Here is a 69212-nt window from a genome sequence, read left to right as displayed (position 1 = left end):
AAGGAGGATTAAATATCATCTCCTACAAAATAGCTAAGTCAAAAGATGAAGCAAATAACCACACGAATTAATGGTGGATCTTCTCCAATGCACGAAGAACGTAAGTGTGGTGAAAAGCTTCAGGAAGGCTATTGAACAAGTCCAAATGTTCGACTTTACTAAGGATGAATTCAGCGGCGTCGATTTGTTGCCCAAGAGTAATGCCTTGAATATTACCTAGCATGCCAAACACTTTCTTTCTTGCCTTGCTAGCATCGAACTCAAACCCAATCCTACCAGCCAACTTATCAAGCCTAGCGTTGGTTTCATCCTGTCCTTTAGCAAGCAATTCAAGCAAAGCATCAGCCCTATTACCTGTTTTCTTTGGACATTTTTTTCCAGTGTCACTGTTTGTCTGTGCGGGAAGCTGAGTTCCGGTGTCACTGTCTCCCGTACTCTGATCTGGTATTTCTCCTGAGCCCATGGTGTTAACTGGCATTCCTTGTGAGTTCGTGGTGTTATCCGTATTAGTTCCAGAATGGCCATCAGCACTAGCTTCAAACTCAGCCTCCTGACTCCCATTACCCACGTTGAGATGTGAGCGCACGCCATGGTAAAGCTCCTGCAAATCCCGACCAGAAGATCCCGTTGCACGATCCTTACCAAAAATCTCTTTCCATTCATCAAACAGAGGCCACGACTTGAAACGCATGTAGCGTGCATTGTTATCTATCTACAACACCATTAAACACCCATCACAAATCAAACACAGTCGCTCTTACAAAAAACAGGTGTAAACATAAGTAAAAGTCAATAATAGTAAGAAGCACACCCTAACAATTTGCTCCCATTGGTCGTTATCACAATCAATCTTGTGATCGCCCTTGTAATTGAAGCCAACGCCGCTTCGATTGAGCATGTTAACCAGAGAGAAGTAGTTTTTTTTTCATTGCTGGAGCTTGGAGCTGATATGGGGGGTTGCCTTAATGTCGATGTTCGGGCATTCACGCTTGATGATTTCCTCAATCCGAGCTAGATACCCACCACGAAAGTCGTTATCTGATTTCCACTTGTTTACAATAAGGTCTTTTAGTGCTAACATCAAGGCCTCTTCCTCACGAGTAGACCAGCTGCGTCGAGTCCGATCTGTCTTCGGCCTGCGACCAGCTCTTTCTCCAATTTGGGAATCTATTCCGACAAAAGCATATGAATGTGGGTTGGGTATTCTATAGCTAACAACACAAGATTTGGTAAGTCAAAATAACTCACCTTCAACCATTTGAGACGTGTTCCAATTGCCAAATTCTCCCATAGTGAGCAAATCTGCTAGTTAATAAGAAAAGACACATTCTTAGAACAAAAAATCATTGGTTCTTGATGGGTATCCTCATTAAAACTCATTTTTATCATGATTTCAAGCAAGATATTGTTAATAACTTGGGATAAAATCAAACTTTGAGGGAATTTCATTGAAGCATACCTGAGTCTTCGAGCTGCTGCTGCTGGAAGGAAGAAATGAGGAGGAAATTATATATTCTAGGGTTAGAGTGGTATGTTGGAGAAAAGTGGTAAAGATGGAGGGCAATAATGTCTGCACAAGGGAGTAAGTGGTAACATGAAATGAGATACAAAACCCCACTTTTACTCCCTGCTTTTAGGCAAGAGCACAACACCCACATTCGTGCTCTTCCGCAAGGACGAGCACAAGAGCCCCACCATTCCATTATTCAATTTAAATAAAAAAATTTCCACAAAATTAAAATTCATTAAAAATAATTGATATAATATTACAAATTACAAAAAAATTAAAAATTACATAATTAAAATCCTAGAAATTAAAAATTACATAATTAAAGTCTTAAAAATTAAAAATTACATAATTTAAATCCTAAAAATTAAAAATAACATAATTAAATTCATAAAATTTTAAAAATCCACTACTCGTGGTCGAATTTCGCTCAAATGGATGATGAATGTGTGTATTTATATATGATTTTGGGATTAATTTTTTTAAAAAAATTTCAAATTTTTTTTAAAAAAATGGTAATAAAATCTGTATATTTTTGGGAATCCGAAAATATATTTTTAAAAATTTTTGGTATTATTTTCGATTTTTTTAAAAAAAAGAAAAGAAAATGCCAACGGCCAATAGAAACGTGTCACGTCGCCCTGCTCGCTGGCACGGACGTGCTCTTAGCTAAGAGCACGTCCGTGCCAGAGGTAAGAGCGCAGCGGCGGACAAGCGTGTCCTTGCCAGCGGCACGCACGGACGGACAGACAGAGCCTGCTCTCCGATGTGGATGCTCTAAGTAGACATACCTTGTTGCAACTTAAAACAAATTGATAATAAGTAGACTCATAATACTTAGACAGATATATAAGCTAAGAGCACGTCCGTGCCAGCGGCAAGAGCGCAACGGCGGACAAGCGTGTCCTTGCCAGCGGCACGGACGGACGGACAGAGCCTACTCTCCGATGTGGATGGTCTAAGTAGACATACCTTGTTGCAACTTAAAACAAATTGATAATAAGTAGACTCATAATACTTAAACAGTTATATAAGCTAAGAACATGTTCGTGCCAGCGGCAACAACGCAGAGGCGGACAAGCGTGTCCTTGCCAGCGGCACGGACGGACAGACAGAGCCTGCTCTCCGATGTGGATGCTCTGAGCATCTGCAACGGTGGACGGACGGTGTCCGTCCGTCCGTGCCGCTGGCAAGGACGAGCTCCATCGCCGCTGCTCGATGCATCGAGCACGTCTGTGCCAGCGAGCAGCTGGCGTGGCGGCAAGCGATTGGGCAACGTCATAGCCGTTGCCTTTGAATTATTATTATTTTTTAATTAAAAATCAGTTTTTAATTTAAAACACCGATTAAAAATAAAAAATTCCACTTCCCAAAAAAATATATCCGTTTTTTACCGTTTTTCATCATTTTTTAATTTTTATTTTTTCCCCCAAAAATACACATTTTCATCTATAAATACCCCACTTTCACACCCAAAATTCACCCACACTACACAATTCTCATCTACACTCTCTAATTTCCATTCTCATTCTCATCTTCATTCTCCCATATCCATTCACAATCTTTCTTCCACTCCTACAACACAACAATGTCCGGCCAAGGCGATGACCCCCCGCCCACCCACGGTTGGAACCCTGAATGGTTCGGTTCACAACCGTTTCCTAGTCCGAAAAGGGAATATTCGGCCCCTCCTCAAACCCAAAGTTCGGGCGTTCCGGGTGGCTACCGGCCATACCCAATCGACGACCAAGGTGCCCCCGAAGGGCGATACGGGTGGACACCGGAGCCTAGGCCGACCGCCCCCTCCCAAACTCAAACTCCGACTCCTCCTACTCGCGGTGTCCGCACACCGTACACTCCGGCGGAGATGGATAAATTGTTCACGGCGTACTTGGAAATCTCCGAAGATCCGGTGGTTGGCACGAACCAATCCGGTGATCACTTTTGGTTGCACATCGCTCACCGGTACAATGAAAATTGGCCGCCGGGAACAATCAAGCGCAACGAGAGTATGGTGTGCAACGCCATCTACCGAGCAAACAATGAAATTGGCAAGTTCAATGGTTATTTCCTCCAGGAAGAGCGGAATGTGGGGAGTGGCCGGAGCGAGGTCGGAATCATCACTGCCGCGTTGAGCACCTACCAATCCATGAACTACAAGTCGTTCAAGTACCTCAACGTTCGGCAGGAGACGCGGACGCACCCGAAGTATATGGGAGGCGTAACATCCTTCTCTAACGGCTCCTCCAAATGGTCAAGGTCGGTATCCCTATCCGACGCCGGCTTCGAAGAAGTGGCTAGCCAACTCGCCGGAGCTAACTTGGGTAGCCCCGACGCCGGCTCGAGCGGTTCCCAACGCCGACGGCAAGGAAGGAAGAAGGCGACGGCCAACCACCGTCGAGCCGCGGCTGCAACCGCCGATGCTCCAGTTCCTGCTCCCGTTCCCGTTCCATATGCGCCACCTCCACCCCCCACCAACTCGTTGTGGCAGCTTTTGGCCCAACTCAATATGGCCGATAGGTCCACTATGACCCCCTCGCAACTTCGATCGCACGAGGCCATGATATTGGGCCTCCAAAGACAATTGAGAGTAGTGCCGCCGGATGAGTAGTCGTCAACGGGGGTATTTTTAGCTTTTAATTATGTAATTTTTAATTTTTAGGAGTTTAATTATGTAATTTTTTATTTTAGGTATTTTTAGTATTTTAATTATGTATTTTTTAATTTTTAGGATTTTAATTATGTCTTTTTTATTTTATTTATAATTTGTAATATTTATTGTGGTTTTTTAATGAATTTTAATTTTATGGAAATGTTTTTGTTTAATTGAATTGTGCCCGTCCTTGCGGAAGAGCACAACTATGGGTGTTGTGCTCTTGCCAGAGAGCAGGCAGAAAAAGTGGGGTCGGGCCCATAATCGTGCTCGCTGGCGAGAGTACGGTTGTGGGTGCTCTAACATACCTTGTTGCAACTTAAAACAAATTGATAATAAGTAGACTCATAATACTTATACAGTTATATAAATGGTTTTATTTATCTTTTTATATTTTTTATGAATCTCTTTTTACATAAATGTCATATTTGTTTATGTTCATTTGTCAGTATCCTCCTTAACGTGAATTTTGCAGGGATTGAGGTTTTTTTAATCAATTTTGACCAATTCTATACTAAAGTGACCATAATTTGAAGTTTTTTTCATGCTTTGATATACATATATTGTTGTGTCAAATAGAATTTCAGTCCATCAGTTCTCCATAGAACTATATCAAATTTAAACCTATATATACTACTATTAGATTTATCACTTTTCTGTTTCAATTCAAATATATTGATGGATCGGTTAAATTTCAATTCATGAGTCGACGACCCACTATGATACCATGATAGAAATTCACATGGTTCTACCTTATAATCAATTAATAATAAGTGGAGTAGAATATAAAATTTATATATTCTTTTTTCACTATACAATATTTCCCCTTATGTGTTCCCTTTTTACTTGCCATTTGATTTTGCAAAATACTCTATATATTTTGAAATAAATAACCTAATTTATTTGGGCGTATGAATTAAGTAAGTTAAAATTTATATGTAAAGTATTGATATGAATCATATGATCCATTATAATTAATAAATCTTTTGTTTGCAAAAATTCCATTTTTTTAGAATGTACCCACTTATAATTAGACAGACTAGGAATGAGGTGAGGAAGCATAGAAATGGACAGTTCAGAGAAATTATAGAGCCGTGCAAGTATTAAAATTTTATTTCTATCAGTATATTCGATTAATTAATCTATATTGCAAGTGTAATCGATAGATAGATAAATATGAAAATTTTGTAATTGGAATCTATATAGTCTATAATACATCATCACCAATGTTATCACGAATTGTCTGTTGTCATATAACTAGATACTGTACAGCCTTATCCATAACTTTATTCTATTTGGCTCATTGGTAAATTGGTAATTCCGTGTTGGGAAGATTGATGTGGCGCGGTTAAAATACACAAAAATCCAAACAAATCTATGATTGATTTTTTTTACCAGTCATAGCTTCCGGTTTCCTCAAAGCAGTAAGCTGCCAACTCATCCGTTACAATCCACGTATAAATTCGATTAACGCTTACACCGCAAACCGCCAAAACCACCACCATTCACCAATCATCTACCGGATTTTCTCCGCTTCAAGCCGCCGTCGCTACCACTACCGGTAATAGCTCATCTATCTCAGTGTTTTTGCGAGAATTTGGATCACAGTGTTGATCTTATGGTGATTTGCGATTTAATTGATATGAATCGCTTTGGTTGTGCGTAATTAGCGCGCATAAATATTACTTCTGCGGACTCTCATCGAACTGCATTTTATAAACACTATTTATTTCCTGATTTGGACTTTTATGAATTTCAGCGTTGACGAGTCAGTTTAGTGTTATAATGGAAGCTTCCGTGTGTACCGTCAACACAAAATCGTGCTTCAGCCTCCACAGCCGCGGGATTTTGACGAGATCGACGATTGGAGTAGGATGCAGTCTTCGCGCGACGAAGAGGAACGACGCTTTGAGGCTTAGCTGCGGTGGTTCGACTTCAATGGGGAGAACGGGAGGTAGTATTCAGAGTTTGTTCGGTTCATCCGCCAAGGCTAGATTAGTCAGAGCTCAAGCTTCTGGTTCGTAATTTTTGGTTGATTTCATGTTTTTTAACACTTGCAAGGAGTAGAAATGTTGCTATTGTGTGAGATGCAGTTGGGGAATCTAACATTGTTGTAGATGCCTTAAACTAGGGAATGGAAATATGGATCAGTGATGCTACTTTGTTGGTTTATTAGTGTTTTCTTACAATAACAATCATGCAGAAGGAGATATTGAGAATGACGCCCCTGTGAAAATCCCGGTGAAATCGTCTGGTACTGTGTTGCCATATGTTGGTGTTGCTTGTCTTGGAGCATTTCTATTTGGATATCATCTAGGGTATGTTCTTTTCTTAGCTGATTTTTTGCAACACTTCCTTGCTTGAGCGAGATACAATTTTGTATAGCTTTGGAGTTAGATTTTCGGAAGCTTATTTGTTTTGATCTATTGTAACACTTATTCTTCAGAGTGGTAAATGGAGCTCTCGAGTACCTTGCTAAGGATCTCGGAATTGCAGAGAATACGGTGCTGCAAGGCAAGCTGTTGTTGAACTCCTCTTTTACTTATGAGGTCCATTTTGTAATTGATTAATAAAGGGTTAGAAAGATGATCAGAAGAAGGATAAAGATGCAATCTAGGATTTAGCACACCTAATTTCTGTAAGGGTTGTTCTCTTTGGTTGTATATCTTTAATAGGGAAAAAGGAGGGAAATGAAAATCCTCACCCCTTAATTTCATCCTTTCTTTTCCCTCCTTCACCCATTCTTATTCCTTTTCACTCCAATAATCCAATGAGGGATAATGTTAAAATGAATTATTGGTGTGATAATATTATCCCTCATTGAAGTGAAATGGAGGAACTAGAATGGGTGGAAATTTTCTTTTCGTTATTTTCCCATGAAAAATTTACAACCCAAGAGAATGCACCCTAAATGTTAAGGGATAGGAACTGAGAGAATATATCTAATTGATCAGAAGTGAGTGATCTCTAGAGTTTTGATTTATCTTCAGCTTAATAAATGTAGAAAGGATGTGTGTGCTTAATCCTGTAGCTCCAATCTGTAACCTTCTGTTACTGGCATCTGAATTACCTTACATTGTCGATTCCTTCTGCTTGAAAGGTCATTTCAACTGTGCTGGAAATATCTTCGCTGTGGCTGTCTAACCTATCATCCTTTTATGCATCCTACAGATTAGACCAGTAGATTGATACTCCATATCTTTAACAAGATTATACTGATAACAACAGCCTGACCAGCAGGGGTTGGTTCGCTGTTGATACAGTATATGTTGTTTTTTGCTCAGGATATGGTTGATTACCAAATACCCACTCACTCTCAGTATACAGTTGTAATTCTTGTTTGGAGAGCTACTTTGGTGGGCATGGATTTTATGTTATTATATGAATCAACCATTGTGCCTTTTGTTTCTTTGTAGGCTGGATTGTTAGCACACTTCTTGCTGGTGCCACAGTTGGTTCGTTTACTGGAGGTTCATTGGCAGATAAGTTTGGGCGAACAAAGACTTTTATTTTGGATGCAGTTCCACTTGCTGTAGGAGCATTTCTTTGGTAAATACTTTTAAATGGAGGATACAATTTCTTCGATAATATCTTTAAGTGGGGGGGTTGGAAAACAATGCCTAAAATTTCTTCTCATTGCAGTGCCACTGCCCAGAATATAGAGACAATGATAATAGGTCGGTTACTTGCTGGCATTGGGATTGGTGTTTCTTCTGCAATTGTGCCACTTTACATCTCTGAGGTACCAATTTCTCTTAATTCGCATGTCAATGTTTTATATTAGTAGATTTTACTACATCCCTAACCCTCTTTCTCTTGTCAGATCTCACCAACTGAAATCCGAGGTACACTCGGATCTGTCAACCAGCTATTTATATGTATTGGAATTCTTGCAGCATTGGTAGCTGGTCTACCGTTGGCCGGGAATCCTCTGTGGTAAATAATTATCCTTCCCGAATTCATTCTTAACAGGAAATAGGAGTTCATGCTTGACTGGAATAATTTGCGTAAATAGATAATTTGACTAAGGTTGTCTTCCAATTCCAAGATATAGCCAATATTTTTTCGCTTGTACAAATGGAGTCAAAAGTAGTGTGCAATTTGCCATTTGAATTCATTACCCTTCTTTTTTTAAGTTATTTTATCGTCAGTTTAAAAAAATCAAAGATGATAACAGTGAACACCTCTTGTCATTTTGAGTATCACCACAGCATCATGAGCTTATGGTCATTTATTTATTGTTCTCTTTATTTATCTGAAGCAACATGGTGTCTCTCATATTGCCAGATATGCATGATGGGCTTCTAGAATGAAAGAGCATTAATTCCCGAAACTTTTCGTAGTATGCGGATGGATTTAGTCTATGAACCTGGATAACATCAATCTAGCCTAATTTTCTATAGTGTCTCTTTACTCTTATCTGGTATAAGCTTCTTTACTTTGACAGAGGCAATTAGAATTCTCTAGCTGTCTTGACTTTATCTAAAGAATGGGGTAGGATCCTATGTTTGTTTTCAGTACCATCTTGTTGTATTTGAATTCATATAGGATCCTATGCTTGTTTTCAGTACCCTCATGTGTATTTCAATTCATAGACACCCTGAGAATATATCTGGACATAAGCCCAACTGAAATAATTTCTGAAGCATATGACCAATTTACTGGTCTAGAATTTGATGATTTCAAAGGAATTTTACCAGTCATAATTTTCTTCATTTATGAATCTTATATTGTTATTCATAGGTGTAATATGATTTTTAATCTTTCATAATATCTAGGTTTATTCACATGAAGAAGATTATCCTCATACATTTTGACTGATTGTCTTATCTCTCTCTACCCTTGTATTAGGTGGAGGTCAATGTTTGGTGTTGCACTTATTCCATCTGTTTTACTCGCACTTGGAATGGCATTTTCTCCTGAAAGTCCACGTTGGCTTTATCAGGTTTCATTGTGAACTTGATTGCAACCTCCTTGCTTCTGTGGCTGCCTATTTGTTGTGATAGTTTGTCGATAGTGCTAAACAATCCCGTTTTGTGTTTGCAGCAAGGAAGAATTTCTGATGCCGAAGTATCTATTAGAAGGCTATATGGGAAAGAAAGAGTTTCTGAGGTTATGAGGGATTTGGCTGCAGCAGGACAGGGTTCCACAGAACCAGAAGCAGGCTGGTTTGATCTTTTCAGCAGCCGTTACTGGAAAAGTACATCTTTCCATTATTGAACTGTTCATTTTGACCTCATTTAAATTTATCAAATATGGATCTGATTCATCAATACTGTTTTTGGATATTGGTGTTCTCTTTTTTTGTTGTCCCAATCACTGATTGCATTCTGAATTATAGAAACTTAAATAATGATCTCTTGGGTCTGCTGAAAACTAATACTCGTCACATGTTTCCATGTAGTTGTTAGTGTAGGTGCGGCTCTCTTCTTGTTCCAGCAGCTTGCTGGGATAAATGCTGTTGTTTATTACTCAACTTCAGTATTTCGCAGTGCTGGAATAACATCTGATGTTGCTGCCAGTGCTCTGGTTGGAGCTGCAAATGTATTTGGTTAGTCTTTTCATTAAAATCTGTAAAACGTTGGGTTGTTTAGGGCCGCAAGTGTTTTTCCTTATTGGGTAAATCTTCTTCTAGGCACAACTGTTGCATCCTCATTGATGGACAAGCAAGGACGCAAGAGCCTTCTTCTTACAAGCTTTGCTGGAATGGTATGTTTTAGTTTGTAGGATTCTGAATAATGAGCCTTTTCTGAGTATTCTTGAAGAATTATGACATAAGTTCTTTGGAACCACCCTGGGCCAATGGGTTGGGGGGGGGGGAGGGGGGATTAGGTACAACTTGCTTTGCTATTTGGCATGAGTTCTTGCTTTTCCAAAATGGTTGACTCAAGTTGCTGCTAGAAGAGTCAATTGAACTTTTCTTGTAACAACTTATGGTAACTGGTTGAATGGAACTAGAATGAAGCAAAGTAAGTGGCCAGCTATGCGGCACCGATACGGATACGCGTATCAGTATCCGAAGGATACGGATACGCGGATACGGCTCTTTCCCAAACAACCCGATACGCGGATACGTTTTAACTATTTTTTTAATAAATAATAATAGTGCAAAATAAATTACAAAATAGATATTCTAATTCAACATAGAGACATTAAAGGTCTATTACACTCAAAATAACATGATAGAACTAGCAGCAGTAGCACTCAGATTTGGAGATGCCATACTGCTGAAATTATAATTGAATTGAATTGGGGGAGCAAAAAACTGAATTATAACATAGAAAAGCGATGGCAAAAATAGATACATAAAACTGAATTATAACATACCGAATCTATGGAGGCGGGGAGTTTTTGACCTAGCTGCGGCTTTCTCAATTGTGTGGAATCTTATATTGTATAGAGCATCATTATTTATAGAGCTAGATTTGTTCATCCAGCTGCAATGGGCTACATCACAAATGGGCTTTTTGGTCCAGCCCGTTAATTCTATCGGGCCGGCTCCTTTAGATGGGCTTTAAACTGGGCCGTATCCACCGAGATACGTATCGAATCTGAGGTTTCCCGGCCCAATACGGCCCATCCCGCGGATACGCCCAGGATACGTATCCGTCGCGTATCCGTCGCGTATCGGTATCGGATACGTATCCGATACGCGATACGGCAACAAAGTGAAGTATCCGTGTTATATAGGTGGCCAGTGTTACTGCTAGTGCTAGGTCATTGTATTGCTGTGGGCCAACTCCGATTGAGACCAAGGTGTTGCCTTCCTGTAGTCCTTACTCCTTACTTGATCTAGTTATTTCATGATGCTTGTGCTCTTTGATCTGTCCGCTAATGACAACAAAAACTTGGAGCAATCTGAAAAATCTGTTGCTTTGTACCATATGGAAGTTATAGCTGGAAGTTGTATATTTTGTAGGTTTCTTGTTCGATTCTGCCTCAACTTGAAACGTGAACATCCGAAACTCTATGCTGCATTAACTTGAATTGTTTATTGAACTTTGGTTGTGCAAGTATTTTTTTTAATACGTGGTCTCCACTTTCTTGCTTTAGTTATTTCCCTTGTTTTGAATGATTATTTTTATTAATTTTCTGTGAAAGGCTGCTTCGATGTTGTTGCTTTCTTTGAGTTTTACTTGGAAGGCCCTGGCACCATATTCAGGAACACTTGCTGTTCTTGGGACAGTTCTGTAAGTGATGTTTTCTGGCAGGTCATGTTTATTGTATTTGTTGTAGTGATAATGCTGTCTTGTAATCAACACGTCTCTTTTTTGTCAAACAGCTACGTATTATCTTTCTCTCTCGGTGCTGGTCCTGTGCCTGCTCTCCTACTTCCGGAGATCTTTTCATCTCGAATCAGAGCAAAAGCAGTGGCATTATCTCTGGGCATGCATTGGGTACGAAATTATTTAAGGAAATGTTTTTTTTTTGTTCTTTTATTTTTCATATGCTTCATTTTCATATTGGAGCAGCCTCTGCCACCAATAAGTATTAATGAAAATTTTGGTTTAAAGAATAGGAGTGCCACGGTATTATAAGTAGAGTTTCATTGAGTTTTGTGGGTGAGCATTTTGACTTGCTCTGGTGCACCTGTACTCTATTTGGATGTCTTATCTACTATTTAGGTTTACGAACTAGCACTTTGTTGAGATTAGTCAAAAGATCCATCAAAAAATTTGAAAATGAGAGAAAAAGGCAATTAAATGACCCAACATTTTTTATTGATTAAGTTGTTTATTGGATGATCTAAACAATAGATGCCTTGAAATTTGCTTCTGCCGTTCTACATTGCATATACTACTAACAAGATGGGACCTAAGATAAGAATCATAATCCTGACAATGGTCAGTTTAGGACAAAACATACAAGAACTTTAGAGAAAAAAAGTAATGGATATGCTGAACAAAGAAAACATGAATTTGCTAGGTTTGGATGAAATGTTTAATTAGATGATTCCGAGCTTAGCTAATTGGGACTAGGTGTATACGTGCCTCAATGTCTTCATGGAGACCGAGCCACGTTAAGCACCTCATTATGTAGCCATTACCCATACAAAATAACAAGGCCAACTTAAATAAGTTGTATCATATGACACATGTTAAAAACAGTGACTATTCTGTAATGGCACAAAATCAGAGTTTTGAATAGTCTGTTACTTGGGGTTTATCTCTTACTACATGTTAGGTAACCATATTTCCGACATTTACAGATATCGAATTTTGTGATTGGGCTCTACTTCTTGAGTGTTGTAACTAAGTTTGGAATCAGCACGGTGTACCTGGGATTCGCTTCTGTGTGTCTCCTTGCAGTTATGTACATATCTGGCAATGTCGTGGAGACAAAGGGGCGCTCCTTGGAGGAAATTGAACGCGCTTTAAGCCCCGCCGTTTGACACATTTTTCCTAGTATGTATGTGTGTGAACTTTTTTTATTGTAGTAACTTAAGTTGTTTTTATGCCAACTCCAGCTAGGACTATAGAGGAGTTTGACGTACATGGCATGGACAGAGTTGTTCACTTACATTTTGAATAATATAAGCTCCCTTTGGTAACATGGAATTGGAATTGGAATTGGAATTGGAATTGGAATTGGAATTGGAATTGGAATAGGAATTGGAATAGGAATAGGAATAATATAAGCTCCATTTGGTAACATGGAAATTGGAATCGGATTTATATTTAAATAATTGATAGTAGTATGAAATTGAATTAAAATGAATTGTGCACACACTATATACATACACTACACACACAATGCACTATGTATACATACAACACAACACTATATACATACTACCCGTGCAGGTATTCGATACTCGTTACCTGTAAAAGTCGGGATGCAAGTCAGGAGCAGGTATCATATTTAAGAATTTTCCTGAGTATCAGGTACACAGTGTACCCGAATACCTATACAAAATTGCCTTAATTAAGTAATTAATTCACTTTCCACATACTTAACAAAAACTTGCCTTCATTTGTTACTTTCCCAGATATTAAGGAACTTAACAGTGATCAATGATTAGGACTTAGGATTATACGATTTCTATAAAATAAGCTCTGTATATTCTTTTTGTAAAACTTGGTCTCCATTTATTAGCATAATGATATCTACATTTTAGAAAAAAAAAATTTATCCAAATATGAGTACTTTCATACAGTACACACACAAATACGGTAAGATTATGGTGAATCCAAATCTTGTATAGGCCAAATGTGATTTATCATATCAGAAAATGGATACACGAACATGGCATCACATGAGTAAAATTGTTCGATTGACAATTGTAAGCATCCAAAATGTGGACCATTAAAATGCTGACAATGCCAAAAGGTATGCATCTCACCAAACATATGCGATTCACTTTGTAAAGCTTGATCTCCCTTTACCATTAGTTGGAGACTGGCTAGCTGTTGATAAAACACCACAAACACGAAAGAAGTAAATCACATAATCGTCTTTGGAGCTGAGGAAGATAACCTTGTACAATCGACACAATCTCTGCTGCATCCCCCTCTCCTTAAAACTCCACCAGATACCGGACGTAAAAGATTGATTCACATAAAAATTTGTGGTAGCAATTTCACATGTTGGACTTCCTCTCCCACCTCTCTTTCGTGTCAAGCCTACACATTTTGTAAAAAAAGAGCATTCAGATCTAAGTGAATAATCTCAGAGGTCAATACAGTTATCATCACCTGATACAGGTTTCTTTCATTTCCTAATTCAAAGGTTAATACACTAGTATCATCAACTGATGCAGGTATCTTTCATTTCCTAATTCAACCACTATCTTCCCCGATTGTTAAATGAGCATGATAATAGACAAGTAAATGTGAATGGGAGTCTGAGAATACCCCCAAAACAACTTCTGGCGGGTTTTCACAGCTGTGTCTCTTGCTACATTGTCTACTTCAGACGATACATTCACCAGTCTGTTGTTTTCTGGTTTCAAATCAGCAGTGCCATTCATAGTAGGTGTACTTGTTTCTTGATCGGAGCTTTCCTGAATTTCAACCGGCTTCTTGTGGGTTTTCCCTTTCCCATTAGCTCCTGCATATCACCAACAATCAGAAACCGATCAATGAAACGTCGAAGAAGCACAGAACATTATGCACCTTTGTCTTGCTTGTGTATTTTAGATTTGGCTTTGATTTGTAAACGCCTCCTGCGCAATTCCTAACAATCACAACAAGAAAAAAGAACCTGAAATCATTGCTTACCTTACAGAGTAACCATATATGATTATGAATTAAAAACAATAGTACAAAAAAAGGAGAGAAAAAAAAGTGTAAATCATTAACTCAATTAATTTTCAACACAGTTTCATCTCATGTTCATAAGGGGTAAGCAATTTAACCAGGATTTCATTGCTATCTCATGTAAATGAAAATCAAGACATTGGTTACTCTACTCCCAACTGCATCTTTTCCATTGATAGAATTTAGATAATTGTAAATGCCCAACTCATAAAAAAGAAATAAATATGAATGTTTCTACTTAATCATGAGGATGGAGTCTCACAGGATCAATACACAAGGAAAGACAACAATAAGGAGATTGATGGTCAAAACCTATTGTTTTGTAGGGTTTGCAGTTTAATACAAATTGAAGAGAGGGATTGAAAGAGTTGATGGGGAACCTGAAATTTGGAGAGCTGCGCTTCAGTAATTCCAGATTTGGGCTTGAAATTGGGGCGTAAACACGCCGCTGAGGCTATAGCTGCTTCTCTCCTTTCGTCTGCTTCTTCTCGGCTCTCCCTTTCCATTTCGCTTACTGCAATTTTCGAAAATAGTATAGAGGAAGAAGAATGATTGTTTAAAAATTACTCCCTGTCCCACGACAATTGTAACTCTTTCCCATTTTGATATTTCTAATAATAATTGTCTCACTTTATTTTTATCATAAATAATAAATTTGGTCTCACATTTTACTAATTCACTTCACCCATATTTTATTATAAAATCAATATAAAAAATAAGTCACACGTTCTACTAACTTTTTCAACCAATTTTTCTTTACATTTCTTAAAACTTGTGCTAACACCAAGAGTGACAATTATCATAGGACGGAGGGAGTAGATAAGTTGTTTAATCTTATGTGAATAAATAATTAGGAGTACTACGAGTTAATTTTTGATATATTATATAAGAGCATCAGCAATGGCGCCCGTTCCGGCGGACGTTCGACCGGCGTGCTGGACGTCTGCCATTGTGCAAGGTCGCGACGGATACGGACGTCCGCTGTGGACACCGGAGTTCCGCGGCGTTCCGCAGACGTCCGTAGCGTCGTCCGTGCGGACGTCGCTATGGACGTTTGCGGAACGCCGCGGGTTGCGGAGACACGACGACAGACGCCCGCGCGGACGTCCGGATTTTTTAATTTTTTTTGTTTAAAAGTCTATAAATACGGCTCGTTGAACTTCATTTCATTCGCACCACTTGTTTTAACAAGTTTCTCTCTCTCTAAAAGAGTGAACTGCACAAAAAGGCCCTAACTTTTTGCCTTGTAACAACAGAGATCCCTAACATTTAAAAATCCCATCACAGGTATCTAACATAATATATAATCACAAACCGTGTTTTTTCGGACCATAACACCCTCAGGGCTTGAAAGGGCAAAGTCGCCCTTTTGTATGGCCGCCACTGCATCACCTGCTGCATGTACTGTTGACGAGACGGCGAAAGCAATTGATGTGACAGAAACATCATATCTTTTGTCCTCTATTATCTTCCCACTGTAGACGCCGCTTCAGACGACCTGCATTGAAATTTCAAAAATTTTGTGAATTACAAAACACATAGCCGGTTGTTTCTCTTTCCTATTTCCCTCTCATCCACTTTCACTTCATCATTTTCGTCTGGCATAACCTATCTCACCACATTTTCATACTATGCAATAAGCATCTGCAACTATATTCTCTACTTGTACACAATGCTTTGTCATATATACTTACTATACTATTAATTGTTGCAGCCTAATGTTTCGGATCCGGGACCAAGCACTCGGACCAGGACTCAGCCTCAGAGATGTGGCCGTCGCGGTGATCAAGATTGACGGGCTTTACTTACTCTAAAAACTTTGTGTTTGTTTGGGATGGGTGAACAATATTTTGTAGCCGTGTTGATATGATGTGTATGTTAACGACGAGTTGTTATATTTTGGTGGCAGTGATGATATGATATGTATGTTATGTATGTTACAGACTAGTTTGTAACAAATTACTCTAGTATTTTGGTGGAAATGATATCATGACATATTTTGGTGGCATTTGATAGAGTACTTCGTCGGTTTGTATTTATTTGTGTACATGGTTTGTGATTTCAGTCATAGTTGAGTAACTACATTCGTGATTTCAGGCATAGATGAAAACAAAACGTAATCAATCAACATCAGACATTTGATAGAGTACTTCCTCGGTTTGTATTCATTTGTGTACATAGTTTGTGATTTCAGTCATAGTTGCGTAACCTCATTCATGATTTCAGGCATAGATGAAAACAAAGCGTAATCAATCAACATCAGAAGATAACGACATAGCTTTGTTATAACAGTAGAAAAATTACAATGCATAAGAACAAGATTGTGATTTTTAACTGTCGGAAAGTTGTTGCCGTTTTACCAATTGTTAGCGCCAATGCGTCACACTCTTCAGTTTTCATGCCCAGTTGTAACTTCAATGCTTCAAACTCCACAGTTTTCATGCGCCATTTCTCTTGCAGAACACCTTCAAGTAGCGATTTGGCTCGAAGTTCATATTCAAATTGGTCTCGCTCAAGTTTCACTCTCTGAAAGTAACTGTCTTGGCTTGGGGATAGACTCGCATCAAACCATCGAAAAAACTTGCAATAATCTTCCTGCATAATACTTTCGCATTAATCTTTCTGCCAACAAAATTAATGGAAAAACGAACAAAATACATAATTTTAACCTTCCATATTGGGCAACGATAGTAACGTCTACCCGGGTTAGCAGCCGTCCTAGATGTCACAAGCTCAGCCTCAAGATCGTGATTACAATTCACAATTTCCGGACGAGGCCAATTCCAATTGAAGTTTGAACCGAAAGATTGAGAAGAAGAAGAAGAAGAAGAAGACATTGCAACACGACCTGAATTCAATTCGACAGTACAAAATTCAAATCAGCAATGCAATTTCGCCGAAACATAGCACATAGCACATAGCACAAAAACTAAAATCATAATTCCAGATGCCCAACTGTAAACTTCAACCAAGAATTGCAATATTTTCCAAATGCCCCGACTGTAACCCTACAACCATAAAATTCGACCAACAATTGCAAAATAGTTTTTCAGATGCCCGACAGTAACCCTACAACAAAAAAATTCAACCAACAATTGCAAAATAAAGTTCTTTATGAAATTGCCTAAACCCTTGTGGATACCCTAAATTTAGCGAAATCCAGATAAAATCCCCTAAATTCTTGATGCCGAACAAATGAAATCCCCTAAATTCCAGATGCTGAACAAAATAAAATCGCCTATTATGTTTAGAGAGGGAAATATGAAAGCCGACGAAGAAGAAAGATGAAAGAAACAAAGTGTCTATTCTGTTTGGAGACGAATGAAATCATTTAGAGAGGGAGGAAAAGATGAAAGAAAATAGGAGAATGGAAAAATAGTGTCTATTCTGTTTGACAAGACAGCTCTTACACATGCAGACTATATGCAGCATAGGGTGCAGGTTTAGTAGGTAAATAGTCTAAACTGCCATTCAGCCCATTTGGGCATTTTCGTCCGGAAAATGGCAAAAAACACAAGGTTTGTGATCATATGTTTTGTTAGATACATGTGATGAGATTTTTAAATGTTAGGGATCTCTGCTGTTACGCGGCGAAAAGTTACAGCCCTTTTGTGCAGCTCAATCTTTTTAAAAATATTTCAAAATACTAACAAATATGTCTATTTTTTGAAAATTGATCGTAGAAAAATTTAGAAAATAAATTATGGGCTACGTATACATCATTATTGGGCCTGAAATTATCGAAAGAGAAAAGAGATTGCTCTAGTAAAAAGAAAAAGCCCTAGTAAATTCGCCGGGCTTCCTTCTCTGAACAAATTGCTGTTCAGCACCGCCTCATTCACGCCTTAATCTCTAACGCCGGTCTTCTCCGATTGTGAGTTATTAATATGGCTAGTCACAATTTTTGTTTTGAAGTTATGAGGTGTTCATATGGCTATTCGCAATTTTTGAACGCACACTGTTGCAATTTCGTTAGTAATTCTATGAAATGTTATAGATCTAGTTGCATTTGCTAGTAGCGATTTCTGAAGAATCTGAACACACTGCTTCGTTTGTGCTTAATACCTTTTGATATGGCGACAATTTGATGAACATTTGTGCATTCATCTTTGGAATAGGTCTAATTGTATTCGCCGATTAAGCGAAAAGGAGGTTTGTTCTTGGATTGAAAGATGCTGAGCTCTACTGTTGTCAAGAAATTGAAGCCTTTGACCTCATCCTTGGATTATTCTATAAGCTACCAGCTCCTTCAGAGATGCTCTGTCAGTGGCACTGCGAAGGGGAAGGGTAAGATCAAGACCGGGCAGCCGTTGAAGCGATCGAAGGTCACTACGAAAAAGGGGTCACCACCCGATCCAACTAAGAAAGAAGGGCCGAGGAAGAAGAGCAATTTTGATGAAATGGTTGAGCAATGTTTGACTACCACCGCACCACTGAGGTTCTTGAAGCCCAAAGAGAAGGAGAGGGAAGCCGAGCGAGAGATGATGGGGCTCATAAGTAAGGCGAACGAGCAGGCGAAAGAGAAGCTAAAGAAACAAACGGATGAATTTGATTCACCTTGGATCATAGGAACTTCGGGTTTGGATTATATTAGTTTAGGGTTAGTTGATGCTGATAAGATCCCAAAGTACGATCTGAGTGTTGAGGACGGACGAAGGCTTGCAAAGGAGTATAGTAGGACCATGATGAGGCAGCATAGAGCAAGGCGGGCGGCAGAGACACTGCTGTTGCAGTGTAAGAAAGAAGCAATTGAGGCATTGCCTGAGCATCTGAGAGCAGCTGCTTTAGTCCCGGATTTGACTCCTTTTCCAGCAAATAGATTTATGGCAACACTGACCCCACCAATTGAAGGCTATAGTGAGAAGATCAACGAGGCAGCACGGAAGAGTGTTGAAGGGAAGAAGCGTAGATGATAAGAGGTTAGAATCCTATTTCATGATTCTTTCATATTCTAATGCTTATTATGTTTGAAGCATCAGGAATAATTTTGGAGCATATGGTTAATCCACCACATCTCTTACAACATTTATCATGTTTTTGGGTGTTCCCTCATAGGAAGTGTTTATCTTGGGTGATAGCTTACAAGGATAACAATAACATAGGCTAATCCACCACATTGTCTAATGGACTGAATAATTTTGAGCTTGCATAATCGTCCAATTCTTCATATTCTCAATTATGTATGGTCCATCTATTCTATCACCCATAGTAAACTCCCTCTTAAGTAATAATTGTAATCCCATTAAGAGTTTGTATAGATATAAATTTTGACTTTCAATTGCTAAAAAACATTTAGAATAACTTAATACCTGCTGCTAGTAAGTCCTATTCGTTCTTTTTGGGGTCAAATTTTAGTTAATCAAGCAATCATTATATGTATCTAACTGCATTACTGATAATTACATTATAGTCTGCTGAACAATTTCTATTGTCACCAGGTGAAGCTTCAATGCCAGTTTGCAGCTTCAGTTGTGGTGGTCTTGGGCTTATGACGACTAAATTATTGCAGCATATGTAGGTTTGGTTAGTTAAGTCACATTTTGGTTGAGTATAGTTGTTGCTTGCTGCGAATAAGAATCTAGCAGTAGTCATGTCAGCAATCTTCAATGGCTCTTTTGACTAGTATTTCAAATCATTGTGGATCCTTTATTTCATTCTTGGATCTTGGTTTGCTTGCATGGGAATTCTTGGTTGTTTTGTTGTAGGTAGAGGATGAGTAATCGTACAAATGAAGGAATGGGAAGAAAACACCTCCTTTTGCTTTCATAGTTGTCAAATTATTAAGTAATATGCTGCTCCAATCTACCTTGGCCTCCCATCAGTTTAGTTACGTTGGCCTATGATCTAATTTAATCAAGTTTCAGTATGTGGTTATATTCATTGTTATATAAATAGAGAAGCAATGTCCATTTCCTGAGAACTTGGTCTTAATTATGTAGAGACTAAAAGCAAATGATTTTCTGGTAAATTTCTTCTGTATGACCAACACCTTTGAGACCTATTGCTGCAGCAATGGAATACAGTTCCGAAATTAGACGCCTTTGTCATCTTTAGGGTTCGAGAAGTGAACTGACCAACTGCTGTGCCTGGGTCGAGTGCCCCGTGGTATGAGTCTTTGACTCTCCTGCCATCACTAGAATATACCCTTCATTTCATCCCAACACAACCACAATTGTTCTTCAACGTGATAATTGAGGGTGAAGGATCCAAACGGGCAATGCCTCGAGCTCCTCGACTCGCCACTCAAAATCCATCTCGAGGTACATCCATGATATTCTAAGATTACCAGTTGCAATATTCATCAATAAGTGATTCAAATGTCAACGCCCAACTCCGATCTCCTCGAAGCTTGATGAATTATTAACGTATTCTCACTTACATAATTATTTTAATTACGGTTATGTAATTTTTTTTATTTAAATTATACTACTATATTTTTAAAAATTTGGTGAATTTTTATTTTAATATTTTTTTCAACTTCTTTAATGAATAATCATTAGGTGTAATTAATTATTATACAAATTATAATAATAAAACGGTAACAAAATGAACAATATAATATGAATGTCATTGTTATTGCAAATGAAGTGATGAGTTAGTCATTGAGGCACGGATGTTTAAAATTCGTCTAAATAGTAGTACGCCCATTGTCTAAATGGGAATATGATCTTATATTCTATTCATTGCATCCCACTTGATATGTCCACATTCTTGATTGGCACAAAATTTTAGAAAGAATTTTGGAAAGAGTTATTAGGTGGAGTAAGTACAGAGAAAAATATAATTGAATAGTATAATGGGAAGAAATGTGAGAGGGGTTTATTTTCAAATATAGAGTGACAAATTAAAAAGAAAAGGTGAACATCTTGAGTGAGACTAGACGTCACCACGGTTCGGGAACCGGCGGTTCACGGTTCGGAACCGCCGGTTCCGGTTCGAAAAAAAATGGAACAGGAACCGAACCGGCCAAGGATCGGCGGTTCCGGTTCCGGTTCCGGAACCGTGAACCGCCGGTTCACGTGAACCGCGGAACCGCCTAGGTTTGCCCGGTTCCGGGCCGGTTCATCCGGTTCGGCGGTTTTTTTTTTTTTTTTTTTTTTGCATTTTAAATTTGTAATTCAAGTAAAATATGTAGATATATTTGCATAAATAAAATTAGAATAAAGCGATGTTCAAATGCAATTTTATTGATACAAATTACAACTTTAAAATTACAAATTACAACTTTAAAATTACAAATTATAACTTAAAATTTACAAATTACAACTTTAAAATTACAAATTACAACTTTAAAATTGCAAACTACAAACAACTTTAAAATTACAAATTACAACTTAAAATTTACAAATTACAACAATTACAAATCGAAAAATTTAAATACAAGTTACAACAATTACAAATCGAAAAATTTAAATACAAGTTACAACAATTACAAGTTACAACAATTACAAATTTACAACTTACAAGTGTTGACAAAAAAGACTTAGAAGATCATTAAAAGATATTCCTCATTTGATAAGTATGTTATTGGTGAAAAAGTGGGTATCTTTGGGGCAGATGGTACTGGAACACAAATTTATATATGGAATCTGGATGAATGAGGATCAGACTATAGTTTAAAATGGGAAGCTGGGTTCACTGGCGGGAGTTCGTTTCATCGTCGGACTCAGATGAATATACCACCCTGATGGCCTGATGAAACGAACTCCCGCCAGTGAACCCAGCTTCCCATTTTAAACTATAATCTGATCCTCATTCATCCAGATTCCATATATAAATTTGTGTTCCAGTACCATCTGCCCCAAAGATACCCACTTTTTTCACCAATAAGATACTTATCAAATGGAGAATAGAGAAATTGAGATTGAGAGAGAAATTCTTATTAACACAGTTACACAAGAATGGGGTGAGTAGAAATGAAGAGGATTGGGGGGTATTTATAGGGGAAAATTGTGATTTAAAAAAAAATTTGAAAAACACGGCGGAAACCGCCGGAACCGCCGGTTTTCGGCGGAAACCGTCGGTTTAGGCGTCCCTTTGAATTTTCAAAATTTGGAAAAAATGGCGAGAACCGCCGGTTTGCCGCCGGAACCGCCAGTTTTCGGCGGAACCAACGGTTTTGCCGGTGGAAACCGGCGGTTTCCGCCCATGGTTTCGGTCAAATCCGGCGGCCGCGGTTTCTGAAAAGGCTAGGACTAGGCCTGAAATTGTGCCGGGAACCGCCGAACCGGCGGTTCGGAACCGGCGGTTCCGAACTGGCGGTTACGGTTACCGAAAAATTGGAACCGGAACCGGCCCGGCCGAACCGGCGGTTCCGGTGCCGGTTCGAACCGCAGCCGACGGTTCCGGTTCCGGTTCGGAACCGCCGGTGACGGTTCCGGGCCGGTTCGTCCGGTTCGGTTCGGATTGGGGACCTCTAAGTGAGACTAAGGTAGTACTTCTTTATTTCATTTACATTTAATTTAAAACTAATATAGGAGTAGTATTATACTACAAGTGAGACTTAATATTCCACTATTTTTTTTCACTCATTTTTTTTAATATTTCTTAAAATTTTATGACTAAAGGAAATGAGATAATGGCATGTACTCCCTCCGTGCGAATAGGAGTTACATTTTTTCATTTTAGTCTGTCCACAAATAGGAGTCCCGGTTCACTTTTACCATAAATGGTAATAGGATCCCACATTACACTAACTTATTTCACTCATATTTCATTTAAACCTAATATATACAAATATGACTAATATTCCACTAACTTTTTTTTTTCACCAAATTTTCTTAATATTTCTTAAAATTTGTGTCGCCAAGGAATGAGATTCCTAATGGCGATCGAAGGGAGTATAAGAAATATCGGTAAGTGGAGTAAATAGTAATGGCTGTCGGAGGGAGTGTAAGAGCATCCACAATGGCGGCGAGCGGACCGGCTAGCCGATTCCCGGCACTGGCCGGTCCGCTCGCCGAACCATTGCAGCCGGCGAGCGGCAAATCGGCGAGAAAAACGGCAAGAGCACGCCGATTTTCGAGCGCTGGCTGATCGGCTGGCCGCCATTGCAGGCCCGATCGGCCGCCGATTTTTTATTTTTATTTTTATTTAATTTTCGAAACACTATATATACGCGATTTGCACGTCATTTTCATTCGCACCACTTGTTTTAACGAGTTTTCTCTCTATCTTAATTTCTGTACAAGAGCAACAATGCGAAATGAAGCACAACAACGAGAGCCCCGCACGGAGGAAGTGGACGGATGCGGAGAACGTCGCGCTGTCCAAAGCGTGGGTGAGTGTTTGTGATGATCCTCTCGATTCGAACAATCAGAGGATCGTCAACTTGTGGGCTAAAATATCAGCAGCCTACAAGGCATTTTGCCCGGAGGGAAGGCCACACAGCGGGGAGGAGTACCGGAAGGGGTGGGACCGAATCAGGGCTGCGGTCTCCCGATTTTCGGGCTTGTACACCAACGCCCTCCGCATGCAGACCAGTGGCCAAACGGACGAGGACTGCAGGAGGATAGCGGAGAAAGCCTTCCCCGTGCCCGGGCTTTATAAGGAGTTCACCTACTGGAACTGCTATGAGGTGCTGATGGATTTCGAAAAGTTTCGAGCAGGTGTCGATGCTGGCTGGCCGAAGAAGCAGGAACAGAACTACTTACCAATATTTCTATCGGTAAGTGGAGTACATAGTAATGCAATTGCACATATAATTGTTGATGTCATGTCACGTCAGTGTCAAGAATATAAGTTAATGCATGTCTGTATCCCATTCATGGTGCAACTCAAGCACAATCTAAGATTTTATTAATAACAAATAAACCTAATATTGATTAGGGAAAAATAATTCAAAACTAACCAAAAATTAAAATATGAATTTTAATGTAAAATTCATATGTACACAGATATAAAAGCGAACAAATTGTTGAAATATTATTAGTAAAAATTAAAATATTGAAATTTACCTCATTAAAGAAACGGTTATCCAAGTCTCCTAGCTCAACTGGTTGAGAAGGGAGGCAAGGATACCGCCTCATCCTAGAGATCGCGTGTTCGACCCTTGGGAGGCAAAAATCCTGGACACGTTCCTGCGGGGCTGGTGGACCCATTGGGTCCCACCTTGACAACGAAACGCAGCTTTAGGCCGGGGGTCCGAGTCACTTCGGGTGTAGGTGGGGAACCACCGTCGATCCTCTTTTATTAAGAGGGGAAAAAAAAGAAGAAACGGTTATAAAAGGCACCACATCACCAAGTTAGGATTACTTCTACGCGAATGAGGGTTGCTGTCTTTGCACCCCAGTCCTATAATACCATATTTTTTTAGAGTAAATGTCAAAATTGGTCCTGAACATATAGTCATTTTACGTTTTTGGTCATAAACATTATCTTTTGGATTTTTTGGTCCTGCACATATGGAAATTTGATCATTTTGGTCCTCCGTCAATATTTCCGTCAAAAACTAACGATCAACGGATTTAATCACGATTTTGACCAAATTAAACTTTTAATTCAGATTTTTTACTCCCTAATTATTTTTACATTTCAATTTCATCTTCTTTCCTTCCACTTATCATCATCGCCGACTACACTCCCTACTACACTCCATCGTCGGTTACTCTCCATCGCCGACTACACTCCCTACTCACAGGCACACCGGCCGCCGCCTCTCCTCTCTCTCTCCCGATTTCAACACTACTCCAGCCCTTGAGGAGTTCATCGTCGTCGCCGTTGGCAGCCGCAGCCACCACTGTGATTTCCGCGACCACCGCGCTTCCTCAAACGCCGTCCCGGTTTCAGACCAGCATCGCCGCCGTCTCGCCGACGAAATCGAAGTCGCCCTCCCCTGCTGTCTCAATCAGCTCGCTCCGTGTGGGAGTCCAAGATGGCAGTTTGAAAGCATGAGTTGGATGCTAAAATGTATGCGTGCATTGCTGTGTGTAAAGTTTGAAATTGGAAGGCATTATACCTCGGTGAATTGAACTTGGCGGTGCTAGAATTTGGGGGAACAACTATGGTGATTTCTGTCAAAAGGAATTGTTGTTGTTTGATTTCGACAAGTAGTATGAAATTGAGATATGAATTGATGAAATGATTACCACGTTTGGACTGGAATTAAATGAGGAATTTGGCAGTTCTTCAACCTTCCAACAACCTCAAACCTCGATCCCGATCTCTTCGTCGACGGTGTCCGGGTCGTCCACCCCGATCTCTTCGTCGGATCTAGAATGGCGGTTCACGAAATTGACGGAATTCATATAACTAGGGTTTGAGGGGAAGAGGAAGGAAGAAGATGAAAGATGAGAGGAAGGAAGAAGATGAAATTGAAGTGCAAAAATAATTAGGGAGTAAAATATCAGAATTAAAAGTTTAATTTGGTCAAAATCGGCCGTTGACCGTTAGTTTTTAACGGAAATGTTGACGGATGACCAAAATGATCAAATTTCCATATGTGCAGGACCAAAAAATCCAAAAGATAATGTTTAGGACCAAAAACATAAAATAACTATATGTTCAGGACCAATTTTGGCCTTTACTCTTTTTTTTATTTGATTTCTTTTCATTTTTTGTATTTTTTATTTTTGTTCCCTCTTTTTGTTAAAATGTTAAAGTAGTACTAGTATTTAAATTTATTTGTTTTGATTTAAGTTTACTTATTTCCATTTTGCTGTTGATATCAATTTTTTTCTACTTTTTAAAATATTATATTCAAAATTTATTAGTTTATAAAATTAATTAAAATGTTACTTCCTCCGTCCCATAATAAGAGTTATATTTGGTATGAGCACGAATTTTAAGAAATATAAAGAATAATACTAGGCCGAAAAAGTGAGTGGAATATACGGTCCATTTTTTATATTGATTTTATAATAGAATGAGAGTGAAGTGAGTTTGTAGAATGTAAGACTTATTTATCATTTATGGTAAAAGTGAAATGTGACTTTTGTTGTGGAACGGATCGAAATGACAAAATGTAACTTTATTTGTGGGGCATGAGGAGTATTTTTAATCATAATATAAATTTCATATAATTCAATTAAAATAGAAAATAAAATCCCGTCATTGGAAGCAATTCTCTCTCGAGAGAGAATATTATACTCTCTTCATTCCACAAGAGTATGCACTTTTGGTGAGGCACATGTTTTAATACACAATTAGAAAAATAAGAGAAAAATAGAAAGAAAAAATAATTAAAGTATTATTAGTGGAGAATGAGTCTCACATTAGTAGAGAGAAAAAAGTTTTTAAAATTAAAAATACATGCTCCCTCGGTCCCAATATAAGTGACTCACATTTCTTTTTTTGGGATATCCCAAGATAAGTGAGCCATTTCCTTTTTTGGCATTCTCTTTCTTACTTTTTCTCTCTACTTTATTAATTCTCTTACTTTATTCACTTTCTACTTACTAACAAAACCCCATTTTCTTAAATCTCATGCCAAAATTTTTTGGCTCACTTCTCTTAGAACAGAGGGAGTATTTTTATGAAATGGACTAAAAAGAAAAAAAGTGATACTATTAGACCATCTGCAACGCTGTCTCTTAACCGTCTCTTAAATTACTATTCTTGGGCCCCACTGTACTTTTTGCTCCATCTCTTAACTAAGGGACAGAACCTGCAACCCTCCATCTTTTATCTGTCTCTTAACCATCTCTTAAAGTACTATTAATTCATTTTTCATTTTTTTTTTATTTCCAACAAATTCAATTAATAAAAAACACACTTCATTAAATAAAATAAAACTACAACACAAAATAAAAATACAACTTAAAATTTAAAAAAATAAAAAAAACACATATTTAAAATCCTAAAAAAATAAAAATTACATAATTTAAAATACAATTTTATAGAAAATAAAAAAACTTCTCCGCCGGCGAATCATCCCCCGAATGCGGTGGAGGTGCACTGAAGCCACCTGCACGAGGAATACCAAGTTGTCTTGCCATAAACCCAATTCCGGCAAGATAAGCTTGGTATTGAGGAGGCGTCATGCGGGAAGTGTCCGCCATTGTGGCGGTCATGTACATGGACATTAGGGAGTTCGAGGGTGCACCCGAGCCCGAGCCCGAGCCCGAGCCCACCTGGCTTGATTCGGCTCGACCCCTCCTCCCTCTAGCCGCCTTCAACGGCGCCCACGGTAGGACCCCCCGCATCGTCTGTCGTGCCCTCAACCTCCTGCGAAGCAAACTCTTGTGTGGCGCTGCCCGAACCGCCCTCACTAGACGAGTATTGGCCACCCGCCGTGTGCTTCGTGTGCTTCGAGGTCGAGCCCGAGCTGGACCGGACACCGTCGGCCCACCTTTCCTCGTCTTTGACGACCTCCCAAACATCGACATGTTTGAATTGTTTGGTGGTGTCGTCGAAGTAGACTCGCAAAGCCAACCTCAGAATGTCGGCTCCCGTGGCTCCGCTTTGGTAATGAGCTGCTTCACTCTTGTAGATGGCGCATAATTTTTTGACCTCTCTGTCGACTCGGTCAAAGTGAGCACGGAGCATCTTAAATGTGCGGCGGCGGGACCCCTTCGGCTTAATCTCGTGGTAGGCCTCGGTGACCTTTTCCTAGAAGCACTTCCGGGATTGTTGATTCCCGACAATGGGATCGTACGAGACGTTGATCCAGGCGTTGTACACAGCCAGCGTTTCCTTGGGGCTGTACGGATGCCGGCCTAGATCCTCCTCCTCCTCGTCCGCCTCCGCCCTGGAGCTTCCACCGCCTCAGCCTCCTTCCGGAGTGGGTTCAACCGAATAATCCTCCAGAATCTGGGATAATCCCTGCGAATACCTCGGGGCGGAGGGACGGGCGTATGCATCTACATCAAAATGAGGTGGTTGGTACCCCCGGCGTCGACGAACCTTGGCTGCCCGGGGTCGACGAACCGGAACCACCACCCAGGACATTGTACATGCCCCCCAGTCGTCGAACGCGTTGATGTCAAACCCGCCGGAGCCGCCACCGCCAGTGTTTCTGTCACTGGTCGTTTTGTGATGAGAGGTTGGATGAAAATTGGAGTGGAAATGGAGATGATTTGGTAAGAATAGATGTGTATTTGTGTGTGAAATGAGGATGAATTAGAAGTATTTATAGAGTAAAAAAATAAGAAAAAAGAAAAAAAAGTAAAAAACGGTCGAAAAAACGATAATATTGTCGTTTTTCGATTTTTTATTTTTTATTTTTTTAAAATTCGAATTTAAAAAAAGATTTATTGCATACGATGCCCACTCGCAGGCCGACGAGTGGGCGTCACGCATGGCGCCGGAGCGCGCCACGTCGCGTGGGCGCGTGGCGAGACGACTCGCCATCCGTCTCGGCGGGACGGGACGCTCGGCGGGCTGAGGAAGAGACGGGACGCTTCAACGCGTCTCGCCGCATCTCGTCCCGGCGTGATGGGTTACGAGCCACCCGCGTGACGCGTTGCGGGTGGCCTTATACAACAATAGAGGAAGCACGTAATTAATAAATTGACACCATTTTTCTCTTCGGGTGAATATCATTATAAGATAATTACAGAACAAAAAATAGGTACTGTACATAATTAAAAAAAATCTTTAATATAGACGATCTCCTCCACACTGCACTCTATCTCTCCTTCTCCCCCCTTTAGACTAGTCCCAATTGGAACTCTCTCTCTCTCTGAAAAGAGGAAGAATCCTCTGCTTCTCCGCCGGGGCGATGGAGGATCAGCTGCGGCTGTTCGTGGAAGAAACGTCGTGGTACAACGACCTCGTTCTCGGGGCGATGCTGCCGGAGAAGTGGTGGGCACCACTCCCCCACTTCTACAGAGGCTGGCTACGGAACTACATTGGCGGCACCTTGCTCTACATGGTCTCCGGGATCTTATGGTGTTTCTACATCTACTATTTAAAGCGCAACGTCTATCTTCCTAAAGGTCACCTTCTCTCTCTTTTTCTGCTGTTCGATGAATGAGGATTAGCCGCATTCTCGCGATCTGATCGTGTATCCGCTTTCTGATCTTATGTCAATTTTTGGTTGCTCTCAATTTGATTTGAGCATCTGCCTAATGTGTGATGAGTGCGGATTAGCTAGAAAAATTGTGGATTCTGTGATTTTGGGGAAATAAATGATTAATGTCTGACGTAGTATTTTTCACATTTGCCAAATTTGGATCGATTCGGAATCTGTTATGCTGATGTAGTTTGTGACTGGGTTTGTTTGCTTGTCTCATTGGAAGCCTTTTAAAGAGATTTGGCTGTTTCAAATATTGGAGCAAAACCTAATTTTGTTCGGTGTATTTGCTGTTTTAAGCTCTCATCTGCAAGTGGCTAGTATTTTAGATAATTCTTTTTGAATTATCTTTGTCAAAATCATTCGCTGAGTACTTGATTTTTAGACTATGTTTTGTGCATCTTTACTATAGTATTTTGTTTATGGAATAGAGCAGGTGGAAACTAGATTTATAAGGCCTAAATCTGTGTTTGTTGTTCTCTTTGAACAATTTTAGCTGAATGAAGCATATAAATATCAGTCTAGTTTGGCAGGATATTTTACATTGATGATCTGTTTGATTTCAGATGCCATTCCTACTAGAAAAGCCATGCTTTTGCAGATAAAGGTTGCAATGAAAGCTATGCCATGGTACTGTGCTCTTCCAACAATCTCTGAATACATGATTGAACATGGATGGACTAAATGCTTTCCAAGAATAAGCGATGTTGGGTTTGCTCAATACCTCAGCTATATTTGTGTCTATCTTATAATTGTGGAATTTGGAATATACTGGATGCATAGAGAGCTGCATGACATAAAGCCTCTCTATAAGTATCTCCACGCCACGCATCACATATATAACAAGCAAAATACGCTCTCCCCATTTGCTGGTAATTTCCTGCTCTCCCTCACATCTACACATGAGACTTACTAAATCCCATTGCTTAACCAATTTCATGGAGTGTTCACTGCAACCAGTAGACACTTCCTTTTGAAATTAGCCAAGTTGCAGCAAGGTTGGATGCTTCTAACATGGAAACCTTCAAATTTTGTGGCCTTGAAGAAGAATTATTTCTGGAATTCTCTACTTTGTTTCACTTTTGCTCTTGCTTTTGCAGTTTGCTTTTGTGTGAAGAGTAAACCATGAATTGGTAAAAACTCAGCACTAGAATGATGCTCATGAGAGAGCAAAAGTAACCTTAAAGTATTTCTTAATTATTTCTTTTATTGTCACCTTAGGATTGTATGTAAACTTTCTGTTACAACAATATTGTAATTGACTGACTTGAAACTGTATATTTAGTGAGGTATGTGACCTCCCTCAGCTGCTAAGAAGGTGACTTAATACCCCCCTTTCAATGGTTACATCGATACATCACTTGACACAGTTGCTCGTAAAAGAATTGGGTTTGTTCTGGTTATGTAATACATTGTACTTTGAACTAGTCGAGATCTTGAGAAACCTGGGGTCCTTGGTAGTTATCCATTTTGTGAAAGTAACTAGTCTTATTTTATCTCGATATCCTCTTGCAACTAGTGTTCTTCTACATTCCATTCTACATCTAGCATAACATCCTATGGTCTGTTAAGATGCCCAGACGTGCTAGACCCAACACCTTTTGATCTGCCAGATCTGGCTTTTGGTCTTTTCATAAATGAAAAGAAAAATCAGTGTTTATAGCAATACAGTGATGAATAAATAAATGTGCTGAAACTTTAACTTTTTATGTGTTTAAAATTTATTTTATTTGGACTCATGTCATGAATCTTTTAGTGTACGTGTTCTATTTAATTTCAATGTATTGTTCATGTAATTTAATAGATGCAAGATCATTGTAAACTAGTACATTCTTTATTCTGTTGCTAAAAATTTGTGCATCACATTTGTAATGTGATCTTGTTTTGCTTCTTGTGTGGAGAGATTATAACGCATTACCTTGAAAATTATGACTGTGCTGTGTCGTGCCTGTGCCTGTGCATCACATTTATATTATGATCTTGTTTTGTTTCTAGTGTGATAGATTATAATGCATTGCATTGAAAATCATGACTGCTAATTATTTAGATGGTTCTTTTTGAATTAGGTTTGGCCTTCCACCCACTTGATGGTATACTGCAGGCAGTGCCCCATGTGGTAGCGCTCTTCCTGGTGCCAATGCATTTCACGGCGCACATAGCCCTTCTGTTCTTAGAGGCTCTGTGGACTGCTAATATTCACGACTGCATACACGGACAAGTATGGCCGGTAATGGGCGCTGGCTACCACACGATTCACCACACCACGTATCGCCATAACTATGGCCACTACACAATATGGATGGACTGGATGTTCGGAACCCTACGTGATCCACTGGAAGATGACGCCAAGAAGATATAATGCCCGTTGTTATTAGGGTCCTAGTATTAATTCTCCTTTCCTTTTGATGATTCATCAGGAAAGAAAAACTATCTTTTGCATGCTTCAGATGTACATTTTGTCAATTACTGGTTGGTTTTTCTTTGAGAATTCGTTCTAGAGTAGGGAAAAATGTGAAATTTATGAGACCTTTTATTCGCATTTGCTTTGTTTCTATCATTCCAGACACTTTTTATTCTCATTTTTTCCCTCTCTCAAAACAATGGAACATGGCTAAGGTGATAGTTGTAATAAGCAGTAAAAGATTTGGATCCAGGCTGTAGTATATGGTTGGAGATCTGATTTGCAATACAGATATTATTTTTGGAAGATGAAGCTAAATATATTTGACGAAGCTTGCTCGCCTTCTACCAACTCTTTCTAGGTTGTTACCTTTTCTCTTGTTTTAGAATATTGTTCTGAACTCCAATCAATAGTACTAGGTTTGAGTTTGGGGTTGAAACTGACCAAGGGGGACTCATACTCGTGCTTGAGGACATGAGCAAATGTGTATAAACGCAGAAAATCCAAAAAAGCAAGGAATGGAAAGTCGGTCAGGCTACATGGAGCAGGAACCCCAGTATGGCGAGGCTATGGAATGTGTTAAGGAGTGCAGTGTATAAAATTACTGCAATGGAAGAGGCCCAACTGGTGGTTATTAGCAGCATTGGCTGACAACCTCGGCGCTTTTGCTGGACAAGGATAAAGAGACGGTTGCATCAGATCAGATAAGCTGGTTAGTAAGTATTCCTTCTAGTTCATAATATATAACTTACTGGGGTGGTGATTTTATGATAGATTGATAGGTTAAAGCACTTTTCTTATTTGCATAAATGATGAAGTTTGTTTATGACTTTACATTGCAAATTCATAGTAAGTGGAGTAATGTCAAAACATGATCGATTTAGCAGAAAACTGATGGAACTTGATATTCAACCTTTGTTTTGCCAAAAAACTTGTATACAATAGGTTAATCCTCCCCCTCTTCCCTCCCCCGCTGTCTCCTCCCTCCTGCACGGCCATCACCTCTCCCTCTTGCACTCTGCAGCCGCCACTCAAATTTGCGCGCTCACGGGAGTGTGCCTCTAGGTTGGTAATGGTTTATTAAACCATATGGAGTTGCATATGTTTCTACAATTACAGGAAGTGAACATGAGAGCTGTGGCTTCGGAGAGGAGAGCAAAAATGGCATTGGGGGAATCTGTATAGACTGCAGATTCCCTTGCAACATATCCACTACTTTATTCATCGAAGGCCTATCTAATGGAGCTGTCTGAGTGCACCAAAAACCTACCATTAACATTTTCCTCACAACTTCTTCTTCCTCTTCTGTCATGAGAGCATGAATCTTTTCATTTTGCATTACCACATGCTCATAAATTTCTTCAAGGAAATAATGTTCACTTGATGGAGACGACTTAGTCTCAACATTAGTCCCTGTTTCCGCCATTCGAAGAAGCATAATACCATAGCTGTACACATCTGATTTGTGAGAAACTCTGCCAAAATTTCTTGAGAACACTTCTGGAGCAATGTACCCTATAGTTCCTCTTGTTCCAAGCATAGATATTATGCTTTGCTTCTTCACACACAATTTAGCAAGCCCGAAATCTGATATCTTTGGGCAAAAGTCTTCATCCAAAAGAATATTCTGAGGCTTGATATCAAAATGAACGATCCTGGTGTTGCAGCCTCTATGCAGGTACCCAAGACCTTGGGCAACCCCAACTGCAATCTCGTACATTTTCCTCCACCCCAATGAGCAATTTGGATCCGTGGATCGGCTCTTGTGGATGAACTTGTCTAAGGATTTGTTAGGCATAAATTCGTAGACTAGGGCCTTTTTGTTCTTCTCATAGCAAAATCCCAAGAGATTGACAATGTTAACATGGGAGGTTCTACTTATGCTGGCGACCTCGTTAACAAATTCTTCCGCATTATCGTGAGTTTTCTTTAAGACCTTCACTGCCACAAGCTGACCATCAGGTAGCTTTCCTTTGTATACAACACCATAGCCTCCTTGGCCTAGTTTTTCTGTGAAGGATTTTGTTATTCTTTTGATTTCATTGTAGCTGTATCTTTTTGGAGCCAGATATCCATGGTTAAGTACAAATTTGTCAAGACTCTGTTTGTTTTCCTTTCCCTGATTGCACCATCCACGCTGTCTTCTAACGTAGTAGATAATGCCGGATATAAGTAGACCAAGTATACCTAGCGATACTCCTGCCGAGTGGTACAAATAGTATAGGTTGCAGAATTTTAACCAAATAGATACTAGGTAGACTGCAGTTTTAGCTACTGAAACATACTTGTATACTATATTTGCTTGACATGCAGTTCTAGTGAGATTGTTGTACACGATTATTTATTCGGTACTTACCAAGTAATGCATGCTTCTGCACATCGGTAAGCCTCTGTCGATGTCCTGTCAATCCTGATAGAAATCTAGCAATGGTGAAGCCTCAGAAATGCATAAATATGGAAAAGAAATTGTGGAAAGTGTGATAGTTCATTATTGTCTTACCGGGATGAATATAGTTGAAGCTGTTCTCTCTCACAAAAGCCATGTCAGTGGCATTTGGAGAAAATCTGCCATAGCTTAGCGGAAGCTTTTGCTTCCGACATTCTCCATCTCTAAACAAGGCTACGATACAGTTGCAGTCTTGTAGACAGCCCTCTTTGCAACGCTCTTCAGTTGTTCCTCTCGAAGCACTGTAGTAATTGTCTTCCCAAGTTACGTTGCCAACACTCGTCATCACATATCTTCTACTTTGATTCGTGTCTCTGCAGTCTACCTTGAAATCGGAGGTGCAGCCATCGCTCCATTCGCCTTTACGTGCGATATCAAATCCCGGGAGGCATTTGCACTCCGCACCTCCATCCGTGTTAGTGCAGTAGCTATTAATGCCACACAAGCCCTTAGGTAAACATTTGTCCTCCGTGACTGACCACAGTGACTTCCAATTGTCTTCTTTCTCCAGTGATCGATTGTACAGACGTAGAATTCCATCCCAATCGAGCCTCACGAGATAGATAACCCCTCCGACAGGGTTCCCTCCCGAGGTTAAACTCTTTTCCCAGACACCACCGTTGTACAAACAAAGACGGCCGTCACTTTCAAGATTCAAGGACACATTGTTGCCTAGCCCCCATGTCTCGAACGAGAAGTAGGCGTCTGTCGGTGTGTCCAGTCCGTACACGTAGTACAGAACAAGGTTTGCATCATATTGCATCCACAGCCTGAAAATCCCTGTCCTGAAGTCCGTCTTCGCAGCTCTAGACAGAAGCATCCCGCCCCTTGGAAGGCGCTGTCCGGGCAGAAGGGAGTCAGTTGGGTAATCAAAGGTCTGCCAAATGACAGTGCCATTAGCATTGTAGAGCACAAAGTTGCCATTGTCAAGCATAGCTGCCCATGCTATAGGTTGGGACGAGTTGTCTATCCGAGACAATATATCGTTGGAATCACTCTTCTGCAAGACGAGTCCATCTCCTGTTAGCACCAGAACGACGTCGTCAGGAACGACCGGATTCTTCTCAGTGTTGGCTGTCCACACCACTGTCCTCTCCTTGATGCTCCCGAAAAAGATGCAGACGGCATAGCCATCCTCTGTTTCGTGGAACCCAAAGGCGAAGGTGTTCGAAGCCGAGAACCATGCAGTGTTGTCTGTGGGTGTTAAGGAAGATAAGAGGCTGATTGATTTGATTACTTCAAAAGAGGGGGGTGCTGCTGAAATGGGAGCAGAAAGGAAGAGAACCAAGGCTGCAAAAGCGGCCATTTTAGTTATCAAGTGTTTGCTTTTCATCAAGAAAGAGAAGCATTGGTGTTTCCATGCAAGGTTATTCAAGTCTTAATCTACTTCGGTAATTACTATCAACATTTCTTGTACATATACAGACAAAATGATCATCTTTGGTAACAGCTAATGCAAGTAGTATTGTAGTAAACAATGTAGATGCTATGGCGGCACAAATCTAAATTCGCAGGTAAATTTCTATATTCCAAACACACTTCCTATGAACCTATAAACTTCACATCAATTTCCTTATACGTACAATGTGAGACATTGGACTACCTTAAGACATGTTAGTGATATCGATATTTAGGGGAGAGTATTTGAAAATAAAAACCGAACCTAAACGAATTATCCGAAAAATTGAACCAAAAAACCGATTGACAGACAAAAACTGATTCAAACGAAAACACAAAATTTAGTTCGTGGTATTTTCGGAGGATGGCCTCTTAGTCATAAGAAGAGTGTTTATCTTTTATTTTATTTATTTATGTTTATTTTGCATCTCAGTTTCTTCATTATTATCATGTCGATTGTGCGATATGCTTCGTATGCTACTAGCGACGAGAATGAAGCAATACCATTCGATTCTTATTGACATCAACCTTGCAGTTGAGAAGAACAAGGTGTAGGATGTGAATCCAAGTCCAATTTTGTACATGTAGAATTACAAGAAATGAAAGATGAAATTTGTGGTAGTGGGGAAGAGAGCAAAAATGGCCTTGGTGGAATCTCTATAGACTCCAGTTTCCCTTCTAACATCTCCACCACCTTACTCATTGTTGGCCTCTCTATTGGAAATGTCTGAATGCACCAAAATCCCAACATCACCATTCTCCTCGCAGTCTCTTCTTCCTCTTCACTCATCCGATCTTCCGCTCGTTCGCTCTGCACTAGCACGTGCTTGTAAACTCTATCCAAGTTACAGTTTTCACTCGAACCAGGCGACCCCATCTCCACATATTTGGACCCCACCATGTGAAGAAGCATGATCCCATAGCTATACACATCGGACTTGTGAGAAACCACGCCAAAGTTTCTTGAGAATACCTCGGGAGCAATGTACCCTACGGTCCCCCTTGTCCCAAGCATGGATATCGCACTCTGCTTCTTCATGCACAGCTTCGAAAGCCCAAAATCCGATATCTTGGGACAGAAGTCCTTGTCCAGAAGGATATTCTGAGGCTTGATGTCAAAATGCACGATCCTCGTGTTGCAGCCTCTGTGTAGATACTCAAGACCCCTGGCAACCCCGACTGCAACCTCGTACAGTTTCTTCCACTCTAAGGAGCAGGACTTGTAGATGAACTTGTCTAATGACTTGTTAGGCATGTATTCATACACGAGAGCCCTTTTCTTTTTCTCGAAGCAAAATCCCAAGAGATTGACAATGTTGACGTGGGAGGTTCTGCTGATGCTTGCGACTTCATTGATGAATTCGTCTGCGTTATCGTGAGTTTCTTTTAAGACCTTCACCGCAACTAGCTGGCCATCCGGTAGCTCTCCCTTGTAAACAATTCCGAATCCTCCTTGGCCTATTTTGTAAGTGAAGCATTTTGTCATTTTCTTTACTTGTTTGGAGGTGTATCTCTTCGGAGCCAGAGATCCATGCTTGAGGAGAAGTTTGTCGATGTTCTGTCTATTTTCTTTGCGCGATCTATGTCGGCTTCTAGTGCAGTAGATGATGACTAATAGCGATACAAGTAGACCGACTGTTCCTAGTGATACTACTCCTGCAGGTTGCAAGAAGATTGATAGAAGCTGATAACAAAACCTTAAATAGTTTTACTTAATCTCTAACTAGAATGAGTATTGGAATAAATACCTAATACTAGATGCTGATTAAAGTGCCTCCATTTATGTCGAAAAGGCAGCGGAGATCCTGTAAGAAAAATCGAAACCTTAGAAATGCTTCCGGAGCTGTTTAAACATACTACAAACTTGAGCACAATACTTTGTTACCTGCGGCCGTGGAAGAATTGGCGACTCTAACAAAAGCAACATCCTCAATAACCGTCTGCCATCTCCCGTATCTGAGAGGAAGCTTCTGCTTCCGACATTGTCCATCTCGATACAAGGCCACACGACAGCTGCAGTCCTTCAAACAAGCCTCTTTACAGCCTTGTTCACTGCTCACATCCAAAGCACTGTAGTAATTGTCTTCCCATGTAACATTTTGAATCCTCGTCATCTCAAACTTGCTGCTCTGATCGTTGTCCGAACAGTCCACGACAAGGTTGGAGATGCAGCCGACTACTGAGCTGATGCGATTGTACCCAGGGAGGCATCTGCAGTCAGCAGCATCTCCATCCTTGTAACTGCAGTAGCTGTTGATCCCGCATACACCTTTGGGATAGCATTTGTCATCACTTACTGCCCACATTGGCCTCCAATCATCTTCTGGCTGCCATGAGCGATTATACACGCGAAAAATTCCATCAGGATCAATCCTCGCTAGATACAGAACCTCGAATGCAGGGCTCCCTCCTGCGGTTATATTCATCACAACAGAAGTTCCATCAAAGAGAAAAAGATGACCATCATTTAGAAGAATCAAGCAGGTTTTGTTTCCCCTTCCAGCAGTCCCCGATGCATAGTAAGCGTCTCTGGTCACGTCTAGGCTGTCTGAATCGTAGAGCACGAGGTTTCCATCAGTTTGCATCTTGAGCCTGAACATACCTTTCCTGAGGTCTGTCTCTGAGGCATGGGATAACAGTTGAGTGCCCGGTGAGAGGAACTGCCCGGGCACAATGCAGTCTGTCGGGTGATCAAACGTCTGCCACGTCACGCTGCCACGATAATCCAACAGCACGAAGTTGCCACTGTCGAGCATTGCAGCGCCTCCTACAGGCCGGGAAGACTTGCCAATTATAGAGATTGTTTCACTGCTATCAAATGTCTTTAAAACTAGGCCATCTTCAGTTAGCAGCATGACAGCGTTGTCTGGGACGATTGGATCGTCCGTGTTAGCAGTCCACACCACGGTTCTGCTTTTGTCGAAGTAGTTGGTGAAGGAGACGCAGACGGCGTAGCCATTTGGTGTGGGGTAGAACCCAAAGGCGAATTTATTAGAATGTGAGATCCATGTAGAATTGGTGGAAGGTGTTAGAGAAGATGATAGGCTGATATGGAAGTTTGTTACTTCATCTGCATTTGACGTGACGCAAGAAAAGAAGAGGAGCAACAACACTACAGCAGCAGACATTTTGTGGATACTAAATGAGTATCAACAAAGAAACAATGGCTTATTAAAGATATTAATTCTTGCACAAAATAAGCCTTCACCAATGTTTCTTGTTTATTGACAAAAAGGTAACTTTGGTAATGACAATTAGTGTATTGTTCCATTTGTCTTAATAGTGTTGAGTTGTATGAGGATATGAACCAATGTTTTAAGAATGATAAATGAGTTAAAATGGTGAAAAAAATTTACATGTTAGAACAGCTGTAATTATGCATTAATCATATACTACTAATTTACATAGTAAATGATTAAGAGCTCAAAAACATCCTTGTAGCCCGCAGCCGTGATGCCTTTTCTGAGATTCCGGATAGACGGTGTCGTAGAATCTCAAGGCCGCGGGAAGGTGAGAACCGTATAGTCAAGGGCAGGCGCAAAAATTTAATTTGTTTTGGTAAGTGCTATACATTCTAAATTTTGAGACAAATTTAATATACTCGGAGGTGGGGACTACTAGAAATTCTGTTTTTTCATGTCCCATATTTTCTAATAATGAATGTATCATAGTGGTTACAAACTTCGGATGCATCATCTTCTCCAAAGACAGCAATCAAACACAATGCATATTCTTATCAACCTAAGAACCTCAGAAATTAATTAAGCAGTATCTAATAATGTCGATTAACAGATAGAGAAGAATATTGGAGTATTAATTTTCCTTCTAGATTGGATTAGACAAATGGAACGCTCAATTTGGAGGGGTATGCATAGAAGTTAGTAAAACATGCGGCCCAAAATGAAAAATTTACAGTTTTGCACATCTGTCACACCTAGTAACATCAGACTAAAGTTCCTCTTAATACGATGTGTTAATAGTTAAGTTAGATACTTTGGCATTTTGCATTTTTATAATTTATGAACTTCCTAATTGTGCATTTTCCCACGATGTGGTAAAAACTTAAAACACCACATAATGATTGGATCTGAAAATCTGCGTTTAAAGTGTTTATAAGATTGATTTGGCCATTTTCTTGATCTTAAAGTAGATGTATCACTCTTGAAATCACTGACGTTCAATATATTACTCCATCCGTTGCCTTAATAGAGACGTTTCATTTTCTGCATTTATTTTGGATAAATAATAAATAGTTAAAGTGGAGAAAAAATAAAGTAACAGAGAATAATATAGAGAACACTCTTTTTGGTTATTTGGATATGCTTGTTTTCACAACTCTTGCTAGCACTCTTTTTGGCTATTTGGATATGCTTGTTTTCACAACTCTTGCTAGCATTCATGTAGTCATGTGGTGTCTCCAACCTAAATGTTTCTCTTCTGGTTCTTGAATAATGTTGTGAATTTTGTAGAATCAAGATTAAAAGGTTGCTGATATATGTACATGTGATCATATATACTATAGGGTATAGATAATTATCTCCACTAGTAACATATTTATGTGGTTATTGTTCGGATTATCGACTGCAACTATAGTTTGATATTGTCCGTTTTGGGTCAAGCCCACACAGAATTATTTTTTTGGTCACCTCCAAAAGGCCTCAAACTAATTGGGGTTGAACATGAATTATATACACATTCTAACTTTCTTCATACTCCCGATATAGGATGAGTTTGTACTCAATAGTTATAGTCTCTCAGTTTGCTTTAGTGAACTTTATTAGTTCAACCACATGGAGTGTAGGTACCACTTAGATAGAGTCATTAGAGTGACCCCTTGTTTCCTTTACTCTGTTTCACTTAATTTTATCTCTATAGATATTGCATTAATAGTACAAATGCAGTCTTTTATTATAAATAAAATAAAACGAAATTTAGAAGAGCTTCATGACCAAAAGATTTTCCGAGTCAACGCTTGAGTCGCGTTTCTTATCTTTGAATGAATGAAAATGAATGTAGTGGAAAATTTCTTGAAGAGTATGCCAATATTTGAAAAGTAATAATGATTTTAACATGTGAGACTAATGATGCTACAGTCAAGGCCATGACAACGAATAGGAAATATTAATTGGAAATCCAAACCATTCAACAATTTGATCAAAAGTTTGTGTAGGTTTTTATTTCAGACAAGTAAATTACAAGAATTGATAGAGCTTTTGGTGTTAGTTAAACTACTAGTATTATGTAAAATATTAATTCAATTCTTGTTTCTTTCCACAATTAAGCGTAAACCTCCGCTAAATCTTACCATGTGTTAATGTCAACATTTTAATAGAAGCTAGGCTTAACATGAAAGGAAGAAAACACCTAAACTGAAACGGAAGGTTTGGAAAATTTGAGCAGAAGCCGTCAGTCTTTTGAATGTTTGTTTGCATGTATATTTTCTACATTCAAATGCTTGTGTGAATAATTATAGTTTTCTGTTGAACTAACCCAAATTTAAAGCTCATTTATTTATTTAATTAGTTATTTTTCAGTTTTGGTGTAAATATATTGCTAAACCATGATAGAAATTCATTAGATTCTATTCTATAACCAATTGGTAACATCCGGAGTGACTCATAGCATTCGTTCTCTCTTTACAGCTATATAGAATATAACAACTATTGTTGTTTCATTTGCCAACAATGAAAAGACTAATTAATATCCTAACACCTTGGGGATCGAGTAGAATAGAAAAGGCCATAGATTGGATATTATTTTTGCACCAAATAACTCCTATCATCATTTTATTCATATATCTGTAGTGAAGTAGTAGGCGATTTCTTATGCTCCCCACGACTTTTTAGCTGCACTATGTAAACAACTTAATATTAGCAAACAATATATTCAAATCAAAAATACCTATAAATAATCCTGATTAGACAAAATCGGGTATTAGTTCGTACTAAGAAAAAATCGAATCCGAAATCTGAATGCTCGAAATTACCTTGTGTAGAGAGAGCCCAATCGCTATCAGCACCAACGTGCCATGCGAAGTAACCAAGCAGCCCTCTCTGCTTGGCATACGAAACCTTAGCCGCGATGGATTCAATATCGTCGTAGCCGATCCACGTAGTTCCCGAGTAGCAATAATTCGTCACGATCGTCGAATTATACACCACCGCCGCATTATTCCGCTTGATGAAGCTCCTAATCTGGTTATACCCACTTCCATCCTCAGCCGCAGCCCCGGTCGCTGGCGCCAAAACGCCGTGGTTATTCGCATTTGCCAACCGCCACGCGTGGCCGTAAAATGGCACGCCGAGAACCAACTTCTGCGCGCGCACGCCTGCCTGAATCCAAGCCGCGATGCCCTTGCTGCCGCTCACCCAGTTCACCGGGTCGTACAGCATCGAGTGCGAGTTCGTGAACTTGTACCTATTGCCAAATGGTACAATAATAAATATACATAAAGACACAAATGAAACCACTAAACAATACTCCCTAGATGTCATATTTGCGATGACACCAGATTTTAGGATTATATTATTTTCTGCATTAAATGGAAAAACAAAATATTTTTATATAATAATATAAAAAAAAACTTTTTTAAAAAAGAAATTGTTGGAAAAAAATAAATTAGAATCATGTATTTAAGGAGAATTACCATGTGATTAGGAAAATAATTGGAAAGGATACTTACCATGTTTAGCTATTGTTGAACCTATTTAAAGGGGTGTAAATTAGACTGTAAATTATAAGAGTGAATGAAGAAAATCTCTTCCTTTTATCATGGCATCAGAGCAAAGGCTCATAAAAAAAATTCATCATAGCCTAAAATACCAAAATCTCGGCCAAACGGCTTCAACCTACATCACAGAATGTCAGACGACGAAGAAAAACCAAACCTCGATGACTCGAGGTTAAAGATGAGTAAAAACGTTACTCTAGCAGTCAGACTCAACGGAACAAACTACCCACTTTGGAAGAAACTAATGAGAATCGCGATTGTCGGCAGACGGGCAAACCGGCATATCACGGGTGTGCCAACACCACCGGAACCAGGGGAAAAAGGCTACACCGAATGGAAGGAATCCGACATGATTGTTTTTTCATGGATCCTCGAAAATATCAATACGGATATTGTCGTGGATTTTGCTCACCACCACACTGCACAGGCTCTTTGGGAGAGCCTATCTGTCACCTTCGAGAGCGTTTCAGATCCGTACCTGCTCTACGACCTAGAAGAAAAAGCGGGAAAAATGATCCAGGGAGAACAGGGGCTCGAGACGTACTGGCGCCATCTACATGGGCTCTGGATCGAGATTGATCGATGCCAAAAATGCCCAATTGATTGCTGTGATAAGGGCGTCGGCCAGTTCAGAAAGTATGGAGGGACGAAGCGTTTGTTCAAGTTCCTAACGGGACTGAACGAACGGTATGATGGGATTCGACGAGACATTCTAAAAGAATGCCCACTGCCCTCAGCCGAGGCCGCATACAGATGGGTGAAACGAGAAGCTACCCGGCTCAAGATCAATGCGCCGGCAACAAAATCGGATCTCCCAACCGGTGCAACCAACGATGGCTCATCATCGGGCGGAATAGGGTTGGGATTCGCAGCCCGAAATCAAACACCACAACACCAAACCCAACCACCGCGCGCCGCCGCGCTACCACCAAACCGACGAGGGTTCAAACCTGACAAATCTAGAATGTGGTGCACCCACTATCAACGACCGAGACACACCAAGGAAAATTGTTTTCTCCTCGTCGGGTTCCCAGAATGGTGGGATGAAAGCCAAAAGGCGAGAGCACGACTCGCAATCGGAGTCGAAGAAGGAGGTGGATTGTTCCAAGAAACGACGGGCAACCGAGAAGCTGCCAACGCCCGAGGGAGAACAGGCGAGACCACCCAACAGCAGGGCGGTGGCGGCTGCAGGCGAGGCGAACCGGACCAGCGAATCGGAGAGGCCGCGTTTGCCGAACGGAGGGGGAGTTCTGTCGGAGGTAACGGCGGATTAGGAGTGACAACCCTAATCCCCAATTTAACAAATCAATTTTATTGCATGCCCCCTCAAGTTTGGAAATATTTAAAAAGGGACCCCCTTCTAGAAAAAATTATAAGCCCAGTCCCTGTAGTATAAATCATGTGCAAAAAGGTCCTCAGACTCAAAAAATCCGAAAAATACCCCTATATTGCCTAAAAATTCCTTTGTAAGCCCAAATAGTTTTGCACCGTTGGAAAAAATCCCTATAGCATGTATGGCCCAAAGTAAAAATGATCCTAAGGAGAATGGATGGATATTTGATTGTGGAGCCACAAATACAATGTCTTATGAAAAAAATGATTTTTCTGCATTTACTGATGCTACAAAGAGTTCGATACAAACTGCTGATGGGGAATTGACTGCTGTTAGTGGGAGTGGAACCATTGAAATTTCTCCCACCTTAAAACTCTCCAACTGCCTTTATGTGCCCAAATTGTCTCATAAACTCATGTCCATTAGTCATGTTACTAAAGAGCTAAACTGTACTCTATTGATGCACCCAAATTTTTGTGTATTACAGGATATCAGGACGAGGAGGATAATTGGGCGTGGCACTGAGCGTCAAGGCCTCTACTATGTGGATGTGATTACTCAACAAGGTGGCACCGCGATGCTTGCTCACGGATCTGCTGAAAGAGAAGCTTGGTTGTGGCACCGTAGAATGGGGCATCCATCTTCGGGTTATTTCAAAATTCTGTTCCTAAGTTTTCTAAGTTTAAGAATATTACTTGTGAGTCATGTGTTTTGGCCAAAAGCCATAGACAATCCTTTAAATCTAGTGATACTCGGGTTAAGGATATTTTCTCCGTAGTACATGCTGATGTGTGGGGCCCAGCGCCCATTACTGGTGATCATGGTTTAAAATATTTTTTAATTTTTGTGGATGATTGCACTAGATTAACATGGGTATATTTTTTGAAAAATAAATCTGAGGTTTTCGAAAAATTTACCACTTTTTTTTACTATGATTCAGACTCAATTTCAAACCCCTATTAAAATCTTAGGTCTGATAATGGTAGGGAATTTGTTAATAAGGAAATGACATCTTTTTTTAGGAGCAGGGGACTTGTTCATCAAACGACTTGTCCCTATACTCTTGAACAAAATGGAGTAGCAGAACATAAAAATAGACTGATTTTGGAAATGACTCGAGCTTTGTTTTTTGACTCAAATGTTCCAAAAATTTCTTTGGCCTGAAGCTGTAGCCACTGCAGTTTATTTAATTAATCGTCTACCTACAAAGATTTTAGGTATGAAGACTCCTCTGCAAATTCTTTCAGCCTCAACAAATATTCCTGAACCCCTGACTATTTCTCTCAAAATCTTTGGTTGTTCTGTTTATGTCCATGTTCCCAAGCATGAAAGAAGTAAATTCTCTGCATGTGCCATTAAATGTGTTTTTATGGGTTATGGATTGAATCAGAAAGGATATATGTGTTATGATCCAACTTCTAGGAAGATTATTACAACCATGAACTGTAACTTCTTAGAAAGTGAGTATTTCTATCACATCTACATTCGGGGTCAGGGGGAGAGTGTTCCAAGCCAGGGGGAGAGTGTTCGACCCCTTCATTGGGATGTGCCACAATTAGGCAACTCTGAGGTGGAGCCAACAGAGCAAGCTAGTGTCATCGCCGAGCAGATCACGTCCACTGTGGAGCCTCCTCAGTCGCCATTGCCTGAACCAGATCCTCCTCCAGTGATATCTGATGTAATTCCCGAAACTAGCTCAGAAAATAAAGTTATTGGTTCTAACCAACCTGATGCAGAGGAAGGAGAAAATGCAGCAATTGATGGTGATACTGGGCGGTATATCTTACCTCCTAGAAGCACCCGTGGGGTGCCTCCTAAACGATACAGTCCAGAAAGAACCAACTCAAGGAGTCGGTACCCTATGGAAAATCTGGCTAAAGCAAACTTGAGTGAAATGGCCAGGGCATTTGAAGCTGCTCTTTATGAGGAAGAAGAGCTCCCTAGAACGGCAGAAGAAGCTATGAAAGTTGCCCACTGGAGGGAGGCAATGTTGGTGGAGATGAGGGCCCTAATAAAAAACAAGACTTGGGAAGTATGTTTGAAACCAGATGGGGTCAAGACTGTAGGATGCAGATGGGTCTTTACTATTAAGAGAAGACCAGATGGATTGATCGAAAGGTATAAGGCAAGATTGGTAGCTAAGGGATATACTCAGACATATGGAGTCGACTATGCTGAGACTTTCTCCCCGGTGGCAAGGATGAGTACTATTCGAGTACTATTCTCCATAGCGACGAACAGGGAATGGCCACTACACCAATTTGATGTGACAAATGCCTTTTTACATGGGGAGCTGTCCAAACCAATCTACATGGAGGCACCACCTGGTTTCTCTGGCGAGTTTGAAGGAGGAAAGGTTTGCAAACTTAAGAAGACACTGTATGGGCTGAAACAATCCCCTAGGGCATGGTTCGGGAGGTTCACGGAGGTAATGAAGAAGTATGGATACAAGCAAAGTAACTCCGACCATACTCTGTTCCAAAAAAGGAGAGAAGAAAAAATTACGTGTCTGATAATTTATGTAGATGATATGATCCTCACAGGTGATGATGAGGATGAGATCAAGCAGTTGAAGAAGAATCTCTTTGCAGAATTCCAAATGAAGGACCTTGGCTTATTTAAATACTTTATGGGAATTGAAGTACTAAGGTCGAAGAAGAGAATCTTTATCAGCCAGCGAAAATATGTACATGATCTGCTGGCAAAAACTGGGATGCTAGACTGCAAACCAGCTGATACTCCTATGGCACAGAATCACGGTTTGCAGATAATTGAAGGAGCGGAGTCTACTCATCGCACAAGGTACCAACGTCTAGTTGGGAAATTAATCTACTTGTCTCATACCAGACCCGACATTGCATATGCTGGGAGTGATGTTCACTGGGAGGCAGCTCTTAGGATTGTAAGATACAAGGGGACGCCAGGACATGGAGTGATGTTCGAAAATCATGGACACTTGGAGATCCATGGTTTCACAGATGCAGACTGGGCAGGAAACCCAAATGACAGAAAGTCGACCGCAGGGTACTTCACCTTTGTTGGAGGGAATCTTGTTACGTGGCGGAGCAAGAAGCAAAAGGTGGTTGCCCTGTCTAGTGCAGAAGCTGAGTTTCGAGGAATCAAGAGTGGTCTGACTGAGATTTTATGGCTGAAGAAGCTAATGACAGAGCTAAGCCTAAAGTCACAAAAGACGTGTAAGTTGTTCTGTGACAACAAAGCGGCAATCAGTATATCTGAAAACCCTGTCCAGCACGATCGGACAAAGCATGTCGAGGTGGATAGGCACTTCATTAAAGACAACATAGAAGCCAAGATAGTAGAGCTCCCGTTTGTGAGATCTGAAGACCAACTGGCCGATATTCTGACTAAGGCTGTGGATTCAAGAAGCTTCCGCAAAGTATTGGGCAAGTTAAGAATGGGTGATCCCATTACTTAACTTGAGGGGGAGTGTTGGAAAGAAATCAATTAGAATCATGTATTTAAGGAGAATTACCATGTGATTAGGAAAATAATTGGAAAGGATCCTTACCATGTTTAGCTATTGTTGAACTTATTTAAAGGGGTGTAAATTAGACTGTAAATTATAAGAGTGTATGAAGAAAATCTCTTCCTTTTATCAGAAATGATATTTTTTTGAAATAAATTAAAAATTAAAGTATGACATTTAACTATCGCTGTTTTAAAAAATAGAAACTTTTGGAGTATTGACAATGAAAAAAGTGCCCAACTAATCAGTAAGAAAAAAGTTTTATAAAATATAAAATTTATAATTTAAGAATGGACTAAAATAGAAATAATTTTCATTTTTGAACTGAAATAAATATATAAGTAACACTCCTTCTATATCAGTTTTAAGAGGAAACCTTATGAATTTCAATCGTACCATGACGGATCGAAGAAATCGTAAGCCATCACGTTCACGAAGTCCAAGTCCGTGTCGATCGTCCGCGCCGGGTAGATTGCGCCGTTGAGATCGGACGAGACGTAGAACGCCGAGGTGAGGAGAAGCGCGGCCATCCCCGAGGCCCGCGCGTCTGCCGAGACAGCGCGGCGCCACTCCGAAATCAGGGCTCCGAGATTGGCCATGTCGGCGGCGGTGCGCGGATACTCCCAGTCGAGATCGAGCCCCGAGAAGCCGTAGGAGCGGGCCAGCCTGATCGAGGAGTCGATGAAGGAGCGGCGGGAGGCGGGCTGGCTCGCCATGGCGGAGAAGAAAGCCTCGTTGTCGCTCCCACCGCCGATGGAGAGGAGAGTTTTGACGTTTGGATTTTTGGATCGGACGGTTGCGGTGAATTGGGAGAAGAGGGCGGTGTTTGCGGGGGGGACGGTGAGTTGATTGGTGGAGGGGTTGAGGTTGGCGAATGCGCAGAAGAGGTGTGTGAATAGAGTGGAGTCTATGTCTGAGGCGGCCAAGCCTCCCTCTGGGAACCAGTAGCCTCCATTCACGGCGGCGGCGGAGAAATGGAGTAATTGGAAGAGAGAGAGAGCTGAGAGTAGGAGTACTGCTGATGTAGCCATGGTGTCAAATTGATGGATAACTATGCTTTTTTATAAACAGATAGATAGATTCTTGATAAAACGTACTACTAATAAAAATTTCAAAGTATGATATGTATAAGAAAATATCAACAAATATATAAAATTACAACAATAAAAAATGTCAATACAACATCAATCATTAGCACTGTATTAACATTTTTTTATTGTTATTTTATCACATATTGATATTTTCTAACTGTCCATATTATAGTTTGAAGTTTGTACAATATTTAGAGTTTGTATTTGATTACATCTCTAGATAAATAGGTACTCCCTCCGTCCCATATAGTAGATGATACACTTGGGTAATTGTATGAGATTTTAGGAAATGTTTTGTGTGTTTAAGTGTAGAGAGAAAATAGTATATTTATATTAATGTGAGAGAATTTTCAAAAAAAAAGAAAATGTAATATTTTTTGTGGGACAAATGAAAATATGACATCTATTAAGGAGTATTATATTCCGTATAGATTTCATGTAAAGAGCCTACTCCATCGTCCACAAAATAATGTTCCTAACTCAGTAAGAAATTTGCTACAAAGCGTATATTCATAATATCAATAATACGGAGTAAGTTTTAATTCCATGAAAAATACATAATTTTAGGAACATTACCATCATTAAGAATAAAGAGATAAGACCATGGGCATCATCCACAAAAATTGGGAATTTAATGATAGAATTTTTTTATCTATTCTTTTCTTATAGTAATAAATTTGAAGGATATAAATGATGTCATCATAAAAATGAATTTTGAAATACTTGTATGCTGAGTTCACCTATGACTGAGCATGCTCGTCTCTATAATCTAATGAAAGTTGTTGCCTTGACTTAGAAAAGTGCTGAATAAATGGAAACGCGTGGAAATACAATTCAACATAAGAGCATCCACGACCGTGCTCTTGCCAACGAGCACGGTTGTGGGCCCGGCCACACTTTTTCTGCCTACTCTTAGGTAAGAGCACAACATCCACAGCCGTGCTCTTCCGCAAGGACAAGCACAAGGGTCCCATCATTCCATTATTCAATTTAAATAAAAATATTTCCACAAAATAAAAATACATTAAACATACCCGGAATAATATTACAAAATACATTAAAAATAAAAAATTACATAATTAAAATCCTAAAAATAAAAATTACATAATTAAAATCCTAAAAATTAAAAATTACATAATTAAAATCCTAAAAATTAAAATTTTCATAATTAAACTCCTAAAAATTAAAAATTACATAATTAAATTCGTAAAATTAAAAAAACCCACTACTCGTTGCCGAATTTCGCCCACATGTGTTTGGTTAGGTCTTCTTGTAGCTCAACGTGGGTTCGGGTATCGCGCATTGTGTGTCTTATTTCGATCCTCTCACCCACCGCCGTATGCACACCTTGGCGTGGGGGAGACCTCGCGGTTGAGTTTCCGGCTTCATCCTCGTCGTAGAAGTTAGTCGCCCTCGGTCCTTCGTCGGCTATAATCATGTTGTGTAAGATAATACACGTGTAAGATAATAAGATGGGCGAAATCCATTTGAGGCTTTGAGTGAGAGATGAAAGTGTAGATAAGTTGTATGAAAAATATGTATGAGAGATGATTTGATGTAAAAAATGGATGATGAATGTGTGCATTTAGAGATGATTTTGGGGAAAAAAATAAAAAAATACATAAAAACGGGAAAAAACGGCCATTTTTTGGGATTGGGATATTTTTTTTTGGTATTATTTTGGATTAAAAAAATGATTTTCCAACGGATAAGCTGTTGGCCAATCAGACGCTGCCACGTCGCCTGCTCGCGGGCACGGACGTGCTCGATGCATCGAGCAGCGCCGTGCCAGCGGCGGACAGCGTCTCCGTGCCGCTGGCACGGACGGACGAACGCGGAGGTGCTCACCGTTGCAGATGCTCTAATAGTTATCTTATCTTATGTTTCCACTTTCCTTCCTGATTGCAAATTTGTCACTGAGAAATCAGAGTTTAGAAAATTCTCTCCTTTAAATTCCTCATTTCTTTATCCTATTTTTCATAAAAAGAATTTCATTATTTTTTACCAGAATCATTAGGAATATTTTTCTATATATATCTGATACGAGCACCCCAGTAACACCAACCAGAGAGGAGGAGGCATGTGTTGAGGAAGTGACGGAGTCGGAGAGCTTGCCGGAACCAACGGAAAAGCCGCATGACCGAGGGACCGAGGTAGCAGCGAAGACAAGATCGTTGAGGCCCCGCGATAAGCTGAAGCCGTCGAGTAAATTCAAGAATTAAGACAGCGGCAGTTTTTGCATTTTATTATTATTATTATTATTATTATTATTCTTTTTGTGCTAGTTTAATTTAAACCTTTTATTTTAATTATTGTTGAGTCGGGCCAAAACTATAAGCCCCGTTCGGGTTTCTTTGTGGTTCTTTCCCGAATTGAATAGGTTAAGTCGAACCGCCCTAGGGTCCTTAGTATTATAATTCATCCACTATTCATAAAAGAATAAAATATTTTCCCTAAACCTAACTTATGCAACAAGATTATTTGTGTTCCTTTCTGCTATCATCAGAAAACGTCTGCTGCCTAGCAGATTTTTGTGATCAATTCTTCGAAATTGTCGAGGGATTGTTCATCGCCTCACGCGAGAAGTCAGATAACTGGACCGTTGCGGAGAACATCCGTAACAATAGCCCAACGATTAACAAATACGGGTAAAGAAAAAAAGGCTCCTAAGTAATTGGTTCAATAAAACTGATCATTAAAAATAACAAATTACACTTTACTAGCAAATATACTCTCTAAATAAGAATTTCAACTTTTTTAAATTTTATCAGCCATAAAATTAGTGCCTTGTGGTATTTAATCCAATAATAAATAAATATATAAATACAGTTAAAGATTAAAAATAAGTCTAAATTAATTAATCCAATTTAAACTCATTAGATAAGTATAAGAAAGCTAACAAGTCAATAAGTTGAAAGACTAATTAATTAAGTATTGCTTGAAATATATGCAACAATCTAAATGGCCTTGGAAAGAATGGAAAAATCTATTGGTCCAATTAATCTCCATTAGGGCACCCGCAACGCGTGCCGCCGGCGTTCCGCGTGCCGTTCCGCCGGAACGGTTTCGCCGCGGAATGCGTTGCGGCGCACCGTTCCGCTCCCATTCCGTTCCCATTCCGTTCCGCGTGCCGACGGCACGGAACGCGGCACGGCTTGTGCCGCCACGCGCTCGGGCGACGTGGCGCTCCCCGCTTCGTGCGTGCTTCCCACTCGCCGGCCCGCGAGTGGGACACGTCAGCGATGACGCAATAATTAATTTTTTTTTAAAAAAATATATTTTTATAAATTTTTTTTAAACGGTCATATTACCGTTTTTTTAACTTTTTTTTAATTTTTTTAATTTTTATTTTTATTTTCTTATTCTATAAATACACCTAATTTATTACATTTCACACACAACTACACATCTACTCTTCCTAAACCAACATCAATTCCTCTCCAATTTTTTATTTCAATCTCCTTCACAAAATGTCCGGCGACGGGAATTACGGCGGTGGCGGCTCCGGTGGGTGGGATCTCAACGCGTTCGGCGATTGGGAGACCATGTACAACACACTAGGTGGTTCCGGGTCGTCGACGCCGGGCACCCAGGGGTCGGCGACGCCGGGTGGGTACCAACCACCCACTTTCGATGTGGATGCCTACGCTCGACCACCCGGCTCGCCGCTTTCTCAGGGTTTGTCCCAGATTCGGGAGGATATCCCCGTAGAACCCACCCAGGGAGGAAGCCGAGGCGGTGGAAGCTCTAGGGCTGCGTCTGAGGCACCCGAGGAGGAGGAGGAGGAGGAGGAACTGGAGGATCTGGGCTGGCATCCGTACAACAACGAAGAAACTAAGGCGGTGTACACCGCCTGGCTCACCGTCTCGTACGATCCCATCGTCGGGAACCAACAAGCCGCCAAGTGCTTCTGGGAAAAGGTCCGTGATGTCTACCACCAAACTAAGCCGAAAGGGGCCCGGAAGCGCAAATATACAATGCTCCGCGCTCACTTTGGCCGAGTCGACGCACAGGTCAAAAAATTTTGCGGCATCTACGCGGCCGAAGCGGCGAACTACCAAAGCGGAGCTTCGGGCGCCGACATTCTGAGGGCGGCTTTGCGCGTCTTCTACCAGGACACCGGCCTACAGTTCAAATATGTTAATATTTGGCAGCTCGTCAAGGACGAGGAAAGGTGGGCCGGCGGTGTCCGCTCGAGCTCGGGCTCAACCTCAAAGCGCACGAAGCACACGGCGAGCGGCCGCTACTCGTCTGGTGACACCGGTGAGGCCAGCGAGGGTACACCGCAGGTGTTTGGGGGTACGGGGATCCAATGCCCGACGAATACGGGGGATCCAGCCGTGGGCGCCGTCGGCCGCAAGGGACGAAGGCGGCGAAGACGGCTAGAGCGAGGAAGGGCCGAGGCGAATCAAGACAGTCGGCCTCGGGATCGGGCTCGCGGGGAGGCTCGGACACACTTATGGTGGCGTACATGACCGCCACAATGGCGGACACTTCCCGCTTCTCGTACGCCCAATTCACGACCTGGTGGAACGGAATTGTGTATATGGCATCACAACTTGGCCTTCCGACTCCCCCTCAACCTCGACCGCCTCCGGAGGATGATTCGCCGGCGGAGTAGTTTTTTTATTTTCCCACGTTTAATTGTGTGTTTTTTATTTTGTGTTTTTTATGTTTTTAGGATTTTAATTGTGTGCTTTTTTTATTTTTTTTAAGTTTAAGTTGAATTTTTTTTAATGTTGTGTGTTTTTTAATAAAGTGTGTTTGTTTTTTATTAAAGTGTGTTTATTTAAATTGAATTGGGTTGGAAATAAAAAAAAATGAAATTGAATGAATAGTAATTTAAGGAACGGTTAAGGAACGGTTAAGGAACGAAGGGTTGCAGGTTCCGTTCCTTAGTTAAGGAATGGAGTAAAAAAGTACAGTGGGGCCCTCAAATAGTGGTTTAAGGAACGGTATAGGAACAGCGTTGTGGATGGCCTTAGATAGTAGTATAAAACTATTAAGTCAATAAGTTAGAATTTTCAACGACTAATGAAGTATTGCATTGAATATATGCAGCATTCTAAATGGACTTTGGAAAAAAAAGGGAAACGTGTGTATTTTGTCTCTTAAAATTAAAATTAAAGACTTTGGGGATTAGATGAAAATGATAGCAAAGTTGAAAACACGTTAAAAATATTTTTTATCGGAATGACTTGAAATTACTACGGTACTTGCAAATTAAGCTTAGAACTTAGTGATAAACGCGAGAGCCAGCAGAGGCCACTGGCCACTACAACATGCTCGATAGGCATGCAGCAAAATTTTCCATCAAAGCCTTGGCAGATGTACGAGCTCAAGCTCAAGCTCACGCCCACCAGCTGAAAAGGCTCATCTAATCCCACCCCCTCGGAGACTTGAATTTGCTAATTCAAGATCCGCGAATGTACTAAGGGAGCTTAAGAACGAGATGATGGCTATGTCATATTGAAGGAATATTCAGGCTCAACGGTGTTATTGCACCCAATATTTCGGATTTGATCCTTCATTTTCATAGCGATTGGTCAAAACCTTAAGCTTATTAAGGTTTGAGGCGCTATTAGAATCTTCTAGAATGTGCTGTTGTTGTATATGGAAGGAACTGAGGCTGCAACAACATCGTGTAGAATAGTGCGATGATTTCTGAACAATTATGTTAGCGCCCGATATCCCACATGATGATTATTTTTATCTCTCTGCAATCCATGGTCCATGGACATCGATCCTATCAACTTGTTATAGGGAATGCGTAGCTAGATGCGGAGAAACCTTGACACCCGAAAGCTAAATATCGATATTATAGACAAAGTTATGCCCGACACCACTGAATGTTTAGGCGAAAAATGGCGGCGCAAACGGAACATGGGAATACAAATGGGAGTAGAAACTCGAAACCGAGTAGTTACTACAAGTTAGGTAGGAAGAGTAATTAAGGAGTATTTATAGGCCCAACAGTTCCTAGTTGTGTTATATTGGTCTTATCTACAATTGCGCTCGGCATTCGCAATAGTTGTCTTCGGCCCAAAAGTATTTGAGAGAAAATAAAATATTAAAGGTGGAAGAAAAGTTTAATTAATACATGTTCACATTTAATTTTCTTATGGAGTATAAAAACTTCGCTCTTAATTTTTATTTTAGGTTAGATTAAAAAATCATTAGGCTCCCTAAGTGCTATCTTTGAAATTGTATGCTTGAAGTTGATAGTAATTTTAGGGACATTTATTAAATATGTTTTGCCCGTATTATATTTGAAAAAAATGCTCCAATATTCACACCATATCGTTGTATTGCATATAAGTGTCATTTTAGGGACATTTATTAAATCTGTTTTGCCTGTATTATATTTGAAAAAAATGCTCCAATATTCACACCATATCGTTGTATTGCATACTGTTGAAAAGTAAAATGCGGAAAATAAAACTCAAGAACTCTTGAAGACTACATTTTTATTGATTTGGATTGTTGTTGTTGATACATAGTAGATAGGTATTTATAGGACTCTCCATATAAATATACCTAGGAACTATACTTATTGGAACTCCACATTATAAATGTTATTCTCTTCCCAACAAGTTGCAACTCCACACATTCTCTTCCCAACATACTTGGGACACTTCAAGTTATCTTTCCAACACTCCCCCTCAAGTTAAGTATCGAGTTTTTCGACACTTAACTTGCACGATCTTCACTTTGATAAATAGTTTATACTCGTATTTAGGAGTCCTTCGCTTTTCATTGACAGTTTATGCTCGTATCATAGAGCTTCTTCAATTCATCATTGATAGTTTATGCTCGTATCATAGAGCGTCTTCAATTCTTCATTGATAGTTTATACTCATATCAAGGAGCTCTTCATCATTGAAAGTCATTTCAAGGAGCTTCTTCAATTTTCTGTTAACAGTTTTAAAAGTGTCATTTTAGGGACATTTATTAAATCTGTTTTGCCTGTATTATATTTGAAAAAAATGCTCCAATATTCACACCATATCGTTGTATTGCATACAAGTGTCATTTTAGGGACATTTATTAAATCTGTTTTGCCTGTATTATATTTGAAAAAAATGCTCCAATATTCACACCATATCGTTGTATTGCATACAAGTGTCACTTTAGGGACATTTATTAAATCTGTTTTGCCCGTATTATATTTGAAAATAATGCTCCAATATTCACACCATATCGTTGTATTGCATACAATACAAGTGTCTAGGCTCCCCTGGATATTTAATTACTATTTATTTGCAATATTAATTTATGGAATATTAAAATAAAGAGGTATTGTAAAATGTTATTTTAGTTGACATATATACACACTTTGATTTTTATGAATTCTGTTAAATTAAAAATTGCAATAACATTTTTTAATGTATTATAATCAAACTAAATAGATAAATTGAAACGAACAACACTAAATATGTGACAAACGAGAGTGATGCTCACATAAGGAGCCCACATAAGGTATGAAGCATATCATTCCTCCATTTTAAAGTATCTAAAATTTGTAGCACTGTTGATTTATATTTCGCCATATAAATAAATTGTTTATGGTTGAGCATTAGTTGGATAAATAATTGATACCTAAATTTGGATGCAGGTATAATAAAAAAATTTACAAAACTCTAGAGATTAAGGTGGCGTTCGGTTGCCATGACTAATATCATGAGACTATCCATTTAGGATTAAGTTGTGGGATTATTTTAGTTGGAGGGGGAGGCTATGACTAATTATCATGAGACTATCCATCTATGATTAAGTTGAAGGGTTCAATCTTATGAACCAAATATGATACATATTTAATCATGAGATTTAATCTTGCCAACCGAACACCCCCTAAATAAATATTGTTTGACAAATGAAACGAAAGTAACTATTACTATTATCCCATATCGATGTAAAAAGAAAACTAATTTTTTGACATAAGTCTAATGAATCACTACTACTATCACTTATTGGTTTAAAGACCCTATGGATTTTATTTTATCATGGTATCAGAGTAAGTCTCCGATCATGGACTAAATTGACTGACCCAACAATATATCTAGTTAGAAACTAAACGACTAACCCAATAACATATCTAAGCTTTAAATTTGGGCCAAGTTCAATAGAGGATTTGTCCTGATCAGAAATAATTAACATTATTCCACATTGGTTTGAAGAGAGTTGATCACTCTGTTTATCACCAATAGCTTTTAGGATAAAATCCTACTCCCTCCGCCCCGCTTAAGATGAAACGTTTTCCTTTTTAGTTTGTCACAGCTAAGATGATACATTTTTTTTGAAAACTCTCTCTCTCTCCAATTAGTACATCCAACCACTTTTTCTCATTCATATTAAAATATTCATGTTTCTTTATCTCTATTTTAATACTTAGGCCATCCACTACGCTGTCTCTATACCGTCCCTTAAACTACTATTTGAGGGTCCCACTGTATTTTTTTACTCCATCCTTTAACTAAGGGACGGAACCTGCAACCCCACGTCCCTTAAACCGTCCCTTAAATTATTATTCATTCAACTTCATTTTTTTATTTTTATTTCCAACCCAATTCAATTAAAACAAACATACTTCATTAAAAAACACACAACATAAAAAAAATTACAACTTAAAATTTTAAAAAATAAAAAAACACACAATTAAAATCCTAAAAAATTAAACGTTGCATAATTTAAAATACAAATTTAAAGAAAATAAAAAAACTACTCCGCCGGCGAATCATCCCCGAACGTGGTGGAGGTGCAATAGGATGCGGAAGGCCAAGTTGTGCTGCCATATACACAATTCCGTTCCACCAGGCTTGGTATTGGGCAGGCTAGAAGCGGGAAGTGTCCGCCATTGTGGCGGTCATGTACATGGCCATAAGGGAGTTCGAGCCTCCCCCGAGCCCTATCCCGAGGCCGCCTGGCTTGATTCACCTCGGCCCTTCCTCGCTCTAGCTGCTTTCGCCGCCTTCGTCCCTTGCGGCCGACGGCGCCCACGGCTAGATCCCCCGTCATCGCCGGTCGTACCCGCAAACTCATGCGACCTAGCCTCTTGTGCGTCGCTGCCCTCACCGGTGTCACCAGACGAGTATTGGCCACTCGCCGTGTGCTTCGTGCGCTTCGAGGTTGAGCCCGAGCTGGAGCGGACACCTCCAGCCCACCGTTCCTCGTCCTTGAGGACCTGCCAAACATCAACAAATTTGAATTGTTTGCCGGTGTCCTGGTTGTAGACGCGCAAAGCCGCCCTCAGAATGTCGGCTCCCGTGGTGCCGCTTTGGTAGTGCGCCGCTTCGGTCGAGTAGATGCAGCAGAATTTTTTGACCTGTCTGTCGACTCAGTCAAATGAGAGCGGAGCATTTTATATGTGCGCTTGTGGGACCCTTTCAGCTTGATCTGGTGGTAGGTCTTGACGACCTTTTCCCAGAAGCACTTCCGGGGTTGTTGATTACCGACGATGGGATCGTACGAGACGGAAATCCAGGCGTTGTACACCGCCATCGTTTCGTTGTTGCTGTACGGATGCCGGTCTAGATCCTCATCTTCTTCCTCTTCCTCGCCCGCCTGGGCTTCCGCCCTGGAGCTTCCACCGCCTCGGCCTCCTCCCTAGCCTCGGCCTCCTCCCAGCGTGGGTTCAACGGGAAAATCCTCCCGAATATGGGATAATCCATGCGAATATCACGGGGCGGAGGGACGGGCATATGCATCCACGTCAAAATTGGGTGGTTGGTACCCCCCGGTGTCGCCGAACCCTGGGTGCCCGGCGTCGACGAACCGGAACCACCCAATGTATTGTACATGGTCTCCCAATCCCCGAACGCGTTGAGATCCCACCCGTCGGAGCCTCCACCGCCAGAGTTACCGTCGCCGGACATTTTGTGATGAGATGTTAGATGAAAATTGGAGAGGAAATTGAGATGATTTAGGAAGAATAGATGTGTAGTTGTGTGTGAAATGAGGATGAATTAGGAGTATTTATAGAGTAAAAAAATTAATTAAAAAATAAAAAAGAAAGAAAAAACGGATATAAACGGTAATATTACCGTTTACAAAATTTTTTTTATCTTTTTTTAAAATTTGAATTAAAAAAAAAAAGATTTATTGCGTCAGCGAGTGACGACGCCCACTCGCGAGCCGGCGAATGGGCGTTACGCATGGCGCAGGGGTGCGCCAAGTCGCCATGGCGCGTGGCGAGACAGCCCGTCTCTTGTCTCGCAGGGACGGGTCGCGGGACGTGATCGTGACGGGTGCGGGACGGGCCGGTGTGCCGCAAAGCGTCGCGCGAGCGTTCCATCTCTCCGCGACGGAACGCGGGACGGTGGCTCGCCGCGTAGTGGATGGCCTTACACCCCCTTTTCTCTATCCAATTTAACACTTTAACCAATAACTCCTAAAATCCCGTGCCGGCCAAGAAATATGTCATCTTAGCCGGGACGGAGGGAGTATAAGCTATCATGAAATTCATGAAAAAACCCTTTCACATACATTGCATTGCTATTTAAAAGGAAAGTTTGGAAAATTTGTAGTCATTGAAAACTCTACGACAGTTTAGGCATTCACCAACAAGACTCTTATTTCCTATGATGACTATAAAAAACTTATCTTTTAGAGGCACAACCCAAAAGAAAGTGTCTCAAAATAACAATGATTTATGATGCCAAATAAATGTCTCTAAATTAAGAACAAATTAACTTAATTTTTTTATATTTTTAGGAATGGATGAAAAGTTTTATTTTATATTTGTAACCATACATACATATGAACGTTGCAATATTTTGGAAAAGGAAAGTCTTGTAAAAAATTTATAGTCATCGAACAATCTATGATAGTTCAAGCATTGACCTGGATGACTCTTATTTTTTATAATTTTCATTCATTAAACGTGTATTATCAATAATGACCACGTAATCACAAAATATGAGAATGACATAAGCAAGTAAACGATCGCAGTGGACATCAAGAGCGGACTGATCTCATCCTGTTAGAACCAGAGTTGTATATAAAGGGATATTAGAGCTATGAGTATAATTAAGAAAAAAATTATAAATACACAAAAACTAAAGAAAAATACAAGTGGTGATGGATGTTGTGTTTGCTGCTAATGCTATCATCATTTTTAGCATCACCATATTGTTGAGTAATGTAGTTGTAGCTAATGCTTCAAACTCGAGCAGAGAAGCGTTGATGGATTTCGGTTGGCCTTATATCAACTCTACTGCTCATCACTGCAACTGGAAAGGCATCACTTGCGATGATCATGGCCGCGTTACAGAGTTAAGCCTGCAAACTCATGTAGGTTGCAATACTCAGCCTAGGTGGCATGATCTTGGCGATCTTTCACATCCCTCACCAGCATTCATCTCAGCTCATGTGGTCTCTATGGAGTCATCCCACCTCACATAGGTTACCTCTCCAACTTGTCTCATTATCTTCTTGGTTCTGAGTTGCCTCCTTCATTGGTAAATCTGAGTAAGTTGAATGTGCTTGACATTTCTGATAACAATTACATTTATGGTGTCATTCCACCTAACATAGGAAGCTTATCCAAGCTACTGTATCTCAATTTGTCTCATAATCAACTCAGGACGACGCTGCCTCTTTCACTGCCAAATCTCACAAACTTAGAGGTGCTTCACATTTCTGTTAATAGTTTTTTTGGTGTCATTCCCTCTGGAATATGGTACCTTCGTCGTTTGATTATTCTGGATTTGAGCTTCAATAACATCAATGGCTCTCTGCCTCCTACTATGACCCAATTAACAAGACTAAATCTTGAAATTGGACACCAATAGTGTGGAAGGTGTTTTTGAAGCAGGAATACAGGATCACTGTGGAAGCCATTTATTATGTAGTCTTTGTGCTTTTTATATTATGTGTGATCTATTTAATATTCTCCAAAAGGGGAAAGAAAGAAGTCCCCTCAGTCACACCTCATCTCAAACATGGAGACATATTCAAGATGTGGAACTTCGATGGCAACATCGCCTACCAAGACATCACTGAAGCAACGAAAGACTTTGACTTCAAATACTGCATCGGAACTGGTGGCTACGGGAGCGTCTACAGAGCTCAACTTCCCACTGGAAAAGTTGTTGCTATTAAGAAGCTTCACAGATTTGAAGAAGATAATCCTGTTTTTTATTCCTCTTTTAGGAATGAAGCCATTGTTCTTTCTCAGATACGCCATCGACATATTGTCAAGCTTTTTGGCTTTTGTCTGCACAAACAAAGCATGTTTCTCATCTACGACTACATGGAACGATGAAGCCTCTTTCGTGTGTTGATGGATGAAGATGAAGCTGTGGAACTTAACTGGAAGAAGAGGGTAAATGTGGTGAAGGGCGTTGCAAATGCTCTATCGTACATGCATCACGATTGCAACCCTCCTATTTTGCACAGAGACATTTCGAGCAGCAACATACTCTTGGATTTAGAGTTCGAAGGTTGTTTATCTGATTTTGGGACAGCTAGATTGTTGGATCCTGATTCATCCAATCAAACTCTACTCGTGGGAACTCGAGGCTATATTGCACCAGGTATGCATTCCATAACATTGTTTAAACTAATTGTATTCATGATGATGACATATTTGTTGGTTGCAGAGTTGGCCTTCACAATGGTGGTTACTCAAGTCCCAATAGTCCGATGTTTGGAGGTGGTGCACGTTGGCCGGGTACACAACCTGACAAATATCGATCGTTCGACCCCGACACGCAGTACGATCCCGAATTCAGTACGGATTCGTACGGTCTGTCTGACATGGAGCCGTCTCCAACTCACCCCGTGATACGACCCTTTGTCGTATCCCTTTCTCCGGCGTCCTTACGTAGGATCGGCGGCGATCTAGTTCGTGGCTGTGCGCGGAGCTCCTCTGTCGGGCAGCGGCGTGACTAGGGTTGATAGAACAATTCACGATTGTTTGTGGAAAAATAATATTTCTTTCATTGATTGATTGCCTTCCTAAAATGATAACACCCTATCTATTTATAATGCTAGAATATCTACTTAATGAACAAGAAACAAATATATGAAAAGATATTCAAATCCCTAATAAATCTAAACTATACGAAGGCTCGTATCAACTCTCCCCCGGTTAAAATCCATCTTGTCCTCAAGGTGGAAACTACGAAGCAACAAAGTGTCGAACGCAGAAGCTTTGACGAGGCATCTCCTCCGGGATCAAACACATATCGAACAGTTGAATGCCTTCCTTTATCACCTCCAAGAACACTCAAATATGGCGCGTCATTGCACGGAGGGATGAATCGCGCATCGACGACGAGTGATGTCGAACGATGAACAATACTTGGAATATCGGCATCAATGAAATCCACATAGAAATAGGCAATTGTCCTTACACCAGTGCAATCACCACCTCTCTTAAACCCACAGTTCGCACCATCCGTCAATGACATTTGAGCCACATTGAACGTTGCGATTATCTTCTCCCCTTTACCAATAGAACCACTCTCCTCTTTATCTTCTAGCAATGTCTCCTCTTTATCTTCTAGCAATGTCTCCTCCTCTTCTAGCAATGTGTCCTCCTCTTCTAGCAATGTGTCCTCCTCTTCGACAATCTTCTCATCATATACCCCGACGAGCCCTTGCAGCGGCATATTGTCGGTCTTATCGATCTCTTCTATGGCCTCGTCGTTTGGAACATCAAGATTAGAGCCCCCATTGTGAGCGGCATTGTTGGGAACTTTCTCATCGTAAGTGGCCATGCCCTCATCTCCCTCCTCGGCGTAACACAATAAACACTGTTTGCACACATGACCCACCACCTATTTATCTGGGCAGTAATAACACAGACCCAACCGAGCTCGTTCCGCCTTTTCTGCCTGCGAAACCCGGACCCTCGGCGGTCTTGCGTGATCAACCGCACGTCCCGGACCTCCCTGGGTCTGAAACGGCGTCGGTAAAGGTTGCGATGACTGCTGCGCCGGAGTACTCAACTGTAGCCTCTCCTTCATAACTGGTTTAGGGCCTTGACGATCAAAACGATCAAGCACATCCTCCAAGAAATCCTTCCACGTCACGAAATCGTTATTTGCAAAATAGTTGAATACCCAATCCGCCGCTGGTTGATCAAATAACATGACCGCGTAGTGCAATCGTTGGGCATCGGGCATCATCAAATGATTGAAGTAAGATTGGACCCTCGAGATCCAATTTGATGCATTTGTCCCCGCGAAACGAGGAGGATGCATTTTGACCCGCTCCGGTTTGACATACCCCGCGATTTGAAACCTCTGGTGTGGGTCCCAGCAAGACGGCGGGCGATCGACTGACTGATCGTACCCGTTGGACTGGTTACGAGATTGGCGATAACCCATTTCCCAAGGTTTCTGTTGACGAAAATCTTCATCATCGAAGTCCTCTCCGTACTCGTAGCCCAGTGGAGGTTCTGTAAAGCGAGACCATGCGGGTTCCAGGTTCTCAAACCGCCGATCAGTCTTGTCTCTCCACTCAATCAGCTTATCCAAGCAATCCAGCAGGCGATCCAGTTTAAGGCTAACCGGATCATCATGGTGTGACCCCTCTCCGGGTCTGTTCTCGATCTCACCGTCGTCGAACGGCCGACGGTTGTAATTCCCAAAATCACAACATCCAACCGGCCATTGGCGACGTGAAAAGACATCGGGTCGGGACGATCCCCAAACCGACTTACCGTTGTTGTTGAAGCGTTTCATGAGTACATAGGATGAAAGCACCAGTTGATACGACCCTTTGTCGTATCCCTTTCTTCGGCGTCCTTACGTAGGATCGGCGGCGATCTAGTTCGTGGCTGTGCGCGGAGCTCCTCCTTCGGGCAGCGGCGTGACTAGGGTTGATAGAACAATTCACGATTGTTTGTGGAAAAATAATATTTCTTTCATTGATTGATTGCCTTCCTAAAATGATAACACCCTATCTATTTATAATGCTAGAATATCTACTTAATGAACAAGAAACAAATATATGAAAAGATATTCAAATCCCTAATAAATCTAAACTATACGAAGGCTCAAATCACCCCGCCGCCCCCTCGGCCGCAGCTCCTTCCGCCGCTGCCGCCCCCGCCAGAAAGAAGCGGATCAAGTACTGGGCGTACAAGTTGTCACCTCCGGCAACGAATGAAGAGTACGCCCCCGGGAGGACGAACTACCAATCGGATGAAACCCTCGTCTTGGCGAGGTGTTGGGTGGATATCTCGGAGGACCCGGTATTCGCGAACAACCAAAAGCAGCTTGCGTAGTGGGAGCGCATCACTGAGCGTGTACAAGCGCCATAGGGAGTAGCTCCGCAAGCACTGGAATCAGGTTAAGAAGCAAGTCAATCAGTTCGCGGCGGCGGAGTAGGAGAAGTGCTCGAGGGAGTAAGGAATCGGCGAGAGCCTGAGCGATGTGAGCGATAGAGCGTTGTTGTCGTATCAGTCCATGTACAGCGATTTCAAGCATTTCAATGTCTGGGCACTCTTGAAGAACAAGCATTTCAATGTCTGTTCGCGGCCGCCCCCCATCGCCGATCCCGACCCCGACCATGTCGGCACTTGCCTACGCGGAGTTGGCAACGGCCTCGATGGCGCGGACGTTGTTGGACACGCATAACGCCCTCATGAAGTGTACGGACCCGGCCAGAGCCGAATACCTCCAGAGGTTAATCGATGAGCTGCGCCGGAAGTTGGGACTTTTGTAGAGTAGTAAACTTTTTTTTTTATTTCTAACTCGTGTAATTTTTTTAATCAATGTAGTATTCGCCGTTTTTAGTTAATCATTGTGTTTTTTAATTAGTTTGCATTTATATATTTGAAAACATTTAAATTAATTAACAAAACAATAGTAAAACCTATAGGGCGCCCCTTAGGGTACCCCACTGCAGGTGAAATGGTAGGAGGATAAAATGCTGACGTGGGGCCGGCTTTAGGGCACGCCTTAGGGCGCCCCATTGCTGATGCCCTAATTGGTACCGTATGGGCAAGTTGATGGAAATGAAGCATTATTAGCTATTAGAAATTTTTTGTAATGCGAATGAATGGAAGGAATTGTGTTGAGAATAGATCGAGATAATGGAGTGTTTATTGCGTTGAGAGATTCGAATGTAATCTCAAAGATGAACTGAATTGAAAAGCCAACAACTCTAACTAACTAAACAGCTATTTAAAACAATCAAGAACTAACGGCTAGTTAGATCTACGGCTACGACTTAATCTGAGAATTAACACTTCATCCGACGGTCACTGTGCATCCAAGCTTGAGAAAGCTTTTAGCCTTGTAACTTCGATTATTTCCTCAACTTGAATCCAGATCCGATGTTATCTGGTGCAGCTGAGTGATCACATCTACAAATCTCCACCTTGATTTCTCAACTCACCATCACTACATCCTGCTCAGATTAACAAGCTCCATACACAACTCAAGTTTCTTCTTAGGCAATGGCTTTGTCAACATGTCAGTCGGATTCTCAGCCGTATCTACTTTACATACCTTCACTTCACCTTCTTCTATTTTCTCTCGAATGAAATGTAGGCGCACATCAATGTGTTTGCTTCTTTCATGATACACTTTATGTTTGGCTAAGCACAATGCACTTGAATTGTCACAACCAACAACCACTGCCTCTTGATCTATCCCAAAGTCCTTCAATATGCCCCTCAGCCATAAACTCTCCTTAACAGCTGCTGTAAGGGCCATAAACTCTGCTTCAGTTGTAGATAATGCAACTACCGCTTGAAGACTACTCTTCCAACTTATAGCAGACCCATAAAGTGTAAAAATGTATCCAGATTGAGACCTTCTGGTATCTATACTTCCAGCATAGTCAGAATCTGACCACCCCATCAATGCCTCTGTTGTCCATTCCTTTGCACCATCAAACAAAATCCCCACATTGCTGGATCCCTTCAGATATTTCAACAACCATCTCAGGGCAGACCAATGTTCTTTCCCATGACTTGTCATGAATCTACTAGTTGCAGAGACTGCCTGAGCTATGTCAGGTCTTATGCTTATCATAGCATACATAGCACTGTCAATTATGCTCGCATAAGGTATTCTCTGCATCTCAGCAGCTTCAGCATCAGATTTAGGTCCTTGCTCCACTGAAAGCTTATAATGTGCACCCATAGGAACTGACACTTCATTTAGATTTTCAACTCCAAACTTCCTGAGTATTCTTGAGATGTAATCAGATTGAGTTAGCCATATCCTTTTCTGTTCCACATTCCTGATGATGCTCATTCCCAGAATTCGTTTGGCTGGCCCCAGATCCTTCATCTCAAAGGCTGATCTCAAATCATCTTTAACCTTCTGAATCTCCTTCTTACATGCCCCGGCCAGTAGCATGTCATCTACATAAAGCAACAAATAAGCTACAACAACTCCACCTTCATGCTTAATGTAGACACACTCATCATACTTCGAGCTCACAAAACCAGTGCTAAGCATATGATCATCAAATTTCCTATGCCACTGCCTACTAGTTTGTTTCAAGCCACATATACTCCTTTTCAATAGACAAACTTTATCCTTGTCCTCTGGTTTTACAAAGCCCTCTGGCTACTGCATGTAGATAGTTTCTCTGAGATCACCGTGTAAGAAAGCTGTCTTCACATCAAGCTGCTCCAGCTCCCAACCTCTCCTAGCTACAATGGCCAGCAAAATTCTTATTGATGCATGTTTCACCACAGGACTAAACACCTCATCAAAATCGACTCCTTGCTCTTGTGTGAAACCTCTAGCCACTAGCCTGGCCTTAAATCTCACCTCATCATTCTGAGCAGCTTCTATCTTCTTCTTAAAAACCCACTTACAACTCACCACCCTTCTGCCATCTGGTTTGTTCACCAACACCCAGGTACCATTCTTCAATAAGGACTCTATTTCCTCTATCATAGCCTGCATCCATCTCTCCCATTCCTTGCTATTCATGGCCTCTCTGTAAGAACAAGGCTCAGAATATTCAACCTCTTCTGCCACCATTAAAGCAAAGAAGAGAGATTCTGCATCTGTGTATCTAGCAGGTGGTTTGATATTCCTTTTTGGTCTATCTCTTGTAAGTTCCCATGTTCTCAAATTGTCTGGATCTGATTGGATTGTCTGAGAAGATTGATCATTCAGAATTGGATCATGATCTTCATCAAGCTGTGGACCAGACTCCACCTCAACTACAGATGTGGTAGCTTCTGCAACAACATCAACAGACTTCCTGAATGGTAGCTCATTCTCCCAGAAAATCACATCCCTACTTATGAGAATTCTTGCATTCCCATGCTCTATACACCAGAGCCTGTAGCCTTTAACCCCAGGTTGATACCCTAGCATAACACACTTCACTGCCCGAGCCTCCAACTTTCCTTGCCTCACATGAGCAAATGCCTTGCAGCCAAAAGTTCTAAGCTCTGAGTATCCACCATAGCTACCATACCACCTAAAATCAGGTGTATCACCATTAATGCTTGATGAAGGACATTTATTTATCAGCTTAACTGCAGTGGATGCTGCCTCTGCCCAGAACCTCTTCTCCATTCCAGCAGCAAGAAGCATGCACCTTACCCTCTCAAGTATGGTTCTATTGGCTCTCTCTGCCACCCCATTTTGTTGGGGGTTCATAGGTACTGTGCGGTGTCTCTTGATGCCTCTGTCTCTACAGAACTCATCAAATTCCTTGGACAAATACTCAAGTCCATTATCAGTCCTAAAATACTTCAAGCATACCCCCTTCTCTGCCTCCACTTCTGCACACCATTCTCTAAACCTCTTGAAAGCCTCGGACTTCTCCTTCAATATGTAGAGCCATATTTTCCTAGAGTAGTCATCAATTATACTCATGTAGTACATGCCTCCTCCAATTGATTTTTCTTGAGCAGGCCCCCACAAGTCACTGTGTGCATACTCCAAAGGCCCTGATGAATTATGATCCCCCTTAGCATAAGGCAGCTTCTTAGCCTTACCCAAGATACATTCTTCACATGGAGTTGCTTCTTGATCAGTACTGCTCTGCAATACCCCTTTTTTGACCAGTTCCTTTATACTACCCATTGATGGATGTCCAAGCCTGGTATGCCAATGGTTCAACGTACTAGCTGAAACAATGTGAGCTTCTGCACATGATTTGCTACAGATAAGAGCAGTCAAGTAATAGAGACTCCCCCTCCTCTCTGCCCTCATCAACACTTTCCCACCTTTGCACACCTTCATCAAACCATCTTGACAAGAAAATGAGCACCCCTTTCTTTCCAGAAATCCAAGTGAAATGAGGTTTCGTTTTACATCTGGGATATACCTCACCCCACTCAGAGTTATTAGTGCTCCCTTATCTCCTCTCAACTTAACTGAGCCAATGCCCCTGATGGAGCAAACTTGGTTATTTCCAAGAATCAACCATTCCACATTTGGACACATGTGGAAGCTACAACCGGAGTCCATGATCCAAGTCCCAGAGACATTATTATCCACAATATTCAACACCTCATTGACTTCCTCATCCTCAGGTGCCTCAGTCGAGTTGATAGCCTTCCCTTCATTCTCTTGCTTTCTCTTCCAAGCAAAACAATCCATTTTCAAATGGCCCGGTTTCTTGCACCAATGGCAAGAACGTGTTTCTTTGGACCCATTCGAAACATTCTTGGAAGCCTCATAGGATTTCTTGAATACCTTCTTACCCTTGAATTTTCTGATATTGAGACTCTCTGAACTAGGATCAGCAATCTTCAATTCACTCTTTTGAAGTTCTTTCGCCCGAAGTGCAGTCTGAACCTCCATCAGAGTAATGGTCTTGTCTCGACCATATAAGAAAGCATCGCGAAATTGATCAAAAGCATGAGGTAGTGCATTCAACAGCAAGATGGCCTTGTCCTCGTCCCCTATTGATACATCGATATTTTCAAGGTCATCTACCGCCTTGTTGAAGTCTTCCAATTGCTCCAAGACCCCTTTTCCTTCCAAGAAACGATAAGGGTATAACCGTTGTTTCATAAACAACCTGTTAGCAAGAGATTTCGTCAAGTAGAGATCCTCCAATCTGGTCAAGATACTAGCTGCAATCTTCTCCTTCGCAACTTCGCGGAGCACTTTATCACCGAGGCTGAGCACAATCGCACTATGTGCCTTCGCCTCAATCTCCGCCTTCTTCGCAGTAGCCTTCTCATCCAAGGCCACCTTCCCAGTCTCCCCTTCTTCTTCAACCGTCAATGCCGACGCCAGGCCCTGTTGTATCAACATGGCTCGCATTTTCATTCTCCAAAGAGCAAAATCGTTCTTGCCCGTAAACTTCTCAGCTTCAAACCTAGAAGTCATCGTCATTGTCGCAGATTCGCTTCCAAAACAACAAAACCCCAAAATAGTCAGAGAACGCCTCGTTCAAGCCTACTTCCCACAGACGGCGCCAATTTGTTAGAAATTTGTTGTAATGCGAATGAATGGAAGGAATTGTGTTGAGAATAGATCGAGAGAATGGAGTGTTTATTGCGTTGAGAGATTCGAATGTAATCTCAAAGATGAACTGAATTGAAAAGCCAACAACTCTAACTAACTAAACAGCTATTTAAAACAATCAAGAACTAACGGCTAGTTAGATCTACGGCTACGACTTAATCTGAGAATTAACACTTCATCCGACGGTCACTGTGCATCCAAGCTTGAGAAAGCTTTTAGCCTTGTAACTTCGATTATTTCCTCAACTTGAATCCAGATCCGATGTTATCTGGTGCAGCTGAGTGATCACATCTACATTAGCAGAGTGGCAAAAAAACGATCCCGATTGCGATGAAACATTGGAGCCACAAGCACCTCTGGCAGTTCTGTTTAACCAGTGCTGATCAAGAATCCATGTTGAAGAGATGTCCGTAACAGATCCGTTGATAAATCGGGTGACAGATTTGATTCCAACCTCGTGGCTGCAGATTGAGTTAGGTCAGCGGCGCATGTGATACTAGCTAGTATTTGTCAGTTCAGTTGTAGTTGTGAAGTAAAAAGCGG

The 69212-nt window shown here is 40.7% G+C and overlaps 9 protein-coding genes and 1 long non-coding RNA gene across 12 annotated transcripts; 4 read left to right on the top strand and 6 right to left on the bottom strand.

Moving 5' to 3' along the window:
* Positions 1-5548: 5548 nt before the first annotated feature.
* On the top strand, positions 5549-15083 carry LOC121774869 (plastidic glucose transporter 4-like). 3 transcript variants are annotated; one of them, XR_006045044.1, is made up of 16 exons: positions 5549-5721; positions 5920-6177; positions 6364-6478; positions 6607-6674; positions 7577-7709; positions 7803-7902; positions 7984-8096; positions 9012-9105; positions 9207-9360; positions 9565-9711; positions 9796-9869; positions 11262-11350; positions 11443-11557; positions 12370-12565; positions 12965-13013; positions 14746-15083. XR_006045044.1 is itself a non-coding variant. In XM_042171756.1 (15 exons), the coding sequence occupies exons 2-14, from the start codon at positions 5946-5948 to the stop codon at positions 12550-12552; spliced, it is 1617 nt and encodes a 538-aa protein (XP_042027690.1). In that variant the 5' UTR covers positions 5549-5721; positions 5920-5945; the 3' UTR covers positions 12553-12565; positions 14746-15083. The 3 variants fall into 3 exon arrangements, 2 of the variants coding, with proteins under 2 accessions (XP_042027690.1, XP_042027689.1); XM_042171756.1 differs by lacking the exon at positions 12965-13013; XM_042171755.1 differs by lacking the exons at positions 12965-13013; positions 14746-15083 and having other exon boundaries at positions 12370-12713.
* LOC121774871 lies at positions 10309-10859 on the bottom strand. The gene is made up of 2 exons (XR_006045045.1): positions 10488-10859; positions 10309-10387 (listed from the first exon to the last, which is right to left on the bottom strand). It is a non-coding gene; the product is annotated as an uncharacterized LOC121774871 (long non-coding RNA).
* Positions 13330-14930, bottom strand: LOC121774870. Its single transcript, XM_042171757.1, has 4 exons — positions 14800-14930; positions 14276-14336; positions 14015-14210; positions 13330-13783 (listed from the first exon to the last, which is right to left on the bottom strand). The coding sequence occupies exons 1-4, from the start codon at positions 14923-14925 to the stop codon at positions 13741-13743; spliced, it is 426 nt and encodes a 141-aa protein (XP_042027691.1). The 5' UTR covers positions 14926-14930; the 3' UTR covers positions 13330-13740.
* Positions 15084-18166: 3083 nt separating the features above from the next.
* Positions 18167-20183, top strand: LOC121773386. Its single transcript, XM_042170237.1, has 3 exons — positions 18167-18293; positions 18538-19338; positions 19858-20183. The coding sequence occupies exon 2, from the start codon at positions 18592-18594 to the stop codon at positions 19330-19332; it is 741 nt and encodes a 246-aa protein (XP_042026171.1). The 5' UTR covers positions 18167-18293; positions 18538-18591; the 3' UTR covers positions 19333-19338; positions 19858-20183.
* Positions 20184-28955: 8772 nt separating this feature from the next.
* LOC121773640 (delta(7)-sterol-C5(6)-desaturase) lies at positions 28956-31929 on the top strand. Its single transcript, XM_042170533.1, has 3 exons — positions 28956-29295; positions 29939-30244; positions 31439-31929. Exons 1-3 carry the CDS (start codon positions 29079-29081, stop codon positions 31729-31731), a joined length of 816 nt encoding a protein of 271 aa, XP_042026467.1. The 5' UTR covers positions 28956-29078; the 3' UTR covers positions 31732-31929.
* An 889-nt stretch (positions 31930-32818) lies between these two features.
* LOC121774242 (G-type lectin S-receptor-like serine/threonine-protein kinase LECRK2) lies at positions 32819-35525 on the bottom strand. The gene is made up of 3 exons (XM_042171148.1): positions 34274-35525; positions 34130-34183; positions 32819-33972 (listed from the first exon to the last, which is right to left on the bottom strand). Exons 1-3 carry the CDS (start codon positions 35523-35525, stop codon positions 32819-32821), a joined length of 2460 nt encoding a protein of 819 aa, XP_042027082.1.
* A 615-nt stretch (positions 35526-36140) lies between these two features.
* LOC121774241 (LEAF RUST 10 DISEASE-RESISTANCE LOCUS RECEPTOR-LIKE PROTEIN KINASE-like 2.1) lies at positions 36141-37190 on the bottom strand. The gene has a single exon (XM_042171147.1). The coding sequence runs from the start codon at positions 37101-37103 to the stop codon at positions 36141-36143; it is 963 nt and encodes a 320-aa protein (XP_042027081.1). The 5' UTR covers positions 37104-37190.
* A 283-nt stretch (positions 37191-37473) lies between these two features.
* Positions 37474-38745, bottom strand: LOC121774239 (G-type lectin S-receptor-like serine/threonine-protein kinase LECRK2). Its single transcript, XM_042171146.1, has one exon. The coding sequence runs from the start codon at positions 38743-38745 to the stop codon at positions 37474-37476; it is 1272 nt and encodes a 423-aa protein (XP_042027080.1).
* Positions 38746-41255: 2510 nt separating this feature from the next.
* On the bottom strand, positions 41256-48198 carry LOC121774238 (class V chitinase-like). Its single transcript, XM_042171145.1, has 3 exons — positions 47564-48198; positions 41604-42034; positions 41256-41463 (listed from the first exon to the last, which is right to left on the bottom strand). Exons 1-3 carry the CDS (start codon positions 48196-48198, stop codon positions 41441-41443), a joined length of 1089 nt encoding a protein of 362 aa, XP_042027079.1. The 3' UTR covers positions 41256-41440.
* Positions 48199-59334: 11136 nt separating this feature from the next.
* Positions 59335-60520, top strand: LOC121774237 (MDIS1-interacting receptor like kinase 2-like). The gene is made up of 3 exons (XM_042171144.1): positions 59335-59551; positions 59659-59935; positions 60157-60520. Exons 1-3 carry the CDS (start codon positions 59335-59337, stop codon positions 60518-60520), a joined length of 858 nt encoding a protein of 285 aa, XP_042027078.1.
* Positions 60521-69212: the final 8692 nt, after the last annotated feature.

The sequence above is a fragment of the Salvia splendens genome, chromosome 17 (assembly GCF_004379255.2).
Source record: "Salvia splendens isolate huo1 chromosome 17, SspV2, whole genome shotgun sequence".
Lineage (NCBI taxonomy): Eukaryota > Viridiplantae > Streptophyta > Magnoliopsida > Lamiales > Lamiaceae > Salvia > Salvia splendens.
Note: the sequence above shows the minus strand (reverse complement) of the source record. Positions and strands in the feature narration are given on the sequence as shown.

Excerpts from the sequence above, each read along its gene's own strand:
- LOC121774869 (XM_042171756.1), top strand. The coding sequence starts at position 5,946 with ATGGAAGCTTCCGTGTGTACCGTCAACACAAAATCGTGCTTCAGCCTC. Across the intron at positions 9,106-9,206 it reads GTCCACGTTGGCTTTATCAG|CAAGGAAGAATTTCTGATGC; the intron begins GTTTCATTGTGA and ends TTGTGTTTGCAG. Across the intron at positions 9,361-9,564 it reads CAGCAGCCGTTACTGGAAAA|TTGTTAGTGTAGGTGCGGCT; the intron begins GTACATCTTTCC and ends GTTTCCATGTAG.
- LOC121774870 (XM_042171757.1), bottom strand. The coding sequence starts at position 14,925 with ATGGAAAGGGAGAGCCGAGAAGAAGCAGACGAAAGGAGAGAAGCAGCT. Across the intron at positions 14,337-14,799 it reads CGCAGCTCTCCAAATTTCAG|GAATTGCGCAGGAGGCGTTT; the intron begins GTTCCCCATCAA and ends TGTGATTGTTAG. Across the intron at positions 14,211-14,275 it reads AATACACAAGCAAGACAAAG|GAGCTAATGGGAAAGGGAAA; the intron begins GTGCATAATGTT and ends GGTGATATGCAG.
- LOC121773386 (XM_042170237.1), top strand. The coding sequence starts at position 18,592 with ATGCTGAGCTCTACTGTTGTCAAGAAATTGAAGCCTTTGACCTCATCC.
- LOC121773640 (XM_042170533.1), top strand. The coding sequence starts at position 29,079 with ATGGAGGATCAGCTGCGGCTGTTCGTGGAAGAAACGTCGTGGTACAAC. Across the intron at positions 29,296-29,938 it reads CAACGTCTATCTTCCTAAAG|ATGCCATTCCTACTAGAAAA; the intron begins GTCACCTTCTCT and ends GTTTGATTTCAG. Across the intron at positions 30,245-31,438 it reads TACGCTCTCCCCATTTGCTG|GTTTGGCCTTCCACCCACTT; the intron begins GTAATTTCCTGC and ends TTTTTGAATTAG.
- LOC121774242 (XM_042171148.1), bottom strand. The coding sequence starts at position 35,525 with ATGGCCGCTTTTGCAGCCTTGGTTCTCTTCCTTTCTGCTCCCATTTCA. Across the intron at positions 34,184-34,273 it reads CTTCAACTATATTCATCCCG|GATTGACAGGACATCGACAG; the intron begins GTAAGACAATAA and ends GATTTCTATCAG. Across the intron at positions 33,973-34,129 it reads GCAGAAGCATGCATTACTTG|GAGTATCGCTAGGTATACTT; the intron begins GTAAGTACCGAA and ends ACCACTCGGCAG.
- LOC121774241 (XM_042171147.1), bottom strand. The coding sequence starts at position 37,103 with ATGACAAAATGCTTCACTTACAAAATAGGCCAAGGAGGATTCGGAATT.
- LOC121774239 (XM_042171146.1), bottom strand. The coding sequence starts at position 38,745 with ATGTCTGCTGCTGTAGTGTTGTTGCTCCTCTTCTTTTCTTGCGTCACG.
- LOC121774238 (XM_042171145.1), bottom strand. The coding sequence starts at position 48,198 with ATGGCTACATCAGCAGTACTCCTACTCTCAGCTCTCTCTCTCTTCCAA. Across the intron at positions 42,035-47,563 it reads GATTTCTTCGATCCGTCATG|GTACAAGTTCACGAACTCGC; the intron begins GTACGATTGAAA and ends ATTTGGCAATAG. Across the intron at positions 41,464-41,603 it reads TTGGGCTCTCTCTACACAAG|CTAAAAAGTCGTGGGGAGCA; the intron begins GTAATTTCGAGC and ends TACATAGTGCAG.
- LOC121774237 (XM_042171144.1), top strand. The coding sequence starts at position 59,335 with ATGGATGTTGTGTTTGCTGCTAATGCTATCATCATTTTTAGCATCACC. Across the intron at positions 59,552-59,658 it reads AAGCCTGCAAACTCATGTAG|GTTACCTCTCCAACTTGTCT; the intron begins GTTGCAATACTC and ends CACCTCACATAG. Across the intron at positions 59,936-60,156 it reads GTCATTCCCTCTGGAATATG|GGGAAAGAAAGAAGTCCCCT; the intron begins GTACCTTCGTCG and ends ATTCTCCAAAAG.